Source organism: Chenopodium quinoa, unplaced genomic scaffold (genome assembly GCF_001683475.1).
Source record: "Chenopodium quinoa cultivar QQ74 unplaced genomic scaffold, ASM168347v1, whole genome shotgun sequence".
Lineage (NCBI taxonomy): Eukaryota > Viridiplantae > Streptophyta > Magnoliopsida > Caryophyllales > Amaranthaceae > Chenopodium > Chenopodium quinoa.
Window position 1 is genome coordinate 741,614 of NW_018744780.1, and position 72,089 is coordinate 813,702.

At 37.8% G+C, this 72,089-nt stretch overlaps 3 protein-coding genes and 1 non-coding gene across 8 annotated transcripts; 3 read left to right on the plus strand and 1 right to left on the minus strand.

Moving 5' to 3' along the window:
* Nucleotides 1-14,906: 14,906 nt before the first annotated feature.
* On the plus strand, nt 14,907-19,518 carry LOC110703797. 3 transcript variants are annotated; one of them, XM_021881577.1, is made up of 6 exons: nt 14,907-15,263; nt 16,333-16,694; nt 16,787-16,910; nt 17,002-17,298; nt 17,380-17,496; nt 18,899-19,518. In XM_021881577.1, the coding sequence occupies exons 4-6, from the start codon at nt 17,158-17,160 to the stop codon at nt 19,340-19,342; spliced, it is 702 nt and encodes a 233-aa protein (XP_021737269.1). In that variant the 5' UTR covers nt 14,907-15,263; nt 16,333-16,694; nt 16,787-16,910; nt 17,002-17,157; the 3' UTR covers nt 19,343-19,518. The 3 variants fall into 3 exon arrangements, 2 of the variants coding, with proteins under 2 accessions (XP_021737269.1, XP_021737270.1); XM_021881578.1 differs by having other exon boundaries at nt 16,787-17,298; XR_002507779.1 differs by lacking the exon at nt 18,899-19,518 and having other exon boundaries at nt 14,913-15,263; nt 17,381-17,497.
* Nucleotides 19,519-20,597: 1,079 nt separating this feature from the next.
* LOC110703798 (amino acid transporter AVT1I-like) lies at nt 20,598-53,063 on the plus strand. Of its 3 annotated transcripts, XM_021881581.1 has the most exons (5): nt 20,598-21,048; nt 21,160-22,079; nt 48,693-48,839; nt 51,676-52,283; nt 52,505-53,063. In XM_021881581.1, the coding sequence occupies exons 2-5, from the start codon at nt 21,935-21,937 to the stop codon at nt 53,024-53,026; spliced, it is 1,422 nt and encodes a 473-aa protein (XP_021737273.1). In that variant the 5' UTR covers nt 20,598-21,048; nt 21,160-21,934; the 3' UTR covers nt 53,027-53,063. The 3 variants fall into 3 exon arrangements, 2 of the variants coding, with proteins under 2 accessions (XP_021737273.1, XP_021737272.1); XM_021881580.1 differs by having other exon boundaries at nt 20,598-22,079; XR_002507780.1 differs by lacking the exons at nt 20,598-21,048; nt 48,693-48,839; nt 51,676-52,283; nt 52,505-53,063 and adding an exon at nt 34,069-34,608 and having other exon boundaries at nt 21,946-22,079.
* On the plus strand, nt 42,362-43,902 carry LOC110703799. Its single transcript, XM_021881582.1, has 2 exons — nt 42,362-43,470; nt 43,586-43,902. The coding sequence occupies exons 1-2, from the start codon at nt 43,262-43,264 to the stop codon at nt 43,791-43,793; spliced, it is 417 nt and encodes a 138-aa protein (XP_021737274.1). The 5' UTR covers nt 42,362-43,261; the 3' UTR covers nt 43,794-43,902.
* Nucleotides 53,064-55,260: 2,197 nt separating the features above from the next.
* Nucleotides 55,261-55,332, minus strand: TRNAD-GUC. Its single transcript has one exon. It is a non-coding gene; the product is annotated as a tRNA-Asp (tRNA).
* Nucleotides 55,333-72,089: the final 16,757 nt, after the last annotated feature.

Genomic DNA, 72,089 nt, shown 5'->3' on the forward strand with positions numbered 1-72,089 from the left:
AAATCAATTTGTGAAACAAGTGATTATGAATGAAAATAATTTGTTTTTCTTTGTTTTTGTCATGAGTTGATTGACATTGGATTGATTATTAATTAAGTAAGATGGTATAAATCCTTTAATGACAATAATTTGTGGCCAGGATGGTATCCCCACTCTACTTATGTGAATAGCTTGTACCTGGTGAAATTTTTGAGCCAATTTTTGACTGATTACATTCTAATTCAGTCGCATTCTTTTCATGTGTGATTAATTGTCCTTTGTGTAATTTGAGTCTTGGATTTGCTTTTTGACTATTTGAGACTTAATGGTGCATTGTGTGAAAAAATTATTGAATTTCCTTCGTAGATATATAGAGCCTCAACATCTTAGGTTCATAAAATTTTGTTTTATTTTACATTCACTCGTAGGATGAGCCATTTTGAGCCATATTTACCCTTCCTTGATACCTTACTATTAAAGCCATAGAGCCTTTTTGTAAGTTTATTTTGAAGGAGAGTTACATGTATTTTTAAGCCCCGATGAGTTGTGTGTGAAAATAGGGAGTTGAGTGCCAAAAAAAAACAAAAAAAAGGAAAGAAAAAGAGAAATAAAAAAAATAAAAAAAAGGGAAAAGAGACAATGAATTCGATTTCTCATCTGTGTTTCAAGTTCAAAAGAAACTCCCAAAGTCATTCAATATTTATCCTTAGTGAGAGTTCAAGAAAGGAAGAAAAAAATGATAGTTTCTTTACAAAATTTAAATTCAAAAAGAAAAAAAAAAGAGAAAAAAAAAGTGAAGGAAAAAAAAAGTGTGAAAAAAAGGGGCAAGTTTGTATGAAGTTTGGAGGAAATAAGGTTGGTTTGAACCCATCATTTGATTGTGTAGCGGGATTAGGATTTTCTCTATATTTTAAGCACCACATTCCCAAATGACATCATCCAACCCTATAATCAACCAAGCTTACCCTTTTCTAAGGAATTTATGATTTTTGCGCATGCATCGGTACCTTATTATAAGTGGAGAAAGTCAATTTGCAAGTCTAAAGAGGACGATTACATGAAGTTGATAAGTGTTTTTACGCATAGGATGAGTGATCTCTTATATTAACCCATAAACACATGAGTGACTCTTTTATTTTATCTTTGCACAACTAAAGTGAGAAGCTATTCACATATGATTGAGTTGGTTAGGGGAGATGTGTGGTAAGATTGGTTGGTCATTAAAAGGGTGCTATGCATATTTATTTCATCCATTTTATTAATTTGTGAAAAGAAAAAAAAAAAAAAAAACGATTTTTCTATTTTTGTTTTTCAAATTAATTACTTGGTTTAGCAGTTTGGTTTGGAATTTCATGATTAGGCTTTGTAGGTACGCCTTCTGAAAACCTTCACGAGACCTTACTCGTCCACTAGGGTAGCCTAGGGGTTTAAAGGGCTTGTTGCATACGCTAAATGCAATCGTGATTCCTACGACAGTGAGTATTAGGTTTATTGCTTTCTTAGATTAGTTTTATTTTTCCTTTTTAAATTACTTTACTCGAGGACGAGTAAAGGCTAAGTGTGGGGGAATTTGATATGTCCTATTTTGCACATGTTTTATGTGGGTATCTAAGCGCATTTGATTACAAAATTAGAGATCTTTGGTGCATATTTGCATTATTTGCTTAAGTTGTGCTCTACTACTCTTCGTTTGTGTGTTTTGATGAATTTCAGATGATTTATATGCAAATGGAGTATGGTTGGATAATATTGAGTATAATAATCATGGAGTATGAAAACATATTGCTTAAGAATATCAAATCATGTGTTCGAGATGAACTTGAGTGAAAATGAAGCAAAACGTTGATGAAATACTTGACAAATATGACACCTGTTCACTATTATGCTCATAAATTTTTATATACAAATTATAATGGAGTGATTCAAATTTCATTGGAAAGTAGACTTGAAGACCTTTCCAACAATATATTACACGCCTCAAACGGAGCTTTGGATATGAAGTTATGACTGATTTAAGATGAGTGATACGCGCAGCAGAGGAGGCACGTCCGTGCCTCATCGCGAAAGAATTAACCCAAAGTTTCTGCCATAGAGGCACGCCCGTGCTTCAACGAAGGGCTTATTATTGATTTGAGAAGCACGCCCATGCCGTATTTAGTACTTTTAGTCAATTTAGGATTTCTTTATTTCCTATTTACCTTATAACTCTAGATTTATTACAAATACTCCTTAATTATTTTATTTTAGGGAGGTGACTTTTAGACCTAGTTTTCTCTCTAGTTTTTATATTTTCCTTTGTATTCAAGATCCGGTATTTTTCACTTATCTTTATTTATTCATGTTTTCTTTATTATTTATTGTTCTTGTTTTTTTTAATATGTTAGAGTAGATTGTTGTTCAAGATTTAGGTTGAACCGTAATATGGTTAATACTTGATTTATTCTTTTAAATTCTCAATTAATTATATATATTGTTCATGCTTAATTGATTGCGCTTATGCCAATACTAGATTAGAGATAATTAGTATTGTTATTATTCCATTGTTTTAATCGCAGTGAGAGTTGGGTTTTAACGGATTTGAATAGATCAATTATGGGTTTGATATTCATCGCGAGAGTAGTTGAATGGATAATCAGGAAGTTAGAGTAATGTGCTTAATGTCTCTTATTTGCATGATTCCATGAGAATAGGCTTGATTGTGGGTTAGAGAAGCCAATGATAACTCGAGAGAGACCATTGGTATTATCTAGGGATTACTTTTCCTTGTGAACATATAATTAATTGGTTGGGGTAGGAATTTATCTTGTATTGATTATATTAGCGGTGATACTTAATTCTAGAGTCTTTATTATTATTAGATTTATTTTGTTAGTTCATAGTATATATTATTCAACTCATTATTCTATCTTGATTCGGCTATTGCAATTCATAGAAACCATTGTTTAGTCCAACCTTCCATGTGGGATCGACCCTGACTTACCCTACTACATATTAGGAGGTTTAGTTAGGTTTTTATTATTTTTGTTAGGTGTGCGACCGCCTATCAAGGCCACTACAAGAGAGAATGCAAGCTCTTTCGGGAAGAGGAGGAGAGGAATGGAGCATCTGCCTCAGGTATCTTCCTTAAACACTTGTGAATTAAGCTTATCATTGGTATTATATACCAAGTATCACTCACTTTATGTTGCCTTTTCAGGAACCAAGTGAGAAGCTTATCAAGTGTTGGTGAAAGGACAAGTAGACGACGAAGATGGTTTTTCGGTCGTGCTTGCATGCACTATTTTGTCTATGAAATGTAATTAAGCTAATCTTAGTTTTCATCATGCTTTTGAACATACTATGATCTATGGTGTTGGACACCTAGTTATTTTGAATGTAAGACTTTGACAATGGTTGTTTCAAAATTGTCTTGCAAATATATGTTCAATGGAAATTGCATGTTTTACATATGATTAGGCAAAAGTTGATACCGCGAACTAAGACATCTAAGAATTCCGACGATTTTAGTAGATATGGCTATATCTACTTAATGTCAAATAAATCTGAATCTTTTGACAAATTCAAAGAATTTCATAAAGAAGTTGAAAATCAACTTGGCAAGAAAATTAAAGCACTTCGATCGGATCGAGGTGGCGAATATTTGAGCCATGAATTCGACGATCACTTGAAAGAAAATGGTATTCTTTCAGAGTTAACACCTCCTGGAACTCCTCAATGGAAAGGAGTATCCGAACAGAGGAATCGAACCTTGTTAGACATGGTTCGATCAATGATGGGTCTTAGTGAACTTCCTATCTCTTTCTAAGGACATGCGCTACAAACCGCGGCACTAACACTGAACCGAGCTCCGTCAAAAGCTGTTGAAAAGACTCCATATGAATTATGGACTAAGAAACCTCCTAGGTTGTCTTTTCTCAAGATTTGGGAATGCGAAACATATGTCAAACGATTAATTTCGGACAAACTTCACCTCAAATCAGACAAGTGTTTCTTTGTGGGATATCCAAAAGAAACCAAAGGGTATTACTTCTACAATAAATCCGAGAAAAAAGTGTTTGTTGCTCGTGATGGTGTCTTTTTGGAGAAGGAACACCTTTCCAAAATGACAAATGGGAGGAAAATTGAACTCGACGAAGTTCGAGAGGACGAGCAACAATGTCAACCTGATAAAACTGACAATCTAAGTGCTTTGGAAGTAGCAGAGAAGATTGGTCAAAATCAAACAGACAATGTAAATGCTCAACCCATTACCCCTCGTAGGTCGCAACGGCAAAGATCTCAACCAGACAGATACCTTGTTATTGTCTTAACCGATGATCAAGACATCCTAGTTATGGATGGAGATGAGCCAGCGACATACAAGCAAGCTATGATGAGCCCCGACTCTGCTAAATGGCAAGAGGCCATGAAATCCGAGATGGACTCCATGTCTGAAAATCAAGTCTGGGACTTGGTGAATTTGCCCGACGGTTACACACCCATTGGTTGCAAATGGATCTTCAAATTGAAGACAGACAAAGATGGAAATGTATCAATATACAAATCTAGACTAGTGGCGAAAGGTTATAGACAAATCAACAGGATTGACTATGATGAAACCTTTTCACCGGTTTCAATGCTAAAGTCTGTCCCAATTATTCTAGCGATTGATGCATATTACGATTATGAAATATGGCAAATGGATGTCATAACCGCCTTCCTAAATGGGATTTCAGAAGAAACTATGTACATGACACAGCCAAAAGGTTTTGTTGATCCGAGCAACGCTGGAAAGGTTTGCAAGCTTAAGAAGTCCATTTATGGACTAAAGCAAGCCAGCAGGAGTTGGAATCTGCGAGTTGATGAAGCCATCAGCAAGTTTGGTTTTATCAAGAATCCAGATGAATCTTGTGTATACAAGAAGGTCAGTGGGAGTGACATCGCATTCCTAGTCCTATATGTCGATGACATACTGCTCATTGGAAACAACACAAAATTACTGGAGTCCGTAAAGGATTGGTTGGGAAAGTGCTTTTGAATGAAGGACTTAGGAGAGGCACATTACATATTGGGCATCAAGATCTACAGGGAAAGATCTAAGAGGATGATTGGATTGAGCCAGAGTACTTACATTGATAAGGTACTGGCACGATTCCACATGGAGAATGCCAAGAGAGGGCATCTACCCATATCCCATGATGTAACTCTTAGCAAGAAACAGTGTCCACAGACACCTGTTGAGCGAGAGAGAATGGCTCAGATTCCATATGCTTTGCTAATTGGGTCGATCATGTATGCCATGATATGTACCAGGCCAGATGTATCGTATGCTTTAAGCGCTATGAGCCGATACCAATCAAACCCAGGAGAGGCGCATTGGACTGCGGCCAAGAATATCCTGAAGTACCTGAAAAGGAATAAGGATAAATTCCTGGTTTATGGTGGCCATAAAGACCTGGTTGTTGAAGGTTACACCGACGCTAGCTTCCAGAATGACAGAGACGACTTCAAGTCACAGTTAGGATACATATTCTGTCTGAATGGAGGAGCGTTTAGCTGAAAGAGTGCCAAGCAGAGCACCACTGCAGATTCTACAACTGAAGCCGAATACTTGGCTGCTTCAGAAGCCGCTAAGGAGGCTGTTTGGATTCGCAGGTTCATCAGTGAACTTGGTGTTGTACCCTCCATCAAGGGTCCGATAGATCTCTATTGTGACAACAATGGAGCTATCGCTTAGGCTAGAGAGCCAAGAGAGCACCAGAAGGTCAAACATGTCTAAAGGCGATTTCAGATGATAACGGAATGGAAATCCGAAGGTGAAATCATAATTTGCAAGATCGGCACGGATGATAATGTGGTCGATCCTTTGACTAAACCTCTGCCTCAAGTGAAACACAACAAGCACATTGAGGCAATGGGAATCAAGCACGTTGGAGACTGGCTTTGAAACTCCCTATACATGTGTTTTAATTAAACATGATGTTTTAATGTAAGACACTGTATTGAAACCATTCATTAATGGAGTAATTAATTTTAATGCAAAATTATTTTTCACTCCATTGCTATTTAGTTATGGTTTAGAATTAAATAATGAGTCCATTCGATTTATAAAAATATTCAAAACAGGGTATCAAGACCATGTCTTGGATAAAGAAACACCTGTTAAGTGAACATTGAATATTTAAATCGAAAATTGTCCCTAATCGAGGTCATCTAACTGATGGACGATTGATGACCACCAGAGATTAGTGTGTAGTATGATTTACAACACCGTTTCTTGTGCTGCAAGGACGTAATGGTCATAAATCATTTGCACAGGTGCCAGTTCGGAACTGCACTGGAAAAACCTATTAGAGTACTTTAAGAGATTCAAAATTGTCATAAGTACATTTCTCATTATAGCTATTGGAACCTGTTTCCTCAACCATGAGTGTTGTGACGTTTTCTTGTTTGAGTACTAGTCTCTTTGATGTTGCCTAACGTCTGCCGTAACTAGGGATCATAACAGAAACACTCAGGAGATTCGGTCCTCTTAGTAAGAGAAACTAACAATGCAAGACTGGGAATGTCCCCTTATTAACAATAGGGAACATGTCTTTATTGTTTACAAGGCCGCTCGAAGAGCGAGACTGTGAAAATGCATGGCCGTGCTCAGCTGGATTTTAGAAATCATCTGCTTGTTGACAGTCGAACTCAGAGATCTAGAAACACTTCTGAACGTTATAAGGATGACGATGAATCTTACCTTCTAGTTCACGAAGAGACATTAAGCGACATAGGAAATGGGCTATACACTGTATGCACACTTGTCCCAAAGGACAAGTGGGAGATTGAAAGGAATGGTGTCCTTCCAACAAGTGTATTATTCTGATAGAGGGTTCAGAATTATTACAGAGCTAATTCTCCAGTAAGGTCAAGTGATCGGAATTCCTAATTGGAGGCCGCTTCCGATCAGTAATATTAAGGTATAATTAATATTACAGCTTAATCTTAACTTAACCCTTCGGATCAAACCCAATCGAACAACCAATCCGAGACGACGAATTAATCCGAAGGATTTAATGAGTCGTCGGAGTTTTACGAACACAGACGTCAGATATCGAGCCTAGGGCGTCGAGGCCGAGCGTCGCAAAATCACAAGCAACAAGTACAATCATAGCCGTAGCATCACATTGTCCTAGCCATGTGAAGTGCTAGGCTAGGCTAGCTCATAGCAAGCCTAGGCGCACCATGTGCATGCTAGGCGAACCATGGTGTGCTAGGCGAGCCATGAATGCTAGGCGCACAAGGCAGCCCATCGCAGCAGTATGCCTGCGTATGTGCGTTCCTTCGCATGGCACAGCACCGCAGCATGCATGCTTGGGTGCCTAGGCACAATCGCAGGCCCCTCGCACAAGCACAGCACTATCGCATGGCTAGGCCAGTGCGTATGTGCGTGTGCGTGTAGGGCATCGCATCAGCAGCACTAGCCTCGCTTAGTGCGTTTGCATGCATGCCATCGCAGCATCACTAGCACAGCACCAAGCATCGCATGCTTGTGCGTGTGGCTAGCGAGGCGATGCCCAACATGCGTGGCTCGCTAGCAGCACGCATGTTGGGAGTGCGAGGGCCTGGGTGTGCGTGTGCGTGCGAGTGCGAGAGCCAGGCAGCCAGCAGCACTTGCTAGCAGCGCCTAGCAAGCATCAGCGTAGGCATCACCCAACACAGCAGCACGCGGCGCGCATGGGCTGGCTGGGCTGATGCATGCTGGCTGGTGCTAACTGGCTGGGCTAGCTGGCAGTGCTAGCTGGCATGCTGGCTGACTGCCAGCCCAATAGCCCTAGGTGCCGGTTTTGTGAGGGGTGGGGACCAACCTTTGGGAAATGCCTTGGGGAGCAAGGCAATGGTCCCCCCCCACCTATATATTCTTGGTCCTCACTTAACTCTCTCTCCCCTTGACACTTGTTACATTGTGATTGATTTAATTATTTATTTAATTTAGAATTAAATAAATTATCAATATTATTCATTCTCCCACATTGGTAAGGGAATGAAAATCAAGGGTTCATTTCCCTATAAATACCAAAGTTTGGGTATTTGGGAAAGAACACACTTGAGTGGAAAAGTAAAGGAAACTCCATTATTGAGTATACCTTGAAATTCGTAAAACTCCAAGTTTATATTTTGTCCGGGCCTTGACTAACCTTCGAGGCTTAGGACGATCGGGTCGGGTTCGAGGGTACGATCCCATTGGAGGCCTCACATTATCGAGGTTGAAGTAAGAGCTTGGTGTAAGAGCGAAGCACGCGTCGAGGGTATAATTCTTATCCTTTCTCTTAATTATGTTTTAATTATATTTTGCTTGTATTAGTTGCATTAATTATGGGGGCGGGTCTTGGTGGGTTTCTTTCCGCGTAATGAGGGTCACTACGAAACCCTACATGCATGCCTTGCTACCCAGCAGCATTCGCAAGCATCTCCCAGCAGCCACACACCACACACCAAGCACACACACAACGTGCACCCAGCCCGCCACACATCAGCACACCCTCGAAGCATGGCAGCCCACAAAGCACCTTGGCAGCCACATGTGGGCTGCTATGAGCAGCCCGGCTAGCCCAAGAGTGCAATTTGGGCGATTTACCTCGATTTGCGTGCACTTGACTCGAGATTTTAATCCCGATATATGTGTGACATAAAATTAATTCTAAATTTATTTTAGAATCAATTTAGAGCAAAATGAAAATAAAACAAGTCCAACTTAATTAAATTCAATTTTAATAGTGCACAAGCCTAAATTGTTTAAGAACCATTCTTTAAATCAATTTAGGTCTATCTTGATGCTACAAAATTGAAGGGCTACACTCATATTTAATTTAACCAAATATAAATTAATAATGAGATTTGACAAAATTAAGGAGGTTGGAAAAATAAACCCTTTCAAATTTCAAACAACAACTTGTGTATAATTGAAAAATTACATCTTCCAATACGAAGATTAATTAAATTTCAATAACAAGATTAGAATTTTAGGACTTTAATCAACTCAAAAATGATTAAATTCAAAAATTAGTTCAACATGGAATTTAGCAATCAAAGTTCCAACCAAATAAACAATTAAAGATTGGATCTTTAAGCTATATGGACTTCAAAATTACAAGTTCACTATAAACATTCACACTTGAAGCAATTTATTTGCAAAAATGTGAAAATTTCAAGTTTATGTGAAAAATGAACTCACCAAATTAAGCACCAATTATGACTTCATAAACATGCTTAATAAGGTTTATAATTGTAGTAGATTAGTGATGCAACCATACATTTAATCTACCTTTAGCATGCCATAATTAGTCAAGGTTTAAAGATTTAAAAATTTTCGTAAAAAACGAAAAACCCATCGAAAAACATGTTTCTAGATGAATTTCTGCTTTTGGACAATCCTACCCAAAAATCACTATTTTTGAGTCGAAAACGATTTAGAACATCGATTCTACCCAAAAATCACTATTTTTGAGTCGAAATCTGGGTTGTTGGCCAAAATTAGTAAAATACAAATTAAAACTAATTAAAACGAGCTTCTAATCTAATTAGAAAGCATAACCAGAAATTTAAATCCATTTTAAATCACCTTAATTAATTATTACTTACAATAATTAAAATGAGCGCGGCTCCGATACCGCTGTTGGGTTTCATAGCGTCCAACGCTACGCGGAAGAAAAACCCGCCCAAGACCCGCTCACTAATTAAAGTAACTAAATATGTAATCACATATTAACAACATAAAAGAGAGAAAGGGAAATGACATTCTTACCCTCGACGCGTGCTTCGCTCCTACAGAGCTCGGACTTCAAAGCCTTAGCTACACAAGCGCGAGAGCCTCCGACAGAGTCCACCCTCGAGACCCGACCCGAACGGCCTCTACCCCGAAGGTTAGTCGGGACTAGACCAAGAAAAGACTAGAGTATTACGAACTTAGAGGTTTTCTCACCTAAAGGGAGATGCCTCATTGAGTTCAACTCAAGTGTCCCTTCCCAAGCCCAAATAATGGGTATTTATAAGAAGAGAGCTCTTGAACTTCAATCTCCCATCCATGTGGGAGAGTTGGTAAAATGCAATTTATCCAATTTATTTTTAATACAAAAATCAAATTGAAATGCAAGTGAATTAACAAATGACAAGTGTCAAGAGGTGAGCAAAGGTAGGTGAGGACCACTAAGGGGGGGGACCAAAAATCTCGTTGCTCCCCAAGCAAGGCCACCAAGCATCAGCCCCACCAAGACTCAAGAGCAGCCCACGCATAGCTGGCAGCCAAGCTGCCAATGCCTAGCTGGTGCCTGGCACCTTGGCTGGGCTGGCTAGCTAGCCCGCATACACATGCACGCAGCCAGCAAGCCACACATACAATGCGGGCTGCTGCTGCTATTGTGTAGCGTATGCTAGGCGCTGCCTAGCACACAAGCACGCTTAGCCTCATCACGTAGCATGCTGCGATGCCTAGCACGCAAGCATACACAGCCACAACGCATAGCACGCTACGATGCGATGCGTGGCTGTGTGCGAGAGAATGTGATGCGTGAAGCTGCTATGCTAGCACACATCGCCATAACACAGCACGCATAGCGCGCTACTACTGTGCTTGAGCTAGTGATGGTGCGGCTAGGTGCGTGGCTCAGCACACTAGCACGCTAGCATGCACTAGTTGCTAGTATGCTTGCGCCTCTATACACCAGCCTTGTTTAGCTTGCTTACGGTATGCCTAGTGATGTGCATGGCATCTTGAGCTAGCCTAGGACTCGCATTGCTAGGCAAATGTGAGGCTACGCTTTGCTCGAACTTGTCACTTGCTTGATTTCTCGTCTCGTCGAATTCTGAATTCGACTTGACTTACAACGTTCGATCTCGACGCTCTAAGCTCGATATCCGACATCTTTGTTTGTAATACTCTAATAACTCATCTAATCCTTCGGATTGATTCGTCGACTCGGATTGGTTACTCGATTGGGTGTGACCCGAAGGGTTCGGTCAAGATTAAGCTGTAATATTAATTATACATTAATATTATTGATCGGAAGCAGTCTCCACCTAGGCATTCCGATTACTTGACCTCACTGAAGAATTAGCTTTCTAATAATTCTGAACCCTCTATCGGAATAATACACTTGTTCGAAGGACACCATTCCTTTCAAGATTATTATTGTTAGTCATTAAATTAGTAATGTCAGGTATTAGATTATTATTGTTTGGTATTACAATATTAATGTCAGGTATTAGATTATTATTGTTAGATATTAAGATTATTATTCTAAGACATATTGGACTAACGGTGAGTCCGATTTCACGCAAAACCTTTCCTTAAAAATTTTCCCGCTAAAAAAAATTGAAGTTATTTTAGAAGTTAGTTTTATTGAGTAAACGATAAGATAGAAAATTCTTACTACGTATTTAACGTTTACCATCCTATATTCATTCAATTTTGACTGCATAGAAAAGACGAAAGGTTTGTTAAGTTTGATAAAATCCATCGACTAAGTAAATCATTATACAAAATATAAAAAAGTAAATCATCAAACAAAATTCTTTTTCCATATTATGCATAAAGCTAATTCAACCATGTTTAAAATGAAAAATCTGGTTCCATATTATGCATAAAGATAATTCAACCATGTATAAAATGAATAAACCGAACATAGCTCGAGCTTTAACTTGGTATAAGAAAAGATAGTGAGATTAATATTTTATAGAAATGTAGTAGAGATTTGATTGGGGATCATGGGAGGAGACAAGTATAATATTTCAATTGGAAACTTTTTTTTAAAAAAAAACAGAAAAAAGTGTAACACTTAAAAAATGGACAATTTAATAAGTGTAACATTTAAAAAAAAAAAAACGGAAGGAGTAACATTTTTGTTGATCTCAATTGTCATAACTCATAAGTCATAATCCATGAAGCTTGTATTCTTTTTGCCATGTATAAACTTACAATATAATGGATGAAAAAGGAAAAAAAAAAAAATCTATACACTTTATTAATTTATACTCTCTATAAATAGTCCATAAGAAATCAATTTATGTAGATAGATTGATTCATTAGATTTTTCTACGATTTTATAAAATGAAGAAAAGATGATACTCACTTTGTTTCGATATAATGGACAAATTTGATTTCTTTTTTCCCTCGATTTTAACTACGGAGTAGTGGAACAATAAGTCTTAGTTGCACTCTAGTGCAGCTAGAATAGCTGCACCACTGTCTATAAAATGAACATGTAGTAAAAAAAATACACGTAAAAATAAATGAACATTCAGTAATAAGGAAATGAACACATAAAAAAATGAACATTTAGTAATTAAAAAGTGAACATGTTTAAAAAAATGATAATTTAGTATTAAAAATAAACATGATAACCACAAAATTGCTAGGTCACGACCTTAAAAATGAACATTTAGTGTAAAAATAATTATGAGCATGTAAAAAAAAAAAAAAACAACATTTATTAATAAAAAATGAACATGTCAAAAATAATTATGAACATTAGGATATCAAAAGTGAACATTTATCATGCAATAATAAAATAGCTGGACCACACCTAATAAAATGAATATTTCATAAAAATATATGAACATATTAAAGAAAATGAAAATCTAGTATAAAAAAAATGCACACGTGAAAAAAATTATGAACATTTATTTAGTATATTAGAAATGAACATGATTTTCTTATATTCATATAAATTCAAATTCATTGTATATAATTATTAACAGAAAATAAAGATAAAATAAATTATTAAAATTGTTCAGTTTTTATGGATTAAATGTTCATTTTTAATGTACTAAATGTTCAATTTTAAAGTACACCGTGTTCATTTTTTTTTCCAAAAATTATACAGAAATATTAGCAACTTAATTAAAAAAATCGAAATTCATAATAACAGACAAATTAAGATGCAGCACCTCAAGAATTCATCACAAAAACTCATTAATTATATTAACTAGATTAGTGCCCGTGCGATGCACGATTGTAAACTTGTAATAATCTTTTTCCCATAATTAATTGTGATATAATACAAAAATGATGCAACTCATGTGGAATAAACAAATGCAACGCATATAGAAAAATAAAATAATAAGACAAAAATTATCAAAACTACGATTGAGGAAAAAAATCTATACTAATATATTAAAAGACGTTTCTAAGAACGTCTATGCGCCATGTAGACCCCCTTTTGCCACATCACTTACTCAATTCCTCAATATGCCACGTCATTCACTCAACTCCTCAATATGTCACGTTATCCACACAACCAACAATACTCCATGTTGTCTCAACTATATTGAAAAAGTTATATGGATGAGAAGGTTCGAACACTTGACCTCTTAGAAGAAAAGTTATTGTATAACCATCAGGCTAATTGTTAAGTACGCTTTAACATTGCACAATAAATAATATTATACTACAAAGTATTGAAGACACATACTACATACAAACTATTAGATGCTCTTATAAATTAGTAGTCGCACAACTATAAAAGTAGTAACCGGGGCAACGCCCGCGCTACTCACTAGTTATTGTTGATTAGTTGTGTTTATAATATTTAAAAGTAGTATACAATATATTACATTAATGATGCATATTATTCCCAATAAAACTATACAATCTAGTGACTATATGACTAAAGACTTATTAATAAATGCTTTTTAATAAACATGAAAATATTACTCAAACAACAGAATAAAATCTACAATAAGATTATTAGCACAAGATATATGTAAATATAAAAATTACAAATAATATATCACATACAAAGTATAATTGTTAACTTAATCTTACAAAATTTAATTTATACTTCATATTAGAAATATCTTAAATTAATCTTACAAAAAAAAAATCAGTTCAATTTATACTTCATATTAGAAATATCTTAACTTAATCTTACAAAATAACATTACACATACAAAGTATAATTGTTATCACTCACTCAACTTTTTAAAATTGTTACACCATTTTTTGTTTTCATTTTTACTTAAGCGTTACACTTCCTTATCTTTGGTAAATTAACTACCATTGAATTAAAGAGTATAAAATATTATTATTGTAGCAAGTTGCTTATTTATTTAAAAACTAATTTAATTTTAATAATATGCAACTTTACGAAATATTTTTTGGTTAAATTTGTGCATCGCACGGGTACTAATCTAGCACTCTATCTAAAACATGTCCAAGCGTTAATAAAAGTATATTGTACCTAAATTAGTGACTCGCTTTTTCTATAATTAAAAAAGAGTTGGAATACTATTTTAGGTAAATTTGTATGGAAGAATAAGAATACGAAATAAAAAGAAATACATTTTATGTAAAGATAATATATAAGATTTAGAATAATATTATTATAGTTGTATTATAAAAATATTCCAAAAATAAAATATTTTTTTCCTAAAAGGGGAAGGGGTGTTTTGGAGGGAAAACACAGCACCAGGAAGTGACACGTGTCATTCCTAGTGTCTTGTTTAGTATTATGTTATTCATATTCATAAAAAATTCAAAAATTCAATTGAAATAGTCTAATTCACTAGATTCATCAAAAAGTCAATTGAAATTCATCAAATTCCTTAAATTGAAATTCACCAATTAAAAAATCAGAAAAATCAATTACAACTTCAGCCCAAATCTAACCTAGTAAAAACTAATTAAAAATCAACAACACAAAAACTAACTTGCATTGATGATCTCTTTTGAATAACAACCAAATCCATAATAATGTAGAAAACAAAGGAAAAAGAAAATGGTGAAGATCGCGACGAAGATGATGGAGAATGCTACAATGGTGAGGAGTTGGAGAATATCCAAAGTAGGAGCATAAAAGAAGATTAAAGATTGAGGGAAAGTGAGGTAAGAAAGAAAATTTACTTATAAGGAAAGGGGGAAAAAAAAGAGAGAGAAAATTTTGAATGGAGAAGAAAACAGAGAGAAAAATTAATGGAGGTATGGAAGAAGAAGAGAAAGAAGTAAACATAAGGAAGGGAGAAAAAACGTATGTTCATTTTTGATGTATTATATGTTCATATGTATGGTTGTTACAGTAGTTTAGTTGTACAAGTATATAGCTAAGGTACTCATATTTTATTACTACTAGACGGACCTGCCCATTTTTTTCTGGGCCGGGTTAAGGTTTTTAATGGGAGCTCCAACCCATTGAAGTATTGAACTGCTCTGAGCCTCTGATTGTGAATAAGAAAAAAAAAAAAAAAAAAAAAACCTCAGTTCATTGAAGCGAACTCAACGTTCTCCATTTCTGATACTTGTATCCCCCATTGAAGCAGCTTCCGAGGTATTTTCTTGTTTCTATTTGTAATCATCCTGTGAATTTTACAATCTAGGATGTATCGTTGATCTAATTTAATTTAATTGTCGGTGTAGTAAGTTTAGGGTTCGAAAATTTGAAGTATTGGTTCTAATTACTAAGATTATATGAAAGATGATAACCAACAATTGAATCAAATATGTCTTTCTTCCCTAAAATTATTGATGTGATAATACAATCAAATTTTGTTGCTAATGTGTTGAACCCTTTAATGTTAGAATTGAATTATCAAATTAGATTGTGATTTTTCTGGGTTGAAGTTTAGTTTCATCTTATTATCGGTTTTATAGGGGTGCTAGTATAGGGTAGTCTTAGTACTGAAATAGCTGGGATTAGTTATTAGTTGAATTAGTTTTGTTTCATTTTTTTATAAAAAGCCTAAACTTTCCTTCATACCCACTGTGGGGGTCAAATTGGAGTGTATATGACAATTTCGAGATCAACCATACGAAGAATATTGGAGTGTATATGACAATGTTGCTCAAATTCAAGTGGATGGATTCTGTAAATGAAGTGAACATTCATGAACAATACAAACTTGTTGAGATCAACCATATGAAGAAATGCTCAAAGTACGATCCGTTTGTGTTGTCATACCGAATATGTCAAGTGTATTTTGCACTCTAGCTGTGTTTAAGATGAAGGCTAGGTCACTCCTGTTGATTTAGTTGCACTGGAAATACATTGGTGATGATGAAGCTCAGAGTGACAATGATGTTGTCGAGGGGGGCCTTTCGGATGATGTAGAGGATGAGTCTAGTTTTGATTCAAGCGATAGTGGTGATGATGAGGATGATGATCTTGATTTGTTTTGTTGAGTGTAGTGCTCATCTGTATGACTTTATGTGTAATTTGACATTAGTTTTGATATGTATAGATGTATTAGTTTTTGAGATATGATGAATGCCTTTATTTTCTTTACGCTTGAGTTCTTAATTGTTGTGATATTTGTAAAACCTTTTGTTTGTGTGGATTATGGAAACAAACCAAGCAAACATATTTGGGTGTTCATTCAATTTTTTAACCCCTGTAACAGGTACAAATGTTAAGCCGATCACGAGGTTTTGGTGGCAGTAAGAAACGGGGTCGTAGCGGTTCCCAACCTATACCAGCGCAAAATTTACAGGACATCTAACTATTAGATGAAGATGAGACCCAGGATGCTGGTGCTATCGAAACCGTACATATTTTAAGCCGATCACGAGGTTTTGGTGGCGGTCAGAAACGGGGTCGTAGCGGTTCCCAGCCTGTATCAGCGCAAAGCACACCCCTAATTGTATCATTAGATGAAGAGGAGACCCAGGATGCTGGTGCTACCGAAATCGTAGTTTCTGAGACTCAGTTCGAGCAAGGAGAATCCTCACCCAATTCCAGGGAGTTGGACCCCGATGGCTTTTGGTATGGTTTAAATTGGTTTGTGTATGTTTTTGTAATTTAAAGATTGTAATTGTATAACGCACCCCTAATTGTTCCCTTTCCTTCTATGTCAGGTTTGATGACAACCGCGTTAGTCGGTCCATTACTGAAATATTTCAGGGATACTTACGAGAATCGTATAGAAATTACACAGAGGTTGATGACGTCACAAAAGCACATTGGTGGACCTTGTTTGAGGTTAATTGCATGTTTTATCTTATTGTGAACAAATGATCAAAGTTTCATTATTGTTTAACTTTGAAGGTGTGAATGTGGTTTGACATTGCAGCGTCAATTCACATGGAAATCTGAGTTAGACGCTGAGGTTAGGAGGGTTTACTCCATTAAAGCTGCAAAACGCTTGAGGGAGCTGGTTTACTATGTCACTCAGAAGTGCAATGGTAAGAAGCCGAAATGGCTAGCGGAACATGTACATGAAGGTTGGATGAAAATCCTTGAAGATCCTACATTCAAAGCAAAATCAGAGCAAGCTAAAAAGAACCAGAGGGGCGGTTCCCTATCTAATCCAATCGAACTGTCCCATTTCCAAGGTTCTATTTCAGCTAAGGAGCATGCTAGGCGGCTGGTAAGATCAAGATAGATATAACTCATTTTATAGTATCATTGTTGTTGTTTTTATTAACTTTGAAGTGCTTTAAATTACAAAGCTGTCAAGAGTAATGGCGTACTTCCTAATGCGGGAGACCTATACCTCAAAACACATTTTAAGGAAGTGCCTGGCAAAGGTAGTGTCCCATGCAGTTCAAAAGCTAAGCGAATCACGGTAATTAAGTTAACTTCGTGTTTCATACATTTATCCATTTATTTCTACTTTGGTCTTACGTGCTCCCAAACCTTAGTAGTGTGGTATGTTTATGTGATTGCAAGTCTTAAAAACTCATAACTAAATATATGTATAACATGTCACGGGTGTTAGTTCTTTCTTTTGATTAAAAGCATGAAAAATAGGAAGGATACATGTCATTTTAGACCTTTTAAGTCCTATATGCCTTAAAAACTGAGTAACTTTGCATTTTCATGTGGTTTCAAGTCATACAAACTCATAACAAAATATATTTGGCATGTCGTGGGTGTTAGTTCATTCATTTGGTTAAAAATATTGAGAATGGGGAAGGTAGAAGCCATTTTGGTCATTTACTTTTCCCCTTTTGGTCCTAAATGCCAACAAAGCTTAGTAATTTGCCCTTTTTATGTGGTTTTCATTTACGAGTATAAAAACTCATAATTAAGCATGTTGGAGATGTTATGGGTGTTAATTCATTCATTTTGCTAAAAACATGGAAAGTATGGAGGGTAAAAGCCATTATTGTCCAATTTTGGTCCTATATGCTCTCATAAGTGGTGTAAGATCATTCAATTGGCTAAATACATGGAAAATGGGAAAGATAGAAGCCATTTTGGCCGGATTTAAACCTTTTTGGTCCTATATGCTCCCAAAACTTAGTAACTTTGCATAATCATGTGGTTTAAAGTCATGGAAGCTCATAACTAAGTATATTTGGCATGCCATGGGTATTAATTTATTCATTTGACTAAAAATATGGATAATGGGATAGGTGGAAGCCATTTTGTCCTTTCCTTTTTTTTTTTTTTTTTTTAAAAAAAAAAAAAAAAAAACAACCTTTTTGGTTCTATATGCTCCTTATACTTATTAGCTTAGCATATTCATGTTTCAAGTCATAGAAACTCAACTAACTATATTTTGCATGTGATGGTTGTTAGTTCATTCATTTGATTAAAAACATGGAAAATGAGAAGGATAGAAGTCATTTTGGCTTTTTTTTTTTTTTTTTTAATCTTTTATGCTCTTAAATCTTAGTTTATTTTATATGTATATTCATGTGGTATTAAGTTATAGAAATTCATAACTAAGTATATTTGGTTAGTCATAGTTGTTAGTTCATTCTTTTCGCTAAAAACATGGAAAGTGAGAAAGGTAAAAAGCAATTTTGGCTATTTTGACCCCTTTTTATCATAAATGCTCCCAATATTTAGTGTATTCATGTGGCGTTAATTCGTAGAATATTATAGCTAAGTATATTTGGCATGTCATGGATGTTAGTTGCTTCATTTAATTAAACATGTAAAATGGGAAGGATATAAGCATTTTGGCCATTTTCGAATCTAAATTTTTTTCACTTGTATTGTGGTTTTTAATATAATAGGAAGCCTACCTAAAGGCAGTGGCGGAATGTAAGGAGAAGGGTGTTCAGAAGGATCCGAATCAAATGTTTTTGGATGTGGTCGGTGGTAAAAAGAGAGGGACGGTACCGGGTTTGGGAATCAGTGTAGACATGTACTACAGTAACGGTAAGCGCTCCCGACTGGTTCGCAGCTCATCCAACACTTACTGCCCATCTGTTGCTCAATTGTCCTCTCAGATACAAAGGGAACAAGAAGAAAATGAGAGGAGGTGCCAGGAACTGAGTACACAGCATCAACAACAGTTGGAAGCTTACAAGGCACAGATGGAGAGACAATTGGAAGAGCGGCTGCAGAAGGAGCGTGAAGAGAATGAGAGGAGACAGCGGGAGTACCTAGAAGAGATGAGGAAAATGATGATGAAAGTCATGTCGCAGTTATGTGGTGTGTCCGATTCTGCAGTGTAAAGTGATTTTAGTTTGTTGTTGATACTACTTTATGCTACGACAGTAATGTTATTACTGTTGCTGATTCTACATTTATCGGCTAATAGTGTAAATGCATGGAATGATGACTGGTAATGTTACTGCCCATCTGACTGGCTTTAAAACTTTGATGGTGACATGATATGGGTGCTTCATTTGCCCAGCGATACCTCTAATCTACACCCAGAAAGATGCAGTTAACTCAGTCTGGATGCAAATTACAGCAGTTAAAGAATATGTTTTATCATAGGATGCGAATTACAGCAGTTAACCTCAGTCTGGATGCGAATTACAGCAGTTAAGAATATGTTTTATCGTAGGATGTGAATTACAGCAGTTAACTCAGTCTGGATGCGAATTACAGCAGTTAAGAATATGTTTTATCGTAGGCTGATCACAGTGAAACTGATAGACATTACTGTTGCTGTACAGCGCCTGTACTGCTGATGGATAAAAACAGTGCTACTGCATTAGGTTTGATGAAAATCGATGATTATTGAGTTTGCTGAGAAACTGAATGGAGATCAATTGAAAGTTATTACTAGTATTATTAGTTGGCGTTGATTTTATGTAGTTTTAAACTTGTAGTTAATAAAAACATCAAGGTGGAGGTGCTAAACTTAATAAACTTCATTTAAATTAATTTAATCATCAATATATAGATTCGTTTATCAATATCTAATTAATTTATCCAAAACATAGTCCTTATACTTCGTCTTGATGCAAGGAAACACGAGGCAATGCACAAGTATGGGAAGGGAACCAGTTATTGACCACCGAAGTGTAGTCAGTTGAAAGAGAACCAATTATGGTCCACCAAAGTCTGTTTACTGAACAAGGCTTAGTTAGCCTAGTGGTAAGGTTTTGGTCTCATGACTTGAACGTTTTGACCCTTTTCACCTCTTGCGATCAAATCCCCACTAGGAGTTGTTTAATGGAAATGATTTTCTTATCCTTACATAAATGAGATGTTGATTTAATGAGATCCATCTCTTTATCTTGTCAAAAAAAAAAAAAAAAAAAAAAAAAGTGGCAGCTGTTATTCCTATACGTAGATAGGCACGAAGTATCATTTTACGAACATCCAATAATTGTTTTCGCGAAGGACCACAATAACCGTTGATAAATGGTCCTTCTTTGGCAAGTTAACTAGTGCATGGTACAACAAGCCAAACGGTATTGAAATAGGACTGACGCATTATGTCCATTACAATCGTATGATTCTTACCATATAAGTTTTGTTCATATCCTAAAATACAATCAAGCTTGCATGCTATTGTTGCCGATCAAATGCATAATAATGCGATTAATATTGTGCCGTAAAAGATACGAGTATATCAAAAGGTGATCATGGTAATACAAAACACTTATTAATTTGTTATACTTATCTACGGCTCTATCTCTATTGTCCGTTTTTATATTATTATATTAATCAATCATACTACAATTTTTCAAGTGGAAGAAAAACAGGTTCCCTCTAGGTTTTTCTCCTTGGAAGATTTTTTTTTTTTTTTACTTTAAGGTTTCTCTCTTGAGAGGGTTTTTCTAGCCTCCATTGCTAGGTTTTTTCAATTTTTTTTGAAGGTTTTCCTTCTCTGTTCTCTCTTTTCTCTCCATCTCTACCATCTCTTTCCTTTTGGTCTCAGTTGTGAATCTTTGTAGGGGTTTTCACTGGTGTTCTACCAATGGTAAGCCCCCAAAAACTTTTTAATTGCTTTCAATAAATAAATCTCATTCTTGGATGATGATTTTTCTCTTGAGTTTATTTTGTTTTTATGTTTGTATGGCAAATATTGAAGATATAGGGTTTCATAATCTCTATAAGAATCTGGAGGACCACATGAGTATTTTCACTCAAACGACTACGTATCAGTGGATTTCAAGCCAAATCAATGCGAACTCACAGATTGAATTGATTCTAATGAAGTTTATTATTAAGACGATTGTTAATCAAATCTACGATGTATTAGTTTTAAGGTGTGTACTTGTGTTGAAATTCTTGATGTCTTAGGAATTATATGTAAGTGTCGTTTGGCTATATTTTATTAACGGAATTCCTTTTTCTTTTTGTCAAAAAAAAAAAAAAAAAAAACAAAACAAAACAAAAATTTTCAAGTGATATGATCCTTTTTACAAATAATTCTCTTTTAGCTATGTATGATATGATCATGAGTTAATTTTAAAATACCAATTTATTTTGTTAATATATAATTACTTTTGGCTTTACATATGCAACCGTGTTTATATCAATTCCCATTATTTTAGGCGTGTAATATAAGGAGCAACAATAAAAGTAACTCCGTATTAATGTAGGTAAGATATGTTTTCATGTATTGACTACTTCTTCAAGACCTTTGACCTTTAACAACTATGCTAAGTGATAAACATGACTCCGTTCAAAAAAAAAAAAAACAAAAAAAAAAAAAAAACCAAAAAAAAAGTGATATACATGACTTGGATAAAAAAAAAAAACAAAAAAAGAAATGAGAACACCTCAAAAAAGTTTATGTTAATAATATCTATCTTTTTCTACTTGGAAAGTCCCTCGTTCCTTTATTTGGTTGGATAAAAGGAATGGAGGGTAGAGTGAATGAAAATATTATGGTTAGCCACCCTCTTCTGGAGAATGAATTGGAGGCAAACGGGAAGAATAATTCAACAAAAGAAGGGAACTCCTCTTTCTTCGAGGCTTTCTTCAATGGCCTAAACGCTCTTTCAGGTTTTTTCTCTTTTTACATTCTACTACGTAAATGTTCATGTTTAGTTATATACTAATACATATATATGTAAAAATTAGAAGAAAAAACAATCCTCTTGTTTTGTTTATGTGTAAATAACAAGTCAACATCATTTTGACTCTTCATCTTGAGTTGTTTATAAAATCTCGTTGATACGGAAACTTCGTGTCTAATTAAAAGAATTAAGGATTCGTTCGATATTACTGTGCGGGCTGCTAGTTTTCAATCTTTTTTGTTTTTTCCTCTTGATTAGAAGAGCAGTTTGATCTTTATCTAATTAGGAGGCCTATTGTTAGTTTGTTTTGTCAACTAACGAATTAACCTTAGTGTAATTAATACTCCGTAACTTTTAGTCCTGATTGGCAAAGCCACGGGCTGCTGGAGGCCGGCCCCCGTGCCCCAACTGCAAGTATCTTTAACATCAAAAGTTGGTCTCCTTAAAACGAATTTTTTCCCAAATTGAGCTTTATTTGAAAATTATTTACCAAATTGGTCTCGTGGCAAAAGTATTTCCCAAACTAAGCTTTTGGGGTGAAACGTTGTCTCGGACAGCGTTTTACCCCCAGTTTTTTTTAAAAAAAAAATTAAGACATAAAACGCTGTCTGAGGCAGCGTTTTATGGTGTTGACCTGTTGGTATGTATTTTGGCAAAATATACTAGTATATTTTGCCAAATTATACTGGAATATGTATATGGGCTCTAAAACGCTGCCTGAGGCAGCGGTTTTCTGCTTGACTGCATCACCAGCACCAATTGTTGTTTCTGTCCATCTGCTGCTGCCCCTACACATCATCCTCACCCAGCAGCCTCAGCCTCAGCCCCACCATCAACCACCTCCCCCACCACCACCGGCCGCCACTCTCGACCACCCCTATGCAATGCAAAACACCCTAAACAACGCAAGAGCATTCCCACCACCAGCCCCAACCTTTCCACCACCACCGACAACCATCAAACACTGAAAACAACTCCAACAGCATGATAACCATCGTGAAACAACACTTTAAGTGCAGGAGACCAAATATATGCTGCTTGATATATATAACGGCGATAAAAGATATAATTTCACTAGCAAAAGTCAAATTCGGACACATAAGGGAAATAAACTTCAAATTGTACAGAGAGTCATTTAGAAAACATTTCTTGTATTAATAATGTAAGCGTTATATACAACATTGTTAAATATCTGAGTACCACAAAAAGATCAACTAACTAATACTATCCGGACTCATGTATTGGAGTTAACTGATCTCCATCCTGTGTGTCCTCCGTCCGTCTACGAACATGCCTCGGATGCCTCGTGTAATGCTGAATGGTGGTGAATGGGTCTCGGGACGGTGGAGGAGTCAGCTGGCGAGACGATGAGTCATCCTGGCTGTGGCCGGGAGCGGTGTTATGGATGAAGTAATCCTCTGCCTGTGTAGAGCCTGAAGTATGACCTCCATCATTACTCTGTCCGAAGTCGAACTCTGAATGGAAGGAGTTAGGGTCATGATCGTCCCTGGGGTGGACGAGATGGCCATGGCCATATCTCTGCAAGCTATGTATGCCCATATCTCGCACCCGCTCGACCTGGGCTCTGGTGGGTACGGCTGCTAAGGCATCTGAAAGTGCATCAACCATCGCACCCATATCCCCCGCCTGCAGTAATCATCCATGACTTAGTAATATGATATAGAATTTCAAATAGTTTTGGAAAACAAGAAAATGAAATAAACTCACAAGTCCGCTGATAACATCATAAGCTGGATGGTGGTGCGTGGATGGTGGCGTGTAGGTAGGGTTGATGAAAAGGCGTGTAATCTGCCTGTACCATACCATATAAGGATCACGCGGATCCATAACACCCTGAAACAGGTGACCGTCAACGACGGACTCCAACCGCTGGTCCCAAAGCTCAATGAATTGATGATGCTCCTATGCCCAGTTTGTCTCCAACTTTCCACGACGGTCAATGCCGTGGAGGCGGATACTAGTGTCACAGGGCATGGGGATAGGTTGGTGAAGTCCGAACTGTCGCAACACTCGGTCCAGTAGGTGACTCTCCACGACCTCAAAACAGATCATGGTGGTCCTGGCAAGCCACTCAGCACGATGCTCGAGCAAGTGTTCCGGCATGGCCTCGACCAACACAGCAGAGTAGGGATTCTATGTCATCTGCAATAAGGAAATATCGTAAATAGGTTAGGGCAATGCCAATAAACAATATGAGTAAACATAAGATTACAAATTTATTGCAAGATTCCACCTGTTCATCCGTGAGTCGGTCGATGGCGTCACGGTAGTAGAGTAGACCTCTTGCTGTATGCGCATGTGTCAGCCTGAGAACCACCCACCTGTGGCAACAAATTATTTAAGAAGTTGTACTAGCTAATTAAAACAAAATGCGGCAACACAAGTGTAATGTTACGAACCTACAACCGTATGCCTGATCGGGTTCAGGGAGCGGGGGAGCATCGTACGCTGCGTACTGATCGTCCTGGTCCAGCTGCCCCGGACGGTGTACAACATGCCTACCTGGTCTCCCTACGTGGATGTGCTCCCAAGCCCATAGTTGTTTAAAAAATAAAAATATAAAGGTGAAGCATAAATAACGTCAAGTCATTATCAAACTAGGCTTAAGGATAATGATGAGGTTTACCTGTGGCACAACCAAAGGACCTCCGATTAGCTGTGCTCCACGCTGTGATGCTCTACACAGATGGCGATACAAGATCGCCAAACAAGCACTACCCCAACTGTATCCACGGATCTCATCCAAGTCATGTCTAACAGCTGCAGGTAAATAATCTGAAGATGGCTTCCGCTCTTGTTTCCAAAGAGCACGCCCAAGATGAGCAGGAACAAGTAAGCTCGGGCGTATCTCTGCACTGTGGCGTCGTCAGCGTCCTGAGGTAAATGTCCAAAAGTGTCGCGTAGCCAACCGGTCCTCAGCGCGCTGCCCCTGATCTCGTTTGGCTCTGGCTGAACCCCTAAAACCCGACCTACTAAACCTGCGGGGTCAACCACCACTCCCCCTGTCACCGCATTCCCATGTATGGGAAGGCGTGTGAGTATCGCGACGTCCCGCAGCGTGACTGTCGCCTCCCCCACAGGAAGATGGAAGGAGTGTGTCTCCTGTCTCCATCTCTCAACTAATGCAGTGATAAGACCTCGATCTATTTCTCTGTAGCCCACGCGATGAATACCACCGAAGCCAACCCAGTCGACGTACTGAAGAACGCGTGGATCGATTGCCCATCCGGACCTCAACTGCCTGCACCCCAACATTTCCGCTATGTCCACCTGGTAATTCATTTAAAAACCGTAAATAAGGGTCAAGTATACAAAAAAACAAGACAAATCTGTACATAAAATGGCACGTGAGAAATTACCGTCTGCTTCCATATGTCAACACTCCGATGTCTATCCTGCAGTGTAAGGGCAGAAGGGTCATGTGGTCCTGGAATTCGATCGTGACCGGCCATGATATTTGTTCATTCAAAACAATATGGCCAAACCAATTAAAAAACAGAATTACTATCCAATGAATTTAACATGACTGTCACAGGTAAAAGGCAAAGTCGAAAAATAGGTCACCAAATCTCAAATATAATCCAAGTGTTACAAATGTTACATAACGTCAACAATCACCTACTACATGAATCTGTTGTGCTACTACTATCGGGTAAAAACAAAACCAAGCTTATGTTTCGGTTGATCTAGCTGGGCACGTTTTGCGGTTGTGACCTTGTTGGTGACAGCGGCTGCATTTAGTCCTAGGTCGGTTAGCGTCATCCATTTCATTGCGTATGCGCTTTGACTTTGGCCGACCTTTTCCTCTTACCATGTCGGCGTCCGGGATGATTCTAGGTCCTGTGTACTGCATCCAAGTGGTCTCACATGGAATAGGCCAGAACTGTGGTGCATACGTGTTCATATACGCATCCGATTGCAGGAAATGGTCCACCCACGACCTGTCTGATAGTGAATAAGTCGCACACTCTGCTAGAACATGAGAGCATGGAAGGTGGAATATCAAGGGTTTGTTGCATGTACAGGTTCTCAACTAGAAGTTAACAGTGTGTCTATGACCTCCCTTTCTATCAACTCGCTCCCCCCTATGTGTCGTCACTTGGTAAATGTGCAACCGACGGTTATAGGCATCCACCTTGTGGTATCTTTCTTTTGTTGTGTTCTTCTCCAAAATAGCAGTGACCTTTGGGGGATATGCAAGTCCCTGTTCGGCCCTGGACTCGGCAGATTCTCTTCTTAAGGTGAAGTACCTGTTAACTCTGTGGAAAGTTAACTCAACAAGGGACATAACTGGCATGAACCGAGCACCTTTCAAAACATTGTTAAATGTCTCAGAGAAGTTTGTTGTACATATCCCATGTCTGCGACCAGCGTCGTGAAACAAAGACCACGTAGGAAACGGCACTTGGGCAATATACTGTAACGATTTTGTACATGTCTGACCAATCGAAAACAAATCAGCTTGCAGTTTTCTTTCTTGTCTTTGGTACGCAGCAGCCTTGAACGTATCTCTCGTGATGGTGCTTCGCACGTGAGATTTCAAGTTTGAAGCCAAGTGACGAACACAAAACCTGTGATAGGCTCGGGGTTGAGTGAATCCAATGTTAGGATCATTCATTGCTGCAATGATCCCTACATGTCGATCAGATATAACACATAGGCCATCTTGTTGCGTAACTTTATCTCGAAGGCAGCTCATAAACCAAGACCAGCTGGAAATGTTTTCCCCCTCAACCAACGAAAATGCCAGTGGAAATACTTGGAAGTTTCCATCCACACATGTAGCAACCAAATGTGTTCCTTTATACTTCCCGTACAAGTGCGTCCCATCGATACAGATAACAGGCATACAATGTTTGAAACCATCAATACAAGGACCAAATGCCCAAAACACTCGTTCAAATACTTCCATGTTGCTGGTATACCTACCCTCCACAAGAGCTTTGTGTTTCCATATGACTACGGTTCCCTGGTTTGACTGTTGCAGTGCTTGCATGAACCGAGGAAGTCTGTTGTAAGAACTCTCCCAATCCCCAAAAATTTGAGTGATGGCTTTGTCCTTAGCATACCATGCTCTTTTATACGGAACTTCAAAATGGAATTGCTTGGAGATGAGTTCCTGAATGAATTCAACTTTTAGAGTCGGATCTTTCTGCACAAAGGACTTCACAAACTCAGATATTATGGACGAATCCAAGTGTGGGTGATCAGTAGACAGTACTTCGGTAACACAGTTCTCCCGGTGCGAGCCTTTGTATGTGACTATGGTGAAGCCACGCGAGTGCTCACTTGTCCTGGTACCCCTTAGAGACCATCCACAATTCTTCTTGCAACGCAGATGAAGGACACTCTTATTTGAGGTCACTGTGGTGTAGAATTGATTTCTCTGTATAGAATACATCTTCACCATTTCTTGAAGCGTTTTCTTACTGTCAAAGTACATCCCCTTCTCGAATTCTCCCCCTGGAACAAATGATGTATGACTCCCTGAATTGGCCCAATACTCATCAACTTCATAATTCTCATTTATCTAACTAAACCAGGGTACTGCAGTTCTAACCAAGAGCTCATCAATTTCCATCTGCCCATCATCCTCCTCCCCATTATCGTCCTCATCATCTGTATCCGCATACACATCGTACACCGACAATTCGTTATTCACAATATTATCAAAATGACTTGGGTCTTCTTGAGACGGTGATTCTTGAACCTCATCTCGCATCGGTGACGGAGCCACGGTGTTTGATGTCGAAGGACCGGATTGGCCGAACATTGTCCCACACCCCCCCCCCCCCGCATGAACCGGTGAACCTATATGCGTACTAAACGGCATCTGAAATTGATCGTCATGCAGCAAGCGACTGAAAGTTTTCATCCCATATTCATTCGATGGAATGTGGTTTGAAGGGCCTTGGAAGGACGCGGTGTTGTAATCGGAGACATATGTAGGATGTTGTTCTGCATATATCTCATTGGGAACACCCTTCATTGCAACAATGCTTCTCAAAGCTTTTAAATGTTTGTTTGTAGAGACAGGTAACACTTGAACCCCATGGCTAGTCTCACACCTCATTTTAAGGTTCAATTCAACATTCATTGGGTTTGAGCCGATACTACTGTGAACCTCATTCATTAGATCATTCACAATTATGTTTGGTTCAAGTGTTATAAGTTCCATATTCCCTCCATTGTACTCAACATTTGATCCATCGCATATAATTTCACCTCCCCACCGGCATAACAACACTACATTTTGTGAAGCTATATTCTACATACCAACCAAAACACATTTAAGGATAATCGAATTCTAAAACAACGTCAAAAAACCCTAATTTAACAATACATAACATACATAGCTTTGATAATGGAAAGTTATATCAAATTTCGACAACCTACATGTGTAGCTAATATGACAACAATGAAACAAGTCCATTCTCACTATCAACATTTTCATCACCAATTTCATTAACTCTTAGTACCGCATACAACTATCAACATACTAATACCGCATTACCATCAACAATTTTATCATTATTTTCACAATAATAGACCACATTACCATCAACAATTTCATCAAAAACAAACCACATTATCATTGACAATTTCATGAAGAATTTCGTCGAATTTAATCAACAATTTCGTCTATATTTTTCCTCAACAATGTACCACATTATCATCAATAATTATCAACAATTTATCACATTTCATTACTAATTAGCAACAAATTAATACAATTTACATCACAATTTGCTACAACATACAACAACTATCTACTACCAACTATTCAATGTAAAATTCAACATTGTACTACGAATTTAGGGTTTACCCGGATTTAAAGAGTGAGTGAGACAATGCAAGCAACAATTTTCGTTCACTTTGGCGGCGGCAGCAGCGGCGGCAGGGGAGGCGTTGGCAAGGGCAGTGGATCTTTGTTTGTGACAATGAGAGTTAGTGAGAGAGAGAGTGTAAGTTGCGTTGGTGAGATTGAGAAAAAAAAAGCCACTGGAATTCGTTATAATTCCCCGCAAGAAACGCTGCCTGAGGCAGCGTTTATTGTACAGAATAAAAACGCTGCCTCAGGCTGCGTTTTATTCTGTGCATTAAACGCTGCCTGAGGCAGCGTTTCATTTAAAGATATAAACGCTGCCTCAGGCAGCGTTTACCTGTATAAAAAAAGTATGAAAATACGAAGTTTGAGAAAAAGTCAAACTACCATAAAACGCTGCCTTAGACAACGTTTTATGTCTTGAATTTTTTTTTTAAAAAACTGGGGGTAAAACGCTGTCCAAGACAGTGTTTCACCCCAGAAGCTTAGTTTGGGAAATACTTTTGCTACGAGACCAATTTGGTAAATAATTTCCAAATAAAGCTCAATTTGGGAAAAAAATCCCCTTAAAACATTATTATAAACAATGAATTTGCATGCTAATAATGCCTTGTAATCCATAGCTCAGTGGTAGGAGTGGTTATATGACACAGCTCATTGTCAAAGAGAGGTTATATAAGATCGAGTCTTGTTTGTGTAATTTGTTTTTATCCATTCAACATTTCTTTTTGTAAATTTGCAAAGTTTCTATTGATTAGTTTTGTTTATTTTGTTATTCCAATCTTTCTTATAATAATTTCGCCCATATTCTGAATTGACTTAATTGTGTAGCGTAAATTTAATTCTTGTAATATTTTATATTTATCTTTAATCTTTAGTGCAAATGAGCTACAATGGCAATACATAATACAAATTGGGAAAGAAAAAATCAAAATCCAAACATTGTACACAAGCCCTCAATCTTAATCACTAACCAAAATCTTGTTGGTTTTATATTATTTTATTTATTTTGGTGCTCCACCCGGTTCACCCTCTAGGCTAATCCAGATTCGGGATCAGTTTGGGTGGTTAGGTTCCAATCCCCTCCTAATTGTTGTTGTGGGAGATCGAACACGCGGTCCCCTTTACCAAGTGTAGCCCCAATCACTAATACACTAATACACCAATAGCCAATTGATATATTTATTTTTTTTTATGTAATCTTGATTATTTTGATGAATAACAGAGCAATGGGTTAAAGATATTTTGTTGAAATTAACTACGAGTGATAGTTTTTCCTTTTTATTTAATTATAATCGATCACAATGTTTTGAGTTTTGCACGATTGCACTTATTAGCATATTGTACAGATTTGACCATATGTTTGATAATCAAAATGGTTTATTTGAAACTAAACATTGAGTTTAATCATAGTACGTACAACCTATTAGCTAACAACATTTGTTTTGTTATACATTAGTAAAAAAAAAACGGCTATTTCACCAAATGCCACTGAGTAATTGCGAAATTCACCAAATGCCATCCGACTTTTCAAAATTCACCAAATGCCACCTAGTGCCATTAATGAATGACAACCGTTGTTGACCGTTAGTAGACCCCACCACTTGCCACGTGTCACTTTTCTAATTGGTCCGTTTTAAAAAAAAAATTGATTAAACAAAAACAAAAAATTCTACTGCCACCACCAGCCTGCCACCAGCCAGCCAATGAAGCCGCCGCCGCACCCCTTTGCCGCCGGGGCTAGCACCGGCAAGCGACCGGCCGCCGGCGACCCCTCCCTAGCCATTTCCCGTCGCAACCCCCTCCCCTAACCCATCGCAGCCCCTTCCCCTCCCCTTTCCCGTCACAGCCCCCCTCCCCTTCGCATCCCCCCATCGCAGCCCCTTCGCCTCCCCTTTCCCGTCACAGCCCCCCTCCCCTTCCCCTCCCCCCCGTCGCAGCCCCCTCCCCTTTCCCGTCGCGACCCACCGGTGAATCCCCAGCCCCCACTGTATTTCGACCCAAAAATCCCTAGCCCCATTGAATTCCGACCCCAAATCCTTAGCCACCCCTGAGTTCCAACCCCCTCACTAAGCCGACACGCCTGCCGGTGCAAGCCTTGGCGGAAGGGGTGGTGGCGGCTAGGGTTTTGGGGTGGGCAGGGAGGAGGTGGTGGCTGGCCACTTCTTAATTTCTTTTTTTTTTTTTGTAAATTTTTTTTTAAAATTTTTTTTTACTATTTTTAAAAGTGTTTAATTTTTATTTTTGTTATTTCTTAAAATATTTTTGGTTTTTTTAAAAATTTTAAATTTTTTTTTTTAAAAAACGGACCAATCAGAAGGTGACACGTGGCAAGTGATGGGGTCAACTAACGGAAAGTGACGGTCAACTATCGAAAATGGCATTTGGTAATATTATACTAAAACTCAGTGGCATTTGGTGAATTTTGAAAAGACGGATGGCATTTGGTGAATTTCGAAATTACTCAGTGCCATTTCGTGAAATAGCCGAAAAAAAAATATAGTCGAAGCTAATTTATAATAATGAAAAAGAAAAAAGTTTACAAAAGAAAACATATGTAATAGTATCTTAGTAAAATGGCATTTGGTGATATTATACTAAAACTCAGTGGCATTTGGTGAATTTTGAAAAGTCGGATGACATTTGGTGAATTTCGAAATTACTCAGTGGCATTTCGTGAAATAGCCGGAAAAAAAATATAGTCGAAGCTAATTTATAATAATGAAAAAGAAAAAAGTTTACAAAAGAAAACATATGTAATAGTATCTTAGTTCATATAAGTCTCCTGAAAATAGGAGCCGAATATTTTCCTAGGTTCAACTGGAAAAGTGGTTAATCAGCCTAACACAATCACTTTTAGGGATATTCATATAACAAACTAGCACCAATCACATTTCAATATAAGCAAACTAGATTAATTAGTCCAGTGTGTTGCAGAACAATCAAAATAAAGGTAGTCATTACTCTTTAATTAGAAGATATGTACTCATAATCTCAATAATTTTAAAGAAGTCTTTATTTTGTTTTAGAATTTGAGTGAAAAAAATAGATAATAAACGATGTCATAATTAAGTAATTTAGAGGGGAAAATTTCCCATAAGAATTTTACACCGTGGGTATTAAATGATTTCTGCATTGGCTTGTTTTTGTATTCCAATATTTATAGATTATCCCATAATTTTATCCCAAAGTGTGGTTACTAATTTCATGGAAAAATAACATCATAACTTTACAAGAACATTTTAAGGAGGAGATCTAAGAAGGTATTTATAAACTTATACTTCGTAATAAAGGGGATGGAATTTTTTTATTTATTTTTTTTTTTTAAATCATGGAAATATTTTTTTAATTCTTAGTAGTTTGTCCTTTCTTTACAATAGTAAGTAAGAATTTAGTTTATAATGAAGATTGATTCATTATAGATTTATACGTTTTAATATAGGTTGGACACTATTTTTTGTACTTCCTCCGTTTCATAATAATTGCAACACTTTGATCGGCACACATGCCAATGCACAATTTTGACCATTAATATTTGTAATTATATATTATTAAGAAGTATCAAAAGGTTAATGTAATGAAAAATATATTTAAACACTAATCTAAAATTATTTTACATGATAACATATGTTTTTTATATATTGGTAAAAAACAAAGTCAAAGTAAGTATATGAATAGTGCAAAAGTCAAAGTATTGCGATTATTAAACAGAGGGAATGAATAAGAAGAGTAATACAACTATGTAAGTGAATCACTTAATTTTATCTTTTTTTTTTAATTATGAAAAACTCCATATTGAAATTTAGTATGTACTCCGTATAACAAATTCTTGAAGAAAATACTACATAATACATATTAATTTGAAAGTTGAACAAAGTTCTTTCAAAGTTATATAAGATAATTCTTAAAGTAATAAATTTTAATAGTTAAGATTGAAGTTTCTTAAAAGTTATTCTCGTTTCCATATTAACTAATTGCATATAATTCTTAATAAAAGGCCTAATAATATTGCACATTTATAACAAAGATAATTTTTTTTTTCTTTGAAGGAACAAAGATAATTTTTAAATTAGATTCCTAAAATATTTTTTTACCAAAAAAAAATGTGAAAAAATAAAAGAAATACCAAGGACATACAAGAAATTTACATGTGTCAATTTTTTATGCGTTGTCTTTTTAGTATATATAATTACTAGATTAACTCCCGTACGATTTATAGATATAATAAAAAGAATTTATAATTGTGTAAACTTCAAAGACATATCAGTCAAAACATGTAAAATCTTTATATTACATACGATATTATTAACATAAACCAAACTACAAAAATTAAAATAATATAAACAAAAGACAATTCATGTCTACAATAAATTTAGCGAACTTTGTAATTAAATGGAGTAATCACATATATAAGAGGCAAATTTGCACCAAAGGATCTTTTAAATGCACTTGTTTGCAAGGAAGGACCTTATAAATCTAAAGTGGTGTAGGAAGATCTGTTAAACGTTTTTTGTGGTAGCTGGGAACCTTGGCGTCGGAAAGTGGGAATTGACCATAAAAGTCCGGCGTTGACCACCGCGTAATAGGCACGTGACTTCTTAAACCTTATTTATTTATTCTTTTTTCCATTTTCCCCTCCCTTTTCCCCTAACTGTTTTAGTTTCCCCCGAAATTTTCTCTCTCTCCTCTGTTCTATGTATCCACTCGCAAATTAGCCCAAAGTCCCACCCCTTGCAGATATTTCAACATAATTGAGCCACGAATTTATCAATTTAGGACATTTCGTGCCAGGTAAATGACAAATTTTCCATGTATTTTGTTCAAATCCATTGTTATCGAAGGTTGTAACAAAAATTAGGGTTTATTTATTAAGTATCTAAATTAAGGCATTATTTGTTTTTGTTTGATGAAATTGCTTCTTGCAGCATGTTTTCGCATAGAAGAAAGATAACAAAGTGCAATAATTGTGGGCTTCCTGTTGCTCAAAGAACCTCATGGACCACTAAATGTAACAGATTAAAATAAAAATCAATTGAAACCCTAAATTTCTACAATTTTGACTTAAGGGAATTAAAAAATTCATGCATTACCTAGTTTTCATGTCCTTTCTTTGTTTTCGCCATGGCAGAGCAACTCCAGAAGCTTTTGCATGTACAAAAAAGGAAAAGAATATGACAGAGGAGAGAGAAAAACATATGCGTACCTCACCAAGTAAATCTTCATCACTTCTGAGTGGAATTCAATGTGCAGCAAAGGGGTAGATTAGGGGGAGTAATTGATTCCAATTGAAATTGAATTCTGGGTTCACTTTGATTTTGCAGAGGAGAAATTTGGGGGAAAATAAAAGGGCTATGGGGAAAAAGGGAGGGAAACGTAGGGGAAGAAAAAAAAAAAAAAAAAAAAAAAGAGGTTTAAGAAGTCACGTGCCTGTGGTGGTCAACGCCGGACTTTTGCGGTCAATTTCCTCCGACGTTAAGGTCCCCAGCCACTACAAAAAAATATTTAAAAGGTCTTTCTACATCACTTTAGATTTATAAGGTCCTTCCTTGCAAACAAATGCATTTAAAAGATCCTTTGGTGTAAATTTGCTTATATAAGAGGTTGATATTTGTTTTCTGTAAGATTTTTAAGAGAAAAGGTAATGAAAACTAAAAAGTGTAATGTACTATATTAAACTACTTTGCAATTAGTATTTAAATTTTAATAAAAAAAAATATGAAAAGGAAAAAAAAGTTTGGGCGGGAAAAAAAAGAAGGAAAAGCTGACACATGTACAATTTAAAAAAAGGGATGATGTCAGCGGTTGTTATTTTAGTAATATTTATAGATAGATAGATTGATCTGCGTAGGGTTTTAGAACAAGAGAAAGACGCTCATTCAATTCATAAATTGACAAATTTTGTTGGAAGACACTTTTGAGTGGGGCAAAAGAAGGTTTGTGTATGTAAATGAACCACCTTTGACACATTATTGTCTTAGCTATATAGTTTTGTGTAATATCCTCAAATGAGGGATGAACCACATTTATTGTCGATTTTCTCAAATATTCGAGAAATATGCTTTACCCATGTGATTTTTTTGAAAATATAAAATTTTGTTTTATAAATTAAAGACACTATTATGAGCAACAAACCCTTAGTGCTCTATTAATTATATAAGTAGTATCCTTTATACATATAGGATAACCTATAAAAATACATCTTTTACATAAGCATCACATTTCAAGTTCCCAAAGTCTTACAAAGGGCGTATCTTTACATTAGCCATCAACCATGATTATATAACCAGTTCTCTTCTCCTTAAAACAAGATTGAATCCTTCTTTTTTATTTTTCGTATTTAATTAGAATCGTTGGTGATTAGGGGATTTTGCTCCCACCAATCGGAATGTGCCACGTGGGCCAATCAGGTCCTGCCAAGTGTCCCCCAGTTGGACATCTCAGGGCTTGCCACGTGGCACACGCTTATTCGTCCACCCTGGACTTATTATGTCATGACACGTGGCATACTCCATGCCTAATGGAGAAGCCGGTCACCTAGGCCCAACTTCCGAGGAAAGCCCAATCAGCTCAAGGTTAACCTAAACCTAGATTGGCACGTTTCCCGAGGTTATAAATACCTCCCTTAATCCTCATTAAGGGAGATTACGCGAACAACGCAGATTACACACATTAAACACTCTCACCTAGAGAGACCCAACCACTTTAATTTCCGCATTAATTACTCCTTAATCAAGTACTAACTTGACCGTCGGAGGCGGATCTCCAACCATCCGGAGCATCCGTTTGTTTTGCAGGTACAGGCGTCCGGGTCCAGTCTCGGAATTGTAACTCTCCCGCAGGACATCAAAAAACCCCGAAACATTTTGGCGCCGTCTGTGGGGAGAGTACTTCTGAGATGGCACCCACGTTTGTACCGGCTCCTGAAGAGAGACGTCCCCTGGACGATCCTCTAGTTCAGTCGGACCGCGATACAGAGAATGAATTTGAAGTTGAAGCTCACACAGCTTCAGACGGGACCCTAAGGGCCCGACGTACCCGTCATACCGAAAGGAGGGAACGGGAACATCTTCAAACTGGAAGCGAGCCAGCAGGCGCACCGCCTGTTCGGCAGCAGCCGACTGATGGGTCTGCTCCCATCACAAGGGACGAACTCATGACCTTCATGAGGGACTTCAAGGGAGAAATCCAAGAGTTGATCAACAAGAAGCCGCCTGCTCTGGACAAGGAGCAGTCGGCTAAGAAACCCTCCACTTCACGGAAGAGGAAGCCAGTTCAAGGGCGAGAGGCGACCCCTCATCCTAAATCTAGGAAGTGGGAGCCACCTGCCCTTGATTTCACAAAATACTGTTTTCCTACTCCAGGAAATAGGAAATATGTTCGTCATATTTAGGCGGACGGGTCGAGGAAAACATACACAGACGCTCGGCTACTGCTAGAGCAGAAGAAGAGTGACCGATTGTCAGAGTCGGCCTCTACTTCATACTTCCAAGACAGTCTGCGAAATACCTCGATGAGGCATACTCAGTCGTATCATGAGGGTCAGTCAGGCGGCACCTCCCGTCAGCCCGGCTTTCATAGCGACCTGGCGTTACCAAACTTACCGTTTGTACCGCAACAACATTATTTTTTACAGCCACCTCCGTTTGGTGGACATGCAGCAAAAAATGTCCAACCTATGGACTGGCAGCTACGGTTGCTTAGACTTGGTGAACAGCCGTCGGCCTTCTCCAAGGAAGTTACTGAAGCCGCTCAGCCGGCCAAAGTGAAAAATGTATTAGTAGGCGCCTGCCAGTCTCAGGAAATTACTGAAGCCGCTCAGCCGGCCAAAGTGCAAGTGTTTCCCAGCGACTCTCAAAGGAATCGCACAACAATGGTTCACAACCTGCCGACTGGTTGTGTAAATAACTTCAAGACGCTTGCTTACTTATTCACCTCCAACTTCGCCATGAACATCCCTGCGAAGAAGACAACCCTTGATTTAGGAACAATTCAGCAGGGCGAGAAGGAGGGGCTTCGTTCTTACATCAGGCGGTTTAACCTGATGAGAATACAGATTCAAGGGTTACCGGATGAAGTAGCCTATACTGAATTTTTCAGAGGTCTCAAAGACGGGTCAACCTTCAAATTTGATTTGGTCCGCAAGAGGGTGGCGACTCTTCAACAGGCCTTGATTGAAGCGGAAGCCTATATACAGGCGACTGATCTTTGTAGTACGGTAAAACAGTCAGACGGGAGAAGGTCCGACAAAAGAGAAGGACGACAGAAACAGTCGTCAAACAAAGACGAAAAGAGAAAAGAGGTCTGGGCGGCTGATTCCTCTAAACAGCCGGCCCAGAAGAAGAAAAAAGAATTCAAACCATACTCCCCAAAGTATGCGTTTAACAAGGATAGCCAATTTATCCTAAAGGAAATCAAGGGACGGATCTCAATTGAGAAGCTGGTCCCCATGAAGGGTTCTGCAAACAACCGGAACCAAGAAAAATTCTGTGATTATCATGAAGATGTTGGTCATCACACCAATGAATGCATCAGTCTCATGCGGTATCTGGACCGCCTGGCTGAGCAAGGTGATCTTGACACTTATGTCAAGAAATCTACGGGGAACACTTCCTCGAAAAAGCAGTCGGCCAAAAAGAATCAACAGGCCGACAGCTCCGATACAGATGATGCAGTCATCTACACCATTGCAGGCGGCTTCTCTGGAGGCGGCCCCACTATTAGGGGCAACAAAGACAATATCAGATGGTTAGATGTAAATTCCGTTCACCAAGAACGGCCCTCCAAATATTCATTTCCTGAGATTGTCATCACTGAAGAAGATCTAGGAGGGGTAAGAGGGCCGCATGACGACCCTATCGTTATTGAATGTAAAGTGGCCAACCAGAGAGTTGGCCGAATCCTCATAGATACCGGAAGTTCCTCAGATCTCATCAGTAGCAAATGTCTGTCGAAACTAAAATATCAGACTGATTTCATACATCCGGCATCCCACCCTTTAGTAGGGTTTGGAGGAGGAGTCGTCCACCCAGTGGGACGAGTGGATTTACCCATTCGCCTGGGCGAAAAAGGGGAAGGACGACACATGGTAGTCCGGTTCCTGGTAGTAGAAGAACTCTCGGCCTACAACATGATTCTGGGACGACCAACCCTGAATAATTCCAAGGCTGTTATAATCCCATCTCTTACGTTGCTCAAGTTTGAGAGGGATAATGGAACAGTTGGGTCCCTAAGGGGAGATCAGAGGATGGCCCGAGAGTGCTATCTCTCAGATGTCAAGTCCACTGTTATGGCCACTGCGTCGAGAGGTAAAAAAATAGACCTTGACAATGTTAAGGAGAGTGCGCCTGTTCAAGAAGCAAGCGGCAAGAAGAGAAAGGCATCCCAGACAGGGGCCGCAAGAAAAGACAGAAAATAGCAATCATTGACAGAAGAGCGGTCGGATGAATTCCGCCCTCAGCCAGCTGGTGAGCATACGGACCTGATCTTAGATGACTCGCGTCCTGACAGAACAATCAAGGTTGGGACGACTGCTCTAAGGGACCTGGGTGACGACTTGCACAAACTATTGAAGGAATACAAGGACATCTTTGCATTCGAAGTCCATGAAATGCCAGGCATTAGTCCTGATCTGGCAGTACATAAACTGGCCGTGGATCCGAAAAAGAAGCCGGTACGGCAGAAGAAGCGGAACCATGGCGAAGAAAGAAGTCAGGCGGCAGGCGCCGAAGTTAAAAAATTACTTGATGCAGGGTTCATTCGGCAATGTTACTTCCCAGACTGGGTTGCAAATGTGGTGCTTGTTAAAAAGCCGAATGGCACCTGGCGAATGTGTGTAGACTACACAGACTTAAACAAGGCGTGCCCCAAAGACAGTTACCCTCTGCCTAAAATTGATAACCTGGTCGACTCAACAGCCGGCCATGCTTTGATGAGCTTTATGGACGCCTACTCTGGTTTTCATCAAATTCCTTTATGGAAGAAAGATCAGGAGAAGACGACCTTCGTCACTGATCAGGGGTTATACTGTTACACGGTCATGCCGTTTGGTCTTAAGAATACCCCGGCCACTTTCCAGCGAATGATAAACACTGTGTTCTTTGATCAGATTGGGAGAAATGTCGAGGCATATATTGATGATATGATTGTCAAGTCTAAACTTCAGAAAGTTCATCTGTCGGACCTCCGAGAAACTTTTGCCACACTCAGGCGGCACCATGTCATGCTCAATCCCAGGAAATGTTTCTTTGGAGTTGAGTCTGGGAAATTTCTCGGATTCCTTATCAATCAGAGAGGAATAAAGGCGAATCCTGAGACGGTTCAGGCGGTCATCGACATGCAGTCGCCTCGTACCATCCGAGAGGTTCAGAAGTTAACAGGTTGTCTGGCGGCCTTGGGAAGATTTCTAAGCCAATCAGGCGACAAATGCCTATACTTTTTCCAGGCAATTAAGAAAAAGGCAAGGTTTGAATGGGGGCCGGATGCTGAGGCGGCTTTCCAGAAATTGAAAGTTCACTTGCATTCCTTGCCGAGGCTAGTCAGCCCTTTGCCCAAAGAAGTACTCTACATGTACCTGGCCGTCTCTGATCATGCGTTAAGCGCTGTTCTCCTTGCTGAAAGAGACGGCTGTCAGCTCCCGGTCTACTTTGTCAGTCACGTACTGAAAAATGCCTAGTTGAGGTATCCCTTAGTGGAGAAATTTGGTCTTGCACTCTTCATGGCTGTTAAAAAATTGAAGCCCTACTTTTTGGCACATGCAGTCGTCGTGTATACAGACCAACCTATCAAGCGGCCACTGACCATCATGGAGTCGTCAGGCCGAATGATCAAATGGGCCATAGAAATACAGAGCCTCGAAGTTACCTTCGAGCCTAGAAAAGCAGTGAAGGGGCAAGCCTTTGCTGACTTTATTGTTGAGATGACTCGCCCTCCTGACTCTCAAGTTCCAAACCAAGTCTGGAAGGTATATGTGGATGGAAGCTCTACTTCAAATGGTTGTGGAGCAGGCGTCATATGTCAGTCGCCAGAAATACACAGGTACGAGTATGCTCTACGCTTCAGTTTTCAGGCCTCAAACAATGAGGTAGAATATGAAGCTTTACTAGCCGGAATCCGCATGTGCAAGGCGGCAGGGGCAAGAAAAATAGACGCCTGTTCCGATTCACAATTGATAGTGAGTCAGTACAATGGCGAATACGAAGCAACCCATCCGGCCATGATCAAGTATTTACAGGCGGTCCGACAAGCAGTCGACTCCCTTGAGGATTTCCATCTGATCCAAGTGCCGAGATCAGAAAACCCCGAAACATTTTGGCGCCGTCTGTGGGGTTTTCTGATGTCCTGCAGGAGAGTTACAATTCCGAGACTGGACCCGGACGCCTGTACCTGCAAAACAAACGGATGCTCCGGATGGTTGGAGATCCGCCTCCGACGGTCAAGTTAGTACTTGATTAAGGAGTAATTAATGCGGAAATTAAAGTGGTTGGGTCTCTCTAGGTGAGAGTGTTAATGTGTGTAATCTGCGTTGTTCGCGTAATCTCCCTTAATGAGGATTAAGGGAGGTATTTATAACCTCGGGAAACGTGCCAATCTAGGTTTAGGTTAACCTTGGGCTGATTGGGCTTCCCTCGGAAGTTAGGCCTAGGTGACCGGCTTCTCCATTAGGCATGGAGTATGCCACGTGTCATGACATAATAAGTCCAGGGTGGACGAATAAGCGTGTGCCACGTGGCAAGCCCTGAGATGTCCAACTGGGGGACACTTGGCAGGACCTGATTGGTCCACGTGGCGCATTCCGATTGGTGGGAGCAAAATCCCCTAATCATTTTCCCCTCACAGGTGGCACGTGACTGGTCACGTGTTACCTGTGACAGGTATCACCCTGTAACAGGCGACGACCTGCTACAGGTGTCACTCGGCGAGAGGCCGAGAGATTCTCCCGCCAAAATTTTGAATTCTGGAAGTGACCCTTTGCCTTCTCACTTCGCCTATATAAAGGAGTGTTGACTTCGGTCATTTTCACACTTGAAAACTTTGTGAGAGAACATTCGGACCCCTGAACTTGCTCTGACATTTTGGACCCTTTCTGCCTACCGCCTGCTCTGACAAGCCGACTGCAAAGGATTTTCAGAACTTCATCAATCGTCACTCGTTCAGGTAACCGTCGGTTCTCTTACTCTTAATTTTCTCTTTACTTTATTCTTTTTTGAAATGGCACCACGGAAGCACATCACACGACCTAGGTTAGTGATCAGCCGGTCACCGGGGACGGCTGAATCTAGGACTAGGAGTGTCGCCTGCCCTTTTCTGGACCCATCTTTGCCCTTTATACAAATTCCGACTGTATCTGTGTCTATGCAGAGCATGATGGCCAGAACAAAAAAGACTGTCAGGATCTCAAACTCAGACGGCTCCTCCCACAGGGTGCCGATTAGTGAAACATCTGACCAGGCGCCAGATGTGGAAGTGAAACAAAGCGGCTTGAAAGCCGGCAGTTCTGAGGGAGGAGTCAAAGTGACCCTACCCATTTTGCAGTTGACAATTCTACATTCTCTCCTGCTCCTTTTAAAGGAGAGGAGGCGGGCCCCTCCGGGAGAGGGGAGAAGTCGTCCTCTTCGGACTCGTCAGAGGACGATTCCGAGTCTAGCTCTTCTGGCCATGCTTCTCTGGACACAGAAGAGAAAAACAGTCGCCTACAAGAGGCGAGACTTTCTCACGCAGTTGAGAAGGGGGACGATTGGGCGGAGCCATCCGCCTCTCACCGAGAGCAAAATACCCCCTACTACTGCACGGTACCTCGGGGCCGGATCACGGCCATGCAAGAGAAAGTGGAGAGCTTTATCGCAAATCACACAATGGGCCCCGGCTTTTTAGTGTTCGTGCCGGATCCAGAAGATACAGTCGTTTGGCCGGCTGGTACCAGTTATGATGGCACCTGCTTTGGCTGCTACGAGGCGGCCATCAAGGCTGGGCTGCGCTTCCCACTACATCCGGCTGTTCAGCGGATCTTGGATGGGTATGAGTTGGGGTTATGGCAGTTAGCCCCGAACTCCTGGGTCAACGTACTCGGCTATGTGGCCGGGTGCGAACTGCACGGGGTGGAGCCGAACTTCGAGGATTTCGCCCACATGAACTACCTCAGCCGGACCCCTAAGGCAGGCGGTACCGGCTGGTATCAATTGACGAGCCACAGGGGCTACCTCATGACGAGAGGTAAAGCAAACAAATGGAAGGACTGGCGGAGCACCTTCCTTATCATTGAGAGTTCAGACACAGAGCTGAACAAGCGCTTCAACAGGTGGAACAGGAATCCGCCCCTACTTGCTGGCGGCCGCAGCATGCCGCCTGTTCCCCCCAAGGCTAAGAAAGAGATCCTAGATAAAGGACTCTTCAAAGTAGAGTCGAAGGTGAACTCTACTTCAGGGGTACGAGAGCAAGTACCCCTACACTGCGTCCCGAGCTTCAAATGGCTCTATGACTCTATTTAATTAGAATCGTTGGAGTACTCATAAGATACGAGCATCTTCTAAATTACTTTCAATATATAAAACATAATATAGTCATGTTGGGTTGATCTTATTTGATTAATCTCATGTAGTTTATTAATATTCAATTGTTATACTTTTTATTTTTACTAATTTGCAACTATCAATGATTATGGTTTAAATAATGCATGGGCAAACGAGCACATTCAAAATGAGATGGACTTTAAGATTGGAGGGAGTAATATTCAGAATAATTTCGATTTGGTAATGATACGTTAATTTCAGTAAAAATAAGTTTTAATCAATATATCAAATAAATACAATAGTAAATCTATAATAATAAGGAAAAATTCATGGGAATAATCCCACCTTTGCGCCGTTCGTTTTTAATAATCCCACCTTTGGATTATTTTTTAATAATCCGACCTTTACCCCCTATTCTTTTTTAATGGTCCCATTTGACTAGAAACCGGTTAAACCGGTCAAATTTTGTTTTTTTTTTGTTTTAAATACACGTGTCACTATGCAATTTGTCTAAATTTTAAATTAAAAAACAAAATTAAAAAAAGAAAAACAATTTTTTTTAATTTTTAAATTTTGATAATTTTAAAAAAAAAATGAAAAAAAAACAGAAAAAAAATAATCCCCACCACCAATGCCAGGCTGCCACCATTCCCTCTCCTCCCCTTCACGCAGCTCCCCTCTCCCCCATCCCACCACCAGCCCACCAGACGGTCTTCGCAAGGGTTTGATCGCCGTAACTCGCAACCTCCTCAAGCCATTTCTTCTTCTTCTCTCTCTTTCTCTCTCCTCCGACATTGTTGTTTTCAAGCTCCAAAAATGGCGGCGATTTGGAGAGCAAAGATACCCCAAACTCAGCGAATCTCGAAGAAGCTCGTAAAAGAGTTTTTGACTTCTTCAAATTGGCCTGCCGAGCACTTCCTACTGTCATGGATATCTACAATCTCGACGATGTTGCCACCATCTCTCAGCTTCGCTCCACCATTGCTTTTCAGATCTGAAAGAATTCTCATGTCAGAGATCCTAAGGTTATTTTTCATTTATTTTGATTTTCAGATTCGTTTTTTTTGTGAAATGTGGGTTTGTTTTGATGTTGTTGTATTGTTTTATTACATTGATTTGTGTTGTTGTGTTTTGACGTAGGTGGGTGGCTGGTGGGTTAATTGGCTGGAAGTTATGGTGGGTTAAAGAAGGGAAGAAGAAAGAGGAAAAGGGGGTGGTTTCAGGTGAAGGGAGAGTGGGGTTGCGGTGGTTTCATATGAAGGGGATGGAGCTGTGGTGGTTGTTCGGCGGTTTTCAGTCGGGTAGGGGAAGGAGATGGTGGTTTCCGGCTGGAAAGGGTGGTGGCTGAACTAGTGGGTGGGTTTGTAATTTTTTTTTTTATTATTATTTTTTCTTTGAATAAATTTAATTTTTTTAAATTTTTTTTGACCAATCGTAGGCCGCCACGTGTCATGTAACATGTTATAACAGGTTACATGACCGGTTGGGACCATTAAAAAAGAATAGGGGGTAAAGGTCGGATTATTAAAAAATAATCCAAAGGTGGGATTATTAAAAACAAACGGCCCAAAGGTGGGATTATTCCCATGAATTTTTCCTAATAATAATAATTTAATTTTTTTAAAAAAATAATCTAAGATCAGCAAAATTAATTTAATTCAACAAAAATAATTTTAGTTCTACAAGATTAATTTAAGTTTAGTGAAATTTAGGTAAAAACCAACTTTGTGAGGCCAACCAAGCAGTCATCATGGGGGTTATTTCGTTAGTGTTATAGGGGTTACTTCATCAGTGTTGTTAGAGGGGTTACTCGGTTAGTGTTATAGGGGTTACTCAATTAGTATTATAGGGGTTACTTAGTTAGTATTACTTGCGTTACTTGATTAGTTTTATAGGGGTTACTTTGTTTTTTACAAATGACCTTATGATATGATGACCAGTTGCAAACAGAGCCATAAAGTTATATATATATATATATATATATATATATATATATATATATATATATATTTGACAAGCATAAAGTTATATATTAATATATATACATATGCATAAATTTTTTTGTTTATTTATATATACTTGTATGAAGACTTTCCATAAAAGCTATTGCTAAACAAAGAAGCATATAAGAAAAGATTAGGATTGTACAACCAAGATACACCTAATTAAATCACACACCTAGTATATTACCATAACCAAAATTATTTATATAATATTGTAAACTAATTGCACCATAAATATTGACGTATTTCGGTATTTGTTTTGGTTTAGAGAGTTACAGAGAAGAAATGTATGCTTTAGACGAGAGTAGATAACAAATCTTCCGATTTTTAACCAACAAAAAATAGTTCATAATATAGAACGATATCTTTAGTCTCCAATAATTGATTTTTCGAGAACTTCAAGAGCCGTAAAAGTCTGCTTAGCCAATTGCACATTTGCACTATATATGTCCAAAATCTTTGTACCATTCTTACGGTGCACAGCAACTTTGTTCCTAGCAAAAGATCCTATAACCAATCAATCAATAAAACAAAAGTGGATAAAATTCACCAATCAAATTGATCACGTGATTAATATTGCCTTGATATCCATAAAAAAATTGAGCCATCCCGGTCCCAAATTAAGTGCCATATTTTGACTTTATACAAATGTTTTGAAGAACCAAATGTATATAGTATAGTAATTTACTGTATGACCCGAAGAAAAATGGAAAGAAATATGGGTAATTTTGGATAATTTACGGGTAATTTTGTGATTAAAGTAATTGGATAATATGAATAAATTTTGATAGTTTAAGCGTAATTTTTGTGAAAATAAAAGTGACTGGGTATTTTTTTTTTTGGAAAAATTGATTCTAATAATCCCACCTTTAGCCGGTTCGCTGTTAATAATCCCACCTTTGGATTATTATTTTATAATCACACCTTTATAGGAGAACTTCTTCTATTGGTCCCTAACTTGTTGATAACCGGTTTTGATAGGTTAAAATGCCACATCTCGTTTTGTAATTGGTTGAAAAAAAAATTTAAAAAATTTAAAAAATTAAAAACTGAAAAAAAAACCCAACAAAATCCCATCAGCCACCCCTCCACCTGTAGGGTTTCGTAGTGACCCACACTACGCGGAAAGAAACCCGCCAAGACCTGCCCCCATAATAAATGCAATTAACAAGCAAAACATAATTTAAAGCATAAGAAAGGATAAAAGATTATACCTTTGACGCGTGCTTCGCTCAACTATGAGCTCTTACTTGAACCTTGAAAACACGAAGCCTCAGACGGGATCGTACCCTAGAACCCGACCCGAGCGTCCTAAGCCTCGAAGGTTAGTCAAGACCCGGACAAAACAAACTAGAGTTTTACGAATTTCAAGGTATGCTCAACAATGGAGTTTCCTTTACTTTTCAACCAAGTGTGTTATTTCCCAAATACCCATGCCTTGGTATTTATAGGGAAATGAACCCTTGATTTTTATTTCCCAACTAATGTGGGAGAATGAATAATTTTGATAATTAATTTAATTCCAAATTAAATTAATAATCAAATCAATCACAATGCAACAAGTGTAAGGGGGGGAGAGAGAGTTAGGTGAGGACCAAGAGAAGGTGGGGGGGGGGGGGACCATTGCCTTGCTCCCCAAGGCTTTGCCCAAGCCTTGGTCCCCACCCCTCACAAAACCGGAACCATGGGGCTGCTGGGCTGGCAGCCAGCTAGCAGTGCTAGCTAGCCCAGCCAGCTAGCATCAGCCCAGCCAGCACAAGCATGATGCGTGTGGCTGTGCTGGGCAGTGCCTATGCTGCTGCTGCTTGCTAGGCGCTGGGCGCTGCTAGCAAGCTGCTGGCCCTTGCCTCTCTTGCCATTGCACACGCACACGCAAGGCCCCTCGCACTTCCCAGCATGCGTGCTGCTAGCGAGCCACGCATGCTGGGCATCGCCTCGCCAGCCACACGCACAAGCATACGAAGCTCGGTGCTGTGATGCTGCGATGGCTTGCGATGGCCCTAGGCACAAGCACACGCACACGCACACACACGCAAGTGCCCAACACTGCGATGGTGCTATGTTGCGTGCAGCGATGGTGCGACAGGGCTAGGCACAAGCACACGCACACACGCACATGCCTAGCCATGCGATAGTGCTGTGCTTGTGATGCGATGGTGCGATGGGCTGCGATAGTGCCTAGGCACCCATGCACGCATGCTGTGGTGCAATGCGAAGGCACGCACACACGCACATGGTGCTGCGATGGGTAGCCTAGTGCGCCTAGCCATGCTAGGTGCATGCTAGCTCGAGTTAGCCTACCGTTAACATGGCTAGGCCACTGTGATGCTACGGCTACGCTCGAACTTGTTGCTTGTGATTTTGCGACGCTCGGCCTCGACGCCCTAGGCTCGATATCCGACGTCTTTGTTCGTAAAACTCCGACGTCTCATTAAATCCTTCGGATTAATTCGTCGTCTCGGATCGGTTGTTCGATTGGGTTCGACCCGAAGGGTTCAGTTAAGATTAAGCTGTAATATTAATTATACCTTAATATTACCGATCGGAAGCGGCCTCCACCTAGGCATTCCGATCACTTAACCTTACTGAAGAATTAGCTCTGTAATAATTCTGAACTCTCTATCAGAATAATACACTTGTTCGAAGGACACCATTCCTTTCACCACCCACCGTGAAATCATAACCCTTACCCTGCCCCATTGAAAACCGAACGGCCTCCACCATAAACCCCCGAAAACGGCCGGTCAGATTCAAAAACCACCCCACCGATCAAATCCACAACCGAAATTAACCCCTGACCGAAACCCACACTCGAAACCACCACAACTAAATACCTCCGAAACTCCGCCGAAAACCGCCACAAACCCCTAATACTCCATCGAAAATCGCCATAAACCCCCGAAACTCCACCGAAACGAAAACCGCCATAAACCCTCGAAACTCCACCGAAAACCCCCATACACCCTCGAAACTCCACCGAAAACCCCCTCCAACCGCTCTTGAAGGGTTTTTTTTTTCTTTTTACTTTTTTTTTTCTTTATTGAAAATCGGGGTGGTTTTAGGGGGAGTTGGGTCGGTTGCTGCTGGGAGGGGGTGAAAATGGGTGTTCCGGCGGTAGAAATTGGAGTTTCGGCGGTGGGGATGGGGTTCCAGTGGTGGGGATGGGGAGGAGGCGAGGAGGGGTTGCCGGAGGTTGGGGGGTTAGGTGGTCATTGTGGATAAAAAAAATTAGGTTTTTTTTTTTCGACCAAATTTTTTTTTAGTTTTTATTTTATTTTATTTTATTTTTGACCAATTATCTAGTGCCACGTGTCACTTAAATTAAATAAAAAAAATTTACCCAATTTACAGGTTACTGGTCATAAAGGACCAATAGATGAAAATCTCCTATAAAGGTGGGATTATGAAATAATAATCTAAAGGTGGGATTATTAAATAATAATCTAAAGGTGGGATTATTAGAATCAATTTTTAATTTTTTTTAAAGGTAAGATAAAGGACCCTACTGAACCGGCACCCCTCACAGGTTAAGCCTGTTCAGCTCCACAGGTCAACGCTTGAGAGTACGTAGAGGAGAATGTAGTTGGCGGGGCTCGAACTCATGATAATATGAGTAATTTATAAAAGTAACTTTTATGATAATATAGGTAACTTTTGGTATACAATAACCAGATGTACATTAAATTTATTGTACACCCGACACATGCAAAACTTTTATTGGCTGGTTATGTAGGACATATTTATGTACAATAATGTATCAATACATATCAATTATTAAATTTTATTGTGTCAAAATTAAATTAAAATATAAAGAAAATCAGACGTTAAATTTATATTACATCAAAAGAAATAGTTTATTTTAGTGTGTCAATTAAAGAAACAGAGAAAATATATTTTAGTGTGGGAGGGAATACCATATATAATATGATACTATGATATATTCTTACCCATTACAGTTAAACTTATATATGTATGATATATTGACATTACCATAAATTTCTACTATATTTTTCCTTTTGTCAAAAGCACTAACAAACAATTAAAGTTTCTTTCTTTTATACTTGTACTTCTATTGGTAGTTTGTTCAAGTTCCACTTCAATTTCACCCAATATAAAGTTGAATTGTAATAAACTATGTCTAAAAAATATTAAAATTTTAATAAATTTTATGTAGTACAAATACCTGAAATTGTAGAAGTCATTCTTCTCCATCTCCTCGTAATTTTATTGGTTCAATAATATAGCAATGGAGGGAGTTATGGTTAGCCTTAGCCACCCTCTTTTGGAGAATGAGAATGAGAATGAATGGGAAGTAAACCACAAGCATTCAACCAACGAAGGCGACTCCTCTTTCTTCAAAGCTTTATTCAATGGCCTTAACGCCCTTTCAGGTTATTTCACTTTCACTTCTTGTTAGGTTTTTACAGACTACTTTTTATTTTTTATTTTTTATTTTATTTTTTTTAAGCACATCCTCTTGTTAGAATATAAACACGCGGGTATGCAGTATGAATTCATATTTCATAATGCCTATGTTTGATACTTTGGAAATGTAGAATTTCAAGAAGTTAATCTTGAAATATACTCAAATGAATTAAATGAAAATTTGTCTCCTAAAACAGTTTGTATACAGTACTCTTCAACGCACATTATAGCCTAGTACAAGAGACAAACTGCATTGCATAATCGTTTTTTGTTTTGATTGTGAATTGCTAGTTTTCGGACGATAATATCTAAATCTTTCGGGTCCAGTAAAATACTTAATACTAAATTTTTTTTATAGTGAATGGTAAAAATTTTGCTACGTAATTTGATAATTTATTATACCATTAACATGATATATACACTAAAATGAAACATATTCTACATTTTCACACGAAGTATATAAAATATGGAGAGAACAAATAGTTTCATAAAGCTCGTATATTGAGGTTATCATCTATCTATCTATAACTAATATTAAAGTAACAACCTCTGATGTCATCTTTTTCCAAAGCAGTACACGTGGCGCTATCTTATAAAAAATTTTCCCGCTCAAATGTTAAGCCCATCTATCTATATACCTTAACTATATTAGAGTTTTTTTTTTTTTTTTTTTTTTTTTTTTTTTTTTTTTTTTTTTGGAGGGAATTTTCCAAACCTAAACCCTATTTTTTTCGTTTAGATTTTTGCAGAATTATTATTATTGTGTGTAGAAACTTTATACTTTAATTACTCCCTCCGTTTTTTTAAATGCATCTTTTCCTATTATGGTTGTTTTTTTTAAATGCTTTACTTCTATATTTGGTAACGTTATACTATATTTTATTATTTCTCTCTCTTACTTTAAACCTCACTCAAATTATTTTATTATTTCTCTCTCTTCTATGGTCCTAACTTAAATAATAAAAATATTTATTCTCTCTCACATACTTTCTCTTTCATTGTCCCCATTTTACTTTCACTATAATAAATTATTCACCCACTCACAATATTATACGAAGTATTACTCTCCTAAAACTCCGCGCATCACCAAGTAATCATCAATTAAAAAAAACGGAGGGAGTATTTATTTTTATGATGGACTTTTAAATTACATTTTTCATGAGTCTTCTATATTTAATTTCAATTACCCTTAAAAACTGAGCATGACTCGAGTATTATCTAGTAAATAACACTAAAATAGCAACCGCTAACGTCAATTTTGTGCAAGCGTCAACTTTACAAGAAAAATTTTCCCGCTGAAATAAATTTGATGTCATTATATTTTACTTTGAGCACTTAATGAGTACATTAAGTAGTTTTGGATTTTTTTTTTCTTTATTTTATTTTTTATTTTATGCAAGTCTATAATTACAACCACTTGATAACGATCGGCTGATTCCTGGTCAATCCTTATTTATAACAATTAATTGTTTTATTACTATTCCATAGTTAGCTCCTAGACTATAGCTTTGTATATATTCTTTCGTGACTTCCTCCTAGAATTATTATAGTTGCCAGTATCATATACTTTTGTAATCACTATAATATGCTGCTTGTAATCACTATAAATACTCGTAACTTCCCTCAATATATTCTCTCCATTCTCTATATGCATGGTATCAGATTCCTTAATCCTAAAGGCCTATTCCCCTTCTATTTTCACGACTTCTCCTATGGCACCACAAGTACTTATTGCAAATGCTACTATCTATACATTATATAAAAAAAAATTGATTTAAAATAAGTTTAAAATAATTTACAAGTACATTGCAAATAGATGAGCAGAATTTTCGTAAAAACCTTGCGATGCACGGGTAACCTAGTATGATACTATAATTAAACACTAAGTTAGGAGTTGGACCATTTGTGGGTTGGGCGAAGGCCCCAATCTTCATGGGAGCTATAGCGGAGGGGACCGTGTGAGGCTGGTTTCACAAAGCAATGAAAGCCTCCTGCCCGGGCATGCAAGGACCATTAGCACCTAGTTGGCTAAGATCTTAATTTTAGAAAAAAAATCCCTCTCCTCCTATACTCCTAGGATAGTTTTTTTATTTTTTATTTTTTTTTATTATTATTTATTTATCTTTTTTTTATTTTTTAATTTATTTACAAAAAAATAAAATAAAAAATACAGTATAAACTATTCAATGGTTACACTATATTTGTAGCCATTACAACTATTTTAAATCTAAACCCTTAAATTTTATATAAGTAATCTCAACCGTTTATTTATTTGACCAAAAGAAATAAAAATAAATACTCGTAAGAAAATTGAAACAATAATCATCACTTTCATATACAGTACTACAGAACAAAATTATTGACAGTCATTATTCATACTCAATAAACACAGGATGAAGGATAAATTATCAACTCTTTGCTGTGATTCTATGAATCAATAGATACCCATTACACATTGAGTAATTGATCAGTGTGACACGTACTTTTCCCTCCCAAATAATTAAGGAAAAAAACCCAATCAACAATTCCACTAACAAATGAATTGCATGATTTATTTTTTCACCATTACAAAACAAAAAGAATTTGGAAATGTCCCGTCATTAATTGTCCTAATTATGTTGAAAATCTTCCCTCCATAGATGTTTTGCTTAAAATAGGACATAAATTACAAACAGCAAATTGTCCGCTTCATTTCTATGGAAGTTTGAGGAGAATTCAGAGAAATAGATCAATAGATGAAGTGGAAGGCTAGGGGAAAAACATTTTTAACTTTTTTTTCATCTTATTTTATGAATGTATCAGGGGTTGGAATTCTATCAGTACCATATGCCCTAGCATCAGGTGGTTGGTTAAGTCTGATATTGATCTTCATTGTCGTGACAGCAGCATTCTACACGGGTTTGCTTATAAAGCGATGCATGGAAGCTGATTCAAGCATAAGAACATACCCTGATATAGGGGAGCGTGCATTTGGGAAGATCGGAAGAACAATAACATCAGTATTTATGTGCACAGAGTTATACTTAGTCGTTACAGGTTTCCTAATCTTAGAAGGCGACAATCTACATAACCTTTTTCCTGGTCTGAAATTAGAAACTTCTTGGCTGCAACTTGGAGGAAGAGAGAGTTTTGTGCTGCTTATTGCCCTTATCATTCTTCCCTCGGTTTGGTTGGATAATCTTAGTATTCTTTCGTACATCTCTGCTACTGGTGTCCTCGCTTCTGTTGTGATTATTGTGTCGATTTTATGTGTTGGAACGTTTGATGAGATTGGATTTCACAGCAAGGGTGATCTACTAAACTGGTCAGGCATTCCTACATCAGTTAGCTTGTATGGCTTCTGCTATTGCGCGCATCCTGTTTTTCCTACCTTGTACAACTCAATGCAGAAAAAACATCAGTTTTCTAAGGTAAACTTTTTTAGTTAACACTTTATCTATTGTCTATTATTATTTACATCGTTAGGATTGTTGTTAGAGCTGGTAGTCGTCGATTATTTCTATATAGTTAAAAAAAAATTCTTAATTAGGCCTACTTGATTGAAATTTAGCAATAATCATATACAAGCAAGTAATGCGACATAAGAATGTGCAAATCTCTGAATTCTTAAGTTTGTGTTTTCTTATGGCAGGTACTACTTCTCTGTTTTCTCTGTTCGACTATTGGTTATGCATCAATGGCAATCATTGGATACCTGATGTATGGTTCGGAAGTTGAATCACAAATAACTCTGAACCTCCCAACAGATAAAATGTTCTCTAAAATTGCAATCTATACGACGTTGGTTAATCCTCTATCCAAGTACGCGCTGATGTTAGAACCTGTTGTGAATTCTACTGAGAGCTGGTTCCCAAATCATCACAAGAAAAAGCATTTCAAACTTGTGTTAAGAACAAGTTTGGTTGCTACTCAAGTCATTGTAGCATTGGTTGTTCCGTTTTTCGGGTATCTCATGTCTCTTGTAGGAGCATTTCTAAGCATTACTGCATCAATCACACTTCCATGCTTGTGCTATATAAAAATTTCAGGCAATTACATGAGAGGTGAGGGGTTATTAGTGGTAGCTACTGTTGTATTGAGTGTATTGATCGCAATATATGGTACTTATACTTCTTTAGTACAAATCATACAGGGAACTGTTGTTAATTTATAATTTAATTTATTGTTAGATGCTACACATTTTAATGAAAGATTTGTTTGTGTAAATGTGCAATATGTTCAACTAGTTAATTTGTTTTAGCTTTTGCTAGGGGTGAAAGTGATATGGATTAAAATCGAAAGACGAACCGATCCAAACCGAATTAACAATTTTGTTTAGGTTTTTTGGAAATTCGATTTGAATCGGTTTGGAATTTTAAAAAATATGGATTGCGGATCAATTTTGGTTTTGGGCTTCCAAAAAACCGAAAACTGAATTTCCAAACCGAATTTATATAAAGCCCAATATCCCAGCCCATATTCCCTTCATATATATTATCTCTAATCTAGTATTGTTATTATTCCATAGTTTTAATCACAACGAGAGTTGTGTTTTTAATGGATTTGAGTAGATCAATTTAGGGTTTGAGATTCATCACGAGAGTAGTTGAATTGATAATTGGGAAGCGAAGTAAAGTGAAGTTGACATGCATTTTATGCCTAGGTTGAGTGATCTCATATTTCACCCCGTAAATACATGAGCGTTTATTGCTTTTATTTTTCACAACTAAAGTGAGAGCTATTCATGTTTGTGTGAGTTGGTTTGGGGAGATGTGTGGTAAAATGTTTGTCGATTCCAAGTATGAGAGGTTTATGGTGGTTTTATGCACATTGATTCTAATTTTTGCTTTCCTATCGATTTCAAATGATAGCACATTATGATAATTTGAGAAATTGTCTTGCTCTTCCTTTGTGATTCATGGTCGAATGCTTGAGGACAAGCATTAGTTTAGCTTAGGGGAGTTTGATAAGCCGTGTTTTGTGCATAATTGTTAGCTTCTTTTTAGTTGTTCTTATTAGTCTAGCTTAGTATTTTAGTTCATTTTGGTTTGATTTGGTTTAGTTTCGATGATTCGATGCTTTTATGGGTAGTTTCGTTGTTTTTGATGTATTTCAGGATTAACGAAGCTAATTTAGAGATTTTATGAAGTCATGAGACTAAACCGAGGCCCACGGACCTTCACGAAGCTCGTTGGTCGAAGAACGAGTCACTTAGGCCTTTTTGGAGTCAAGCACGACCATGTTTAAGAGAGGCACACCCATGCCCAGCTTAGGCACGTCCGTGCCTGAGCCTCAGAAACTGAGGGAAATTCTTTGGAAGTGAGATACGTCCGTGTCTCATAGAGGCACGTCCGTGTCTCTGCTGCTACCTTCGAATCTGCATATGAGGCACGTCCGTGCCTGGAGTCCAGAAGATTAGAAGAACCTTACTCGAAGTGAGGCACGTCCGTGCCTCTTAGGAGGGTTATGCGCTGAATTTTCTTACATTTTCTTATCTTTTTGTTGGGAGTATAAATACCCCAGACTTTATTATATTTCGGGAGCTAGCATTCCTTTTTAGACCTAGTTTTTCTCTAAAACTTTTACGTTGCTTTTGTAATTCAAGATTCAAGTTCCACTTTTGCAATCTCAATTTATTTCAAGATTTGCTATTTTCCTTTCATCCCTTATTTTCTTCTTTATGTTTTCTTTGATTATTTTTACTATTGCTTATTTCAATATGTGTGAGTAGTTTTTTATATTCCAAGATCTAGGGTAGCCCAATTGTGATTGATGCATGAATTTATTCTTTAAATTCTCTAATGACAATTGCGATTATTTATGCTAAATTGATTGTGATTATGCCAATACTAGATTAGAGATAATTAGTATTGTTATTATTCCATAGTTTTAATCACAACGAGAGTTGGGATTTAACGGATTTGAGTAGATCAATTTAGGGTTTGAGATTCATCACGAGAGTAGTTGAATTGATAATTGGGAAGCGAAGTAAAGTGTTTAATGTCTCTAATTTGCATGATTCCATGAGAATAGGCTTGATTGTGGTTAGAGAAGCCATTGATACTCGAGAGAGGTCCTTGGTATTGATTAGGGTTTGCTTTTCCCCATGTTAATTGGATTTGTATGCTAGGGGTAGATAGATAATTGCATCGATCGTAATTGTGGTGATACTTGATCTTGGATGTTTTAGTTCATTGATTTATCACATTCTTTAGATTTATTGAGTTCTTTATATATTAGTTCTTAGAATATTTCACCATTGATTGTTACTTGCTTAGTGATTAATTGAGTCTATTTAATTAGGTGAACCTTAGTCTCTTGGGATTCGATCCTTACTTGCCCGTCTACATAGTAGTGGTCTCGTTAGGTTATTTTTGTTAGGTACGCGACACGCCTATAAAATTTTGGCGCCGTTGCCGGGGATCGAACCCGGGTCACCCGCGTGACAGGCGGGAATACTTACCACTATACTACAACGACGTGCCTAATTTCCCTCAGTTTCTGAGGCTCAGGCACCGACGTGCCTAAGCTGAGCATGGGCGTGCCTCTCTTAAACATGGCCGTGCTTGACTCCAAAAAGGCCTAAGTGACTCGTTCTTCGACCAACGAGCTTTGTGAAGGTCCGTGGGCCTCGGTTTAGTCTCATGACTTCATAAAATCTCTAAATTAGCTTCGTTACTCCTGAAATACATCAAAAACAACGAAACTACCCATAAAAGCATCGAACCATCGAAACTAAACCAAATCAAACCAAAATGAACTAAAATACTAAGCTAGACTAATAAGAACAACTAAAAAGAGGCTAACAATTATGCACAAAACACAGCTTATCAATATAAATCAAAACCCTAATTCTTTACCCTCTTTTCCCTTTCAGCCTTCCTCACTCTTTCCCTTAGTTTCTTAGGTTTTCCCCCTTTCTTAGAATTCTCACACAGCCATCGGTCCTCCCTCACGACCTTACCACCGATCCTCCCCCACGGCCACCAGTCAAGCAGTTACCACCGCTCGTTTCGCCTCACCACCGCTCCCACAGCTTGTTTCTTCGGCCTTACCACTGCTCTCACTGCTTGTTTCTTTGGCCTTACAACACAACTCGTCTCTCACCACTCATTTTTAGGTAATGTTGATGATGAATCTGAAGTTGTTGATGAGCATAACATCTAAATATTTTTTTTTATTTTTTTTTATTAATTTGTATGTCTTTTAATGTTAATATTAGTGGGCAAATTTAAGCCTTGTAATACAATCATAGTTGATAAATAATATAATATAGTTTTAAAGTTATTTGTCAATTTAATTTGTGTTATTTTCTCTTTTAATTATTTAGTTTGCTTATGAGGTGAAAAATTTGGTTTATGGATCAGTTTCGGTTTGCTTATTAGAAATTCGGTTCGATTTGGATTCGAATTGAAAATTTTGAAACCGAATTATTTCGGGTTGGTTTCGGTTTGGGCCTTAATCCAAACCGAACACCGAACTTTCACCCCTAGCTTTTGCTGCTTTTAAAGCATGGTCAATATCATATTGTGAACAAATGTCTTGTTTCATTCATCTTGATTGATACTTTGCAAATATCTAATTTTTACAATTTTTATTGAGTAATCAAAGACTTAATGCTAAAATAGACACCAGAAATGACACGTGTCACTTCCTGGTGCTGTAGTTTCCTCCAAAACTCCCCTTCCCTTTTAGCAATTTTTTTTTATTTATTTATTTTTTATCTTTTTTTTTTATCTTTACATAATAAAATTTTTTATTTTTGGAATATTTTTATAATACAACTATAATAAAAATTATCCAAATCTTATATATTTTCCTTACATAAAATTTATTTCTTTTTATTTTGTGTTCTTAATTTTTTCATACACATTTACCAAAAATATTATTCGAACTTTTTTTTTTAATAATAGAAAAAGTAAGCCATTGGTTTAGGTACAAGATACTATCATTACCGCCTAGACACCTTTTAGACGGAGTATTATTAAATTTTTCTCAAAAAGTAATAATAAAATTGATTTATAACACTGATATTAAAGAAAATACTTTAAAATATCACTTTAAGTTTTTTTTTTCCAAATACCTCTAATATGTTGTTTCTTAGACTAATGGAGTATTAGATATGACTATAAAATAAATGTTGTGTTCAACAACTATATCATAGGTCTATATCTAGGAAAATGTGAAATATCAATCAATTTTTTTGTTACATTAATATCTTAGTAAATACAAAAAAATTATTATCGTTTGCTAAATTATAGACACGTATCCTTTTTTTTCGATAAATAGTTATCATCTACAAATAAAATTTTAAGCTAATAAAAAAATAATGATCAAACTAGAATTATTGGATACCAAACACATTTTTATATAATAACAAAGAGCGACGATATCATGTAGAGCATCAATTCATAAACTGAAAATGTACTATTAATAATATAGGTTAGTGCTGCCTAATTGTGGATTATAATTGCCTTTAATAATCCAAGTAGTATTTATTTTCATTGATATTATTTTATTGGATATAAAGGTGATATATTATTTGTAATTTATATACTTACATGTATGTTGTGTTAATAGTTTTACTGTAGATTTTATTCTATTGTTTGATTAATATTTTCATGTTTATTAAAAAGCATTGATAAATAAGTCTTTAGTCACATAGTCACTAGATTGTATATTTTTATTGAGAAATAATATACACCATTAGTGTAATATAATGTATACTGCTTTTAAATATTTTCAACACAACTATAATCAACAATAATTTTTTTTTCTTCTCAATTATAGTTTTAATAATTTTTGCCTTATTATTTTATTTTTCTTTATGCATTGCATTTATTTATTCCACATAGGTTGCCTCATTTTGTACTATGTCACAATTAATTATGGGAAAAGATTGTTACTACCGTGCATCGCACAGGCACTAATCTAGTAATTATAGTTAGTTGAAATTTGCAATGACAAGCGAGTTTTAAAGGCGGATAAATTAGTATACAAATTTGTTAAGAGCGAGAAATAAGACTCAAATGACCTTTTTTTTTTGTCCAATTTGGTTTTTGCATATTTTTCAATAGGAAAAATTCAAATGATTAAACTACGGGTGTTCTTTCCATTCTAATTCAACTATTGAATACTTCCTCCGTTTTAGTAATATTGTAATAACTGGAATTTATGCAATTTTATCCCAACTACGAGTGGTCTTTCCATTTTAATCCCAATTATGAGGGGTGCCTACCAAAAATGATCCAGTATGACTTGCAACTAGTTAAGCAGGTAAATTTTTTTTTAATTTTCAATTTTAATAACACATACAAGCCTTTAACACTAAGATATTTTGTATCCTGGAAACTATTTTATGCAATTTAATAGGAGATGAAAGCATTATGGTAGGGTATTTCACTAAAGATTAAGGCCTCATGGGATAATTTTGATAATGAATTTCCACTTTCTTGTTATGAATGAAATAGATGTACATCAGAATTACATTCACGACAAAATTTTTCAAACAGTCCGTCTTGTGCGTGGTATGGGTTTGGACTCAGGAATGAAACCAGAGTGGTACGAGGTTGAAACTTAATTCCTCATATCTCGTGTTTGGTTCATTTCTTGAATGAGTATCATCCCCTTACCTAGTGTTTGGTTCATAATGTTGGAATCAAGAATCAACATATTAAATTTTAGTACATCAAAATCAAAAAACATTGTAGGAAATTGGCATTTGTAACATTCTACTACATAGCACTCCTTTTATCATTACTCTTTGGAGTCTTTTCCTTTTTCATTCTCTTGGATGGAGGAGGTTGTGATTGAGCATCATTTGTACCTAAGATAAGTGACTGAGATATAAAAACAGTGTCATCATCACTTTCATTGTCGAGGGGAATAGTTTCTTTTTCAAGACAATGGATAGTCTTCTGGAAACTCGGATGCTAAGCCATTGGCTCAATCAACACCAAATATATCATCTAACTTGTTAAGATAAGGAAAAGGCTGGAGTCCTCCATAATCCTGTAGCTTTAGGATGAGTAAAAAAAAAACATATTAACAAATTATAAGAATGAGGGAAATATAAATAATTGATCTAAAATAATATGTAAACAATTAATCATTACCTTGCGAAAATCATCATAAGCTTGTCTTTCACACTGGATCATTTTAGTTTCATCATCCCATTGAAACCCAGATGTCTTATTCACCGTTTCTGAGACTATAGCATATTTGTCTTTGAACCATTTGAACTTTGATTTAATGTGAGGGATCGCTTTTAAACTACAGCCTGGAAACTTGTTGTTCAACATTAGTTCTAATTGTAACAAATATCCATTATTAAATCCCCCTTTTGCTTTCCATTGTAGTTCACAACTCAGCTCCAATTAAACAATTAAGGCTTCTTCTTCCTCTTTTACGAAAACTCGCCGGCAAAACTAGTATATTATACACCCAAAAAAGAAACTCATGCAAATATTTACTTTAAAAATAGTTCTAAGCAAAAAAAATTAAAAAAATTGAAAAGCATACCTGACGGCAAATGTGATTTTTTTTTTTGCCCATCCTCTTCATCCCCTGCTTTTTATTTTGATACTTGGATGGATGGTATGGGCTAAACCCACCTCCCCCCAAGGTTTCGATATCTCATGGGTTTAAGGTATGAGTTTGAAATTTATAAAATTGCTTATCAAACACAAGGTATGAGTTTTACTCATTCTAACCCATACCTGATACCTAGAATACTCGAACCAAACGCCCCCTTAGAGGAGTAGTTCTATGAATTCGTTTAAGATTAAGGGGTATTAATAATCAATCCTGCAAAAGACAATCAAAATAACAAAGAACAATACTACAGTAAACAAACAAAGCTTAAAGAAAGAACTAGAGAAAGTAAGTGAAAATACTGAGTATGGACAACTGCAATGGTCAGAATGCATATGTTTTGTATTTAGTTTTCTAGTAAAATATTTGAGTGATTATGTATGAATGAGCTTTATAACGTTTTTCCAGCCATTTATACTTAGGGATTTCTAGGGTTTACACAAATATTCCGTAATCTAATCAAGGAGAGAATAATTGTAATTGATTTCCTTGCTTTGACTTTCCCTTCTTATTTTTGGTGTGATTTCCTTGTCGCCTTCTTGATTGATCTTCTTGCCATACTTGTGCCAATCAAGCCGTTGCTTTGATCCTTCCTTATTTGTCTTGCTTCTAAGTCTTTAGGGCGCAACTTGTGACTTCTGGGCTTCAAGGAAAACACGGGCCCAACAATCACTAATCGAGTAACTCCTATTCTAACTGGCTAAACGGTGTGACCAGCCACATATAAGAATTTGTATTTTTCAAATTGCATCAGGAAAAGACTACATAAATTTTTTGATGAACTGAGCTCAACAATGAACTAACTACTAAAAAGTCAAGATCGACTTTAATTTTTTTTCTTTTTTTTTTTCTTTTTTATGCAGCCAAAAATATTAAAAGCTTTCAGAATTTTAATTCAAGGAGAAAGACACTACCGCTTGAGTGATAGCAATGAACAACAAGCACTACTAAGGCAATGCTTTTTTTTTTTTGAGTTGATAAATTCAGGTAAAATAAAATTATAAGCTAATCACGATGTGCCATGGAGCCCAAGTAACCTGCTACAATAGTTAATGTAGGTTAGGGATCATTTAACGAAGACACCCCAAAGTCGGGATTATTTCATAATAACCCATAATTGAGATTAGTATGAGAACACTAATAATAGTTGAGATTAATCAAGTGAATTTTTCCTTTTCAATACAATATTTTAATCAAAATTTCTCAAGCTACGTGTTACAAAAGAAATATACTAGTAAAAACTATATTTAGTCCATTTTTTTTAACACGCAACACTCTTTTTGACATGCAAATTAAGAAAGTGGTTAGATTAATCAATGCCAATAATAAGAAGTAAGTGTTTAATTGTTACGATTTGATATTTTTAGATTAATTCGTCTATTTACCTTTTCTTATTACTTATTTATATTGGGACTACTTTGATTTCATGACTTTTATTTTATTGTATATATTATCGTATACATTTGTTATAATTAATATTTTTTTTTTAAAATATGATTAGATTTTTTAAAGATATGATTAATAATTACCGTATATTTTGGGAAAGTTATTGTATACACCGTAGTTGGAAGTGAGGATGGTAGTGGAAGTTATGATGAGAAGTGATATTATTTTTAAAAATAAATAAAAATATAGAAGTCAATAATAATAGGGTTTAAATTTTTTTGGAGGCTTGTCATATTAAAAGTTATAAAATTGATTATGCAATTATTAAATAAATAGCATGTAAAGGTTGTTATATATACCCAAGTGCACGGTGCACCCAGGGGTATTTTTTAGCTTATTTTGATGACTGGATGAGTTTATTTAATCATCAAACTACTGATTAGTTCAGGCGTTGCCCCAGGCTACTAATTTAATTTTTAAAGACATTTAATAATTTATACGTATTATATGTCTTCAATGCTTTTGTAATATAACATTAATTTGTGTGTGAACTTAAGCATAATTGGTAATTAGCCTAGATGGTTAAACAATAATGAAGCTTCTAAGAGGTTAAGTGTTCAAACCTCCTCATCCATTTTTTAAATATAGTTGAGACAACATGGAATATTGTTGGTTGTGTAGGTGACGTGACATAATTAGGAGTTGAGTGGATAATGTGACATAATAAGTATTTGAGTGCATGACATGCTGTAATGAGGGGGATTACGTGGCACATGGACCTTCTTAGGAACGCTTTTTAATAGATTAGTATAGATAGATGAGCATAAAATAACCTTAGGTGCTTCTTGCTTGCATCCGGGTGTATATTAAAATTTTCTTATAGCGTACGTGTCAAAGAGGTTTATAGAAATAGATAAGGACTCAAAGCTTACCGTTCATCTCATTCATTGATAAATATATAGCATCCAATTGATTCCCAAAAGATAAGAGATAAAATAAAAAAGATACACAAGATAATATCTTGTAAACAATTGTAGCTATAAACTAGGAAATTACCATAACCGAATTATATGATAAATGTATGAGAAATATCCTCATAATATTCCCAACACCCTCCTCAAGTTGGAGCAGGTGACTAAAGATGCCCAACTTGTGAAGCAATAGATCAAACTGTGACTTGCCGAGTGCTTTGGTAAAAATATCGGCCAATTGTTCATAGGTAGGAAGATAGGTATCACGAACGAAATCACAGTCAACTTTAATATGTTTCGTTCGTTCATGGAAAACAGGATTCTTTGCAATGTGCAAAGCCGACTAACTATCACAAAATAGCTTGATAGCCTTAGGATGCTGCACGCCCAAGCTTAAAAGAAGTCCTTTTAACCACTTCAATTCACATGTAATAGCGGCCATGGAGCGGTATTCTGCTTTAGTGGAACTTTTAGAAACTGTATTCTACCTTTTGGTTTTCCAAGAGATAGGTGAATGACCAAGAAAGAAGTACTAGCCATCCTGTCAAAGATCTACGTGTCATGGGACACGCGGCCTAATGTGAATCACACCAGCCTTGCGAGGTTAAGTCATCACTGTCAGAGCGTAGAAAAATATCTTAACTTGGAGTATCCTTCAAATATCTAACGACTCGTAGAGCCGCGTCACAATGTTCAGTTTTTGGTTCATGCATGAACTGGGACAAAATATGGACTTAGTAGGCCAAATTCGGTCCAGTGACTGCTAAGTAAATTAACCTTCCAACAAGCCCGTGATACGGTTCTGGATCAGAGAGGGTTGAACCACTAGATAGATAGACGAAGCTTGTGATTTTTCTCTATAGGGAAGCCGACTTGCTTTGATTCCAATAATCCGGCTTCTGAAATGATATTAAGAGTATATTTCCTTTGACAAAGGAACAAACCCGAAAAATTACGAGCAATCTCAATACCCAAAAATTATTTTAGAGTACCAAAATATTTCATATGAAAGAAGTTACTAAGATATGCTTTGAATTCCCTTAAAGCAGCGGAATTATTACCAAAAACAATGAGATCATCAACATACACAAGTACATTAAATTTGAAAGGAATGGTGTCCTTCGTACAAGTGTATTATTTCGATAGAGGGTTCGAAATTAATTAGGAAAGCTAATTATTCAGTGAATTCAAGTGATCAGAATGCCTAGCTGGAGGCCGCTTCTAATCAGTAATATTAATGTATAATTAATCTTACAGCTTGCTCTTGACTGAACTCTGTAGGACTTTAGATACTCTAAGCGGACTAGCATGCATAATATTCGTAAGCATCTAATAATCAATATCTATGCACATCACATAAAGAACATATAATTATACCTTTGAAGTGTGATTCCACGTGTGATCGAGCAAGAACATTAAGAGAACTAGAATCCCAAACGTGATTCCTCTACTTGGTCCACGGGCACAAATTGAACCTCCATTAAAGCTAGTTAGTTTGATTGAGATCTACAATCAACATTTTACGGAGAGGAGAGGAATGAGTGAGCCATGAACCACCACACCACCGCCGACCACCACCTTATGGCGTTCGTACCGTATGGACAGGAGGGAGGAGGAGAGAGAAGAGGGCGTGCGTGAGAGAGAGATTAAGGTTAGGGAGTTTGGTTTCCTTGCTTCACAATTTACTGTATGATTAATTGTGACTTACTGTAAAACCTAGGCAAGGACTCTATTTATATATCTATAAATAATTAGAGTCCATGTGAAGCCTAAACAATTAACCCAATTCTAACTACACTAGCCCTACTCCTTTCATGGCTTGTCATTACCTCATGAGGCCCATTATAGTGATCTTATATGGCCCAAAATAATGAACTAATTATCTCCATAATAGTGATCCTTGATATATCTAGTAATTGCACTTGACGAAGACATAAATCCTTCAATCTCCCACTTGTCTGAGACAAAAGTGCAATATTCAAATTTCTTAAGACAATGTGTGTCAATTTGATAATATGATTGCATCTCATGTCAAGATCATATTAATCTACAAAACTTTTCTTGAAAACCGAGTTAGAATACAAAATAAATAATTACTATGTAATCTATTTGAGCACGACCATGCATTTTCTGAATTCTCTCTCTTTAAGGGGCCATGACACATTCCTAATTAAATAGGTAGACTCATCCAATCTTGTGGCAACCAAAGCTCCCACTCAACTTTTGAAGTGACCAAGAAACACTTTTTACAGTCCCCTTTTACGGAATGATGTGTGGGTGTATGTACCACAGTTAAATCAATCATTGAATGAAATTAATGTTCCACTCATGTCAAAGGAACCCACTAATATATCTGGAAGCTCTATACTTGAACTTCAAAGTAGGATAATAGTTCGATCATGCATATCCATGTAATTGACCGAGCATCTCTATGCCCCTATAGCCCATGAAACTGCGCTATCCAATCAATCTTACATGTTAGTCCATTTCGAACTAGGAACTTAAATAATTTATGAATTTAGTTCACCTGTGGGGTTTCATTCACCAAGTCATCAACTTGATGAACCTATCAATTCATAATTATTTTGGACATTTTATTTAACATCAAAAACCATAATTAATTAAGAGAAATGATAAATTTTTGATTAAACATAATTCTGCAAGTAAATGTATTACATATGTAATAAGTTTTCTTAAAACAAATACAACTTAAATTACATCACCTGCTTCAATCTAGTTGCCCTAGTATGAGCCTCATGCTTGGGTCGTGGAATGGGTTTAGTAAGTGGATCAGCAATATTCTCATCTGTATGAACTTTTCTCATCTTGACATCTCGTGTGCCAATGATCTCTCGAATGAGGTGATATTTCCTCTCAACATGTTTGGATTTGATATGTGACCTTGGCTCCTTTGATTGAACAATGGCGCCATTGTTGTTACACAACAACTCGATTCCTTCTTGAGCATTAGGTACAATGTCTAGCTCTGTAAGGAAATTCTTAATCCAAACTGCTTCCTTAGCTGCTTCAATCGCAGACAAATACTTAGATTCTGTCGTAGAGTATGCGACAGTGCTTTGCTTCAAACTATTCCAGCTTACTACTCCTCCATTCAGACAGAAAATGTACCGAGATTGGGATTTGAAATCATCTTTGTATGTTTGGAAACTCGCATCCGTATAGCCCTTGACAACCAACTCCTTTTCGCCACCAAATACTAGAAACATTCCTTTAGTCCTTCTCTAGTACTCAAGGATGTTCTTTGCAGCTGTCTAGTGTGCTTCACTTGGATTTACCTAAAACCTGCTACACATGCTTAGAGCATATGCAGCATCCGGCATTCTACAAGTAGGGTTTCGTAATGACCCGACACTACGCGGAAGGAAACCCACCAAGACCCGCCCCTTAATTAAAGCAATTAACAAGCATAATAAACTTAATCAAACAAGAATAAGAACAAGAATTATACCTTTGACGCGTGCTTCGCTCCCAAAGAGCTCTTACTTCAAAATCCCGAAAAGGCGAGATCTCCGACGGATCGTACCCTCGACCCGACCCGAGCGTTCTATGTCTTGAAGGTTATTCAAGACCCGAACAAAATAACTATGAGTTTTACGAATAAAAGGTTTACTCTTTTCTTAGAGTTGCCTTTTTAATTCCACTCAAGGTTGTTCGTTTCCTAATACCCAAGCTTGGTATTTATAGGGAAATGAACCCTTGTATTTCATTCCCCAACCAATGTGGGAGAATGTATAATTTTCTAATTAATTTATTTCTAAAATAAATTAATAAATGAATCTAATCACAATGCAACAAGTGTCAAATGGAGAGAGAAGGTTAGGTGAGGACCATGAATGGGTGGGGGGACCATTGCCTTGCTTCCCAAGGCTTTGCCCAAACCTTGTTCCCCACCCCTCACCAAAACCGGCATCCCATAGACAGCTGGGCTGGCAGCCTGCCTTGGCTGCCAAGGCTGCCAGCTGGCGCCTACCACCAAGGCTGGGCAGCTAGCCAGCTTGCTGTGCTAGCAAGCAGTGCTAGCACGCAACAGCCCCTAGCATGCTGCGAGCTGCTGGGCGCTGGCGCTGCTAGCATGGTGCTGCTGCCTAGCAATTCCTCGCACACATACTCGCACAGGCCCTATCGTACAGCCAGCCAGCTAGGCCAGCATACGCACAGCCCAGCCAGCGCACTCATGCACGTAAGGCCTAGCATGCGTGTTGCTAGCTAGCTTGTTGTTCTTGGTGCTGCCTTGCAAAGGCACGCACGCAAGCACATAGCTCGGTGCCTCATTGCGAGGCTGCTGGGCGATGGTGCACACGCAAACGCACACATGCATGTGCCTAGCACTGCGATGGTGTTGTGCGTGATGCTAGGGTGCTGCGACAGTGTCCACGCACATGCACGCACACGTGGGTGCTGTTCTTAGTGCGATAGGGTTGCGATGGTGCGAGGCACGCACGCACAGGCCCATGCGCCAGTTCCCAGCACTGCGATGGCTGTGCTTGGTGCGATAGGCTAGCCATGCGCGCCTAGGCATGATGCTAGGGCTGCGATGGCGCCTAGCACTTGTGCCTCGCCTAGCACACCATGGTGCGCCTAGCACATACATGGTGCGCCTAGGACTGCGATGAGCTAGCCTAGCCTAGCTACGGCTACGCTCATACTTATTGCTTGTGATTTTGCGACGCTCGGTCTCGACGCCCTAGGCTCGATATCCGACGTCTGTATTCGTAAAACTCTGCTGACTCGTTAAATCCTTTCGGATTAATTCGTCGTCTCGCATCGGTGATTTGATTGGGTTCGACCCGAAGGGTTCAGTTAAGATTAAGCTGTAATATCAATTGTACCTCGATATTACTGATCGGAAGCGGCCTCCACCTAGGCATTCCGATCACTTGACCTTACTGAAGATTTAGCTCCATAATAATTCTGAACCCTCTATCGAAAGAATACACTTTTTGGAAGGACACCATTCCTTTCAATCTCCCACTTGTCCTTCCGGACAAGTGTGCATATAGTGTATAGCTCATTTCCTATGTCACTTAATGTTTCTTTGTGAACTATAAGGTAAGATTCTTTGTCATCCTTATTACGTTCAGAAGTGTTTCTCAATCTCCGAGTTCGACTGTCAATAAGCAGATGATTTCTAAAATCCATCTGAGCACGGCCATGCATTTTCACAGTCTTGCTCTTCGAGCGGCCTTGTAAACAACAAAACATTTTCCCTATTGTTAGTAGGGGACAATCCCAGTCTTGTATTGTAAGTTCTTCTTACTAAGAGGACATAGTCTCCCGAGTGTTCCCGTTAAGATCCCCAGTTACGGCAGACGTTTGGAAACATCAAAGAGTCTAGTACTCAAACAAGAAAACTTCACAATACTCATGGTCGGAGGAAATAAGTTCCGATAGTCATAATGAGAAATGTACTTATGACAAAATTTAAATTTTCTTAAAGTACTCTCATAGGTCTTATCTGGTATAGTTCCAAACTGTACCTGTGCAAATGATTTATGACCGTTACGTCCTCGCAACACAAGAAACGGTGCTGTAAATCATACTACACACTAATCTATGGCGGTCATCAATCGTCCATCTGTTAGATGACCTCGATTAGGGAAACTTTTCGATTTAATATTCAATGTTCACTTAACAAGTGTTTCTTTATCCAAGACATGGTCTTGATACCCTGTTTTGAATATTTCCGTAAATCGAATGGACTCATTATTTAATTCTAAACCACAATTAAATAGTAATGGAGTGAATGATAATTTTGCGCAAAAATTAATTACTCCATTAATGAATGGTTTTAATACAGTGTCTTACATTAAATATCCTATTTAATTAAAACACATGTATAGGGAATTTCAAAGCCAGTCTCCAACAAGCTTGATTCCCATTGCCTCAATGTGTTTGTTGTGTTTCACTTGAGGTAAAAAGTTTAGTCAAAGGATCGGCTACATTATCATCCGTGCCGATCTTACAAATTCTGATTTCACCTTCGAATTTCCATTCCCTTATCATGTGAAATCGCCTTTGCACGTGTTTGACCTTCTGGTGTTCTCTCAGCTCCCTGGCCTGAGCGATAGCCCCATTATTATCACAATAGAGGTCTATCGGCCCCTTGATTGAGGGTACAACACCAAGTTCACTAATGAACTTGCGAATCTAAATAGCTTCCTTGGCAGCTTCTGAAGCGGCCAAGTACTCGGCTTCAGTTGTAGAGTCTACAGTGGTGCTCTGCTTGGCACTCTTCAAGCTGAACGCTCCTCCATTCAGACAAAATACAAATCCAGACTTTGATTTGAAGTCGTCTCTGTCAGTCTGGAAGCTAGCGTCGGTGTAACCTTCAACAACCAGTTCTTTGTGGCCTCCATACACCAGGAATTTATCCTTTTTCCTTTTCAGGTACTTAGGGATGTTCTTGGCCGCAGTCCAATGCGCCTCTCCTAGATTCGATTGGTATCGACTCGTTGCACTTAGGGCATACGATACATCTGGCCTTGTACATATCATGGCATACATGATCGATCCGATTAGCGAAGCATATGGGATCTAATTCATTCTTTCTCGCTCAACAGGTGTCTGCGGACACTGTTTCTTGCTGAGAGTTACGCCATGGGACATGGGTAAATGCCCTCTTTTGGCATTTTCCATGTTGAATCGAGCCAGTACCTTATCAATGTAAGTACTCTGGCTTAATCCAATCATCCTCTTAGATCTATCCCTGTAGATCTTAATTCCAAATATGTACTGTGCCTCTCCTAAGTCTTTCATTGAAAAACACTTTCCCAACCAGCCCTTTACGGACTCCAACAATTTTGTGCTGTTTCCAATGAGCAGTAAGTCATCGACATACAGGACTAGGAATGCAATATCACTCCCACTGACCTTCTTGTATACACAAGATTCATCTGTATTCTTGATAAAACCAAACTTGCTGATGGCTTCATCAAATCGTAGATTCCAACTTCTACTGACTTGCTTCAGTCCATAAATGGACTTCTTCAGCTTGCAAACCTTTCCAGCGTTGCTTGGATCGACAAAATCTTCTAGCTGTGTCATATACACAGTTTCTTCCAAAATCCCACTAAGGAAGGCGGTTTTGACATCCATTTTCCATATTTCATAATCGTAATATGCAGCAATCGCTAGGATGATCCGGAAGGATTTTAGCATTGCAACTGGTGAAAAGGTTTCGTCATAGTCAATCCCGTGGACTTGTCTATAACCTTTTGACACCAGTCTAGCTTTGTATATTGATACATTTCCATCCTTGTCTGTCTTCACTTTGAAGATCCATTTGCAACCAATGGGTGTATAACCCTCGGGCAAATTCACCAAGTCCCAGACTTGATTTTCAAGCATGGAGTCCATCTCGGATTTCATGGCCTCTTGCCATTTTGCAGAGTCGGGGCTCGTCATAGCTTGCTTGTATGTCGCTGGCTCATCACCATCCATGACTAGGATCTCCTGATCATCGGTTAAGACGATACCGAGGTATCTGTCTGGTTGAGATCTTTGCCGTTGCGACCTACGTAGGGTAATCGGTTGAGCATTTACATTGTCTGTTTGATTCTGACCAATCTTCTTAGATGCTTCCAAAGTATCTAGATTGTCAGTTTTGTCAGGTTGACATTGTTGCTCGTCCTCTCGAACTTCGTCGAGTTCGATTTTCCTCCCACTTGTCATTTTGGAAAAGTGGTCCTTCTCCAAAAAGACACCATCACGAGCAACAAACACTTTGTTCTCGGATTTATTGTAGAAGTAATACCCTTTGGTTTCTTTTGGATATCCCACAAAGAAACACTTATCCAATTTGGGGTGAAGTTTGTCCGAAATTAATCGCTTGACATATGCTTCGCATCCCCAAATCTTGAGAAAAGACAACCTAGGAGGTTTCTTAGTCCATAATTCATATAGAGTCTTTTCAACAGATTTTGGCGGAGCTCTATTCAGTGTCAGTGCTGCTGTTTGTAGCGCATGTCCCCAGAAAGAGATAGGGAGTTCACTAAGACCCATCATTGATCGAACCATGTCTAACAAGGTCCGATTCCTCTGTTCGGACACTCTGTTCCATTGAGAAGTTCCGGGAGGTGTCAATTCTGAAAGAATGCCATTTTCTTTCAGGTGATAGTCGAATACATGGCTCAAATATTCGCCACCTCGATCCGATCGAAGTGCTTTAATTTTCTTGCCAAGTTGATTTTCAACTTCTTTTTGAAATTCTTTGAATTTCTCAAAGGATTGAGATTTATTCGACATTAAATAGACATAGCCATATCTACTATAATCGTCGGTGAAAGTGATGAAATATCGGTAACCTTGCCTTGCGGGTGTGCTCATTGGTCCACATACATCCGTGTGTATTAGACCTAATAAGTCACTTGCCCTTTCTCCTAACTTGACAATGGCTGTTTTATCATCTTGCCTAATAAGCATCCTTCGCAATTTTCAAACGACTCTAAGTCGAATGAGTCAAGAACACCTTCATGAAGAAGTTTCTTGATGCGTTTGATGTTAATATGGCCAAGACGACAATGCCACAAGTAGGTTTGATTCGACTCGATGGTCTTAGCCCTTTTGGCAGTATTCTGGATGTTATAGACCTGTTTGTCTAGTGAAAGCACATAAATACAATTTTCTGAATGTGCCTTACCATATAAAACATTATCAAAATATATAAAACAACTATTGTTTTTGATTCGAAATTCGAATCCTTTGGCGTCCAACGCCGATATTAAAATAATGTTTTTGGTCACTCTAGGAACATGATAATAGTTTTCAAGTTCTAGAATAAGCCCTGAGGGCAAAGACAAACTGAGAGTTCCAACGGAGACGGCAGACATCCTTGATCCATTGCCGACCCGAAGCTCGAACTCTCCCTTCTCTAGCCTCCTACTTATCCTTAGTCCCTGAGCATTGGAACAAAGGTGTGAGCCACATCCGGTATCTAATACCCATGATGTTATGCTAGCGAAGTTTAAGTCTATAACAAAAATACCTGATGAAGAAGTAACGTTGCCGTTCTTCTTATCTTCCTTGAATTTGAGGCAGTCCCATTTCCAATGTCCCTTCTTCTTGAAGTAGAAACATTCGGAATCGGATTTAGAAGAGGCTGCCCTTTTGTCCTTGCTGCCCTTGGCAGATTTTAACTTAGGCGGGAATTTCTTCTTTTTCCCATTAAAGCTCTTCTTTTTGCCCGGATGTTTGAATGGCTTGCCCTTCCTCACCATAAGCATGTCATGCTTGCCCTCATCCTTGAGGGTTTGCTCGGCTTGCTTCAACATACCATGAAGCTCGGTGAGGGTTTTCTCTATACTATGCATATTATAGTTCATTTTGAACTGATCATTGCCATTTTGGTTGAATACCCAGCATCAAGCCTTTCCATGTTTTCAAATAATCCAATCATTTTGAGAACATGCGGGCTGACTGGCTCTCCTTTCTTGAGCTTGCTCTCAAGGATCTGCCTGTGGGTTTCAAACCTTTCAGTTCGGGCCTGCTCTTGGAACATATTCTGAAGCTCAGAAATGATCTCAAAAGCTGTCTCCTTTTCAAAGAAAGTCTTTTGAATATCCAGAGAAATTGTGGCCAACATGATGCATTTGACATCCCGATTGGCACTTTGCCATCGGTTATGGGCAGCCTGAGTGACCTCCTCATTGGGAGCGTCGGGCATTTCCTCATCAAGGACGTATTCCTTTTGCTCCTGCATTAGTACAATGCTGAGATTTCTTTGCCAATCAAGAAAGTTTGGCCTGCTCAACTTCTCCTTGTCGAGAATTGAGCGCAAAGAGAATTGGTTGTTGTTTGAGTTACTTGCAGACATTGTTCTACAATTGAAAGAATTTGAAGTGAAAAACCATTCATACATCAATAAGTTGAAATTTAAATGTTCATGCATATATTCAATCTTATTGAACATTTTATCCACGTACTTTAAAATAGTCCCTTATGGGCGAGAATAAAATGATTCCGAGATCCCAAAGATCAAGAAATGGTTAAGCATGCTTTGACTTGTCTTAATCATTAAATATCTTAAGGTAAGCAATCCAATTGCTAATAGCTCCAAGCTACTCTCGTTTTGATAAAATGTCGCATCTAATGAATTCTTGACATTTTATCTCTTTTGCCACGACATCTAAGGACTCCTTACTGACATCGTTGAGCTTAACCAAGACAACTTGTATACCTAGTATACCTTACGTTCCTAGGGAAGTAGTGATGCCTCGCTTTGGCGTAATCCGTCACGTACGCGCATTAGTTCGGTAAGTGTTGTTCTTG

Excerpts from the sequence above, each read along its gene's own strand:
- LOC110703797 (XM_021881578.1), top strand. The coding sequence starts at position 17,158 with ATGAAAATCCTTGAAGATCCTACATTCAAAGCAAAATCAGAGCAAGCT. Across the intron at positions 17,299-17,379 it reads AGGAGCATGCTAGGCGGCTG|GCTGTCAAGAGTAATGGCGT; the intron begins GTAAGATCAAGA and ends TTAAATTACAAA. Across the intron at positions 17,497-18,898 it reads CAAAAGCTAAGCGAATCACG|GAAGCCTACCTAAAGGCAGT; the intron begins GTAATTAAGTTA and ends TTAATATAATAG.
- LOC110703798 (XM_021881580.1), top strand. The coding sequence starts at position 21,935 with ATGGAGGGTAGAGTGAATGAAAATATTATGGTTAGCCACCCTCTTCTG. Across the intron at positions 22,080-48,692 it reads TGGCCTAAACGCTCTTTCAG|CAATGGAGGGAGTTATGGTT; the intron begins GTTTTTTCTCTT and ends TCAATAATATAG. Across the intron at positions 52,284-52,504 it reads AAAAACATCAGTTTTCTAAG|GTACTACTTCTCTGTTTTCT; the intron begins GTAAACTTTTTT and ends TTCTTATGGCAG.
- LOC110703799 (XM_021881582.1), top strand. The coding sequence starts at position 43,262 with ATGGCGGCGATTTGGAGAGCAAAGATACCCCAAACTCAGCGAATCTCG. Across the intron at positions 43,471-43,585 it reads CTCATGTCAGAGATCCTAAG|GTGGGTGGCTGGTGGGTTAA; the intron begins GTTATTTTTCAT and ends GTTTTGACGTAG.